Source organism: Fundulus heteroclitus, chromosome 11, assembly GCF_011125445.2.
Source record: "Fundulus heteroclitus isolate FHET01 chromosome 11, MU-UCD_Fhet_4.1, whole genome shotgun sequence".
NCBI lineage: Eukaryota > Metazoa > Chordata > Actinopteri > Cyprinodontiformes > Fundulidae > Fundulus > Fundulus heteroclitus.
In genome coordinates this window covers 29969624-30030571 of record NC_046371.1, presented here as the reverse complement: position 1 = coordinate 30030571, position 60948 = coordinate 29969624, and the positions used below count along the sequence as shown (strand labels likewise).

Here is a 60948-nt window from a genome sequence, read left to right as displayed (position 1 = left end):
AAGGACTGATGTCTCAGCAGGATCTAGAAAAACTAATCAATGTGTTTATCTTTAGTCAAATTGATTATTGCAACTGTGTTTTCAAAGGTATGGCTAAAAAGTGGATCAGACGCTGCTGCCTGCGTCCTCACTATGACTAAGAAAGTAGAGCACCCCAGTTCTAAAGTCCTTACATTGGCTCCCTGTATCTCTGATAATATACTTTAAAATACTTCTGTTAGTCTCTAAATCCCTGAATGGCTTAGCACCTAAATACATCACAGACTTGTTATCAGTGTATCAACCATCTAGACCACTAAGGTCTTCTGGCTCCAGCCTACTCTGCATACCTAGAACCAGAACCAAACACGGAGAAGCAGCATTTAGTTCCTATGCTCCACTTATCTGGAAAAAACTTCTAGAAAACTTCAAAAGTGCTGAAAACCTGAGTTTCTTTAAATCAAGATTAAAAACACAACTGTTTAGGATTGCCTTTGACTGTTCTAGTCAAACTGATTTACTGAAACATCATTAGTTTAAGTTTGTAGTCCAACTCTTTTTAAAATCATTAATATTTGCTTTTAGTCTCAATTTTCCCACGTTTTATTTTGTTTAAATTTTTCTACATTTTATTCCAACTTGCTTTTATTCTGTTTTTATTTTCATATATTTTAATCTTGTAAAGCACTTTGCATTATCCTTGTACTGAAATGTGCTATACAAACATACATTATTGACTGGCTTTTGCCTATCAATGAAGGAAAGAGTTGTGGTTGAGAAGAAGGAACTGATGAATTGATAGACAAATTGGGGAATGAATGGTTTATAAATTAATGGCACTTTTTTAATTAAAGCACAGATGAGGCACCAATTGATAGATGAGGCTATCAATTGTAAAAGTCCTGTATTACCGATATTGATCATGTATGAACTTTCCCTCTCTTTAAACATGCTTGCTATATCTTCCCTGTATCTTTTACTTAAAAAATATAAACATAAAAACAGACATATTATACAGAGTTTTTTCTTGGATCATGTTTTTGTTGTTCCTGCATGCGATTCAAAAGACAGTTTTCAATGTCTTACAAAACCACCTTGCTCTATAAGTAAAAGTTATTGCCCCTCAAATAAATAACTAATTCATCCATCCTTGGTGCCAGTCATTGCCATCAATCACTTGCAGTAACTGGCAGCAAGTCCTGTGGAGCAATTTTAGTCCAGTCTTCTTGACAGAATTGTTCATCTACATTGGAGACCTTTCAGGCTTAAATTTTTTTAAGCTTGCTCATGTGCTTGAAGATGATTGTCCTGCTACCCAAGCAGCACCTTTTGTCTTGGATCTCTCCCATGGAAGTCATCTTTGCCCGTTCTTGTCATTATTACTGAATCCTGAACACTGAAGTTAGACATGCTGTGCTTTAGATGCTGTTCTGGGCTCCTTTGTGATTACCTGACGCCGCCAGATAGATTTGCTCCGCATATCCATCTGGAAACCTTCCGTTGAAGTAATTTTGGGAAGGGGCGAAAATACTGGTTAGCTGATTGGCCTATGTTGGTGATAGACGGGCCAAATAAACCAATCAGATTCGTCGTCGCTCTGTTACGAGCGACGACGAAAACACAACCACAAGCCAAGCTACTCTTGCTGCTGCAGGTAAAGGCTCGTTAGCTCAGCAAAGAAATACTCTGTAATTCTGATAAAACTTGCTCGATAGCCACGCTAACGCTAGTTTCATCGGCTGAAGCCGCCATGTTCTTTAGACTGAACTGTCGCTCCTCGTTGCGTCACACCTCAACCCGCCTCAAAGCCAACGCTGATTGGACGTTCGTTTGGTGAACTGCTCCAAATTTTCTTTAACGGAGAGTAGCCAGACTGATCTGCGAGTGAAACCTTGAAAGCTCGCGAGATCAGGATGGTCTCACGAGGCTACCTTTGTGACTTCACGGATGAATTGTTAATGTGTTTTTGGTTAAATGTTGGTCAGCCAGCTACTGTAACAGTGGTTCATCAATGCTTTCTTTATCTGTGGATAATGGCTCTCACTGGGATTCACTGTCATCCCAAACTCTTAGAAATAGCTTTATAACCGTTTTCAGACAGATAGGATGTCAAGAACCTTGTAGCTCTTCTTGAAATTCTTTAGATCGGGCATGATTTGTTAGTATTTGAGATATTGGGCGACGTGGCACAGAGGTTAGGGAGTTTGTCTTGCAATTGGCAGGGTGCCGGTTCAATCCCCCGCACTGACTGTCTCCGTTGTTGTGTCCTTGGGCAAGACACTTCACCTGCATTGCCTGCTGCCGGTGGTCAGAGGGCCTGGTGGCGCCATTGTATGGCAGTCTGCCCCAGGGCAGCTGTAGCTACTAACATAGCTCACCACTGTCAGGGTGTGAATGAGTGAATGACTGAACTGTAGTGTAAAGCGCTTTGGAGGTCGTCAAGACTAGTTAAAGCGCTATACAAGTACAAGCCATTTACCATATTTTAGTCCAGGGGTATCCAAACTTTTCGGTACATGGGCCTAAATAGTTAAGTTAAAGGAATTTGAGGGCCAAAAAATGAAGGCAATTTTTTAAAACCGAAAAAATTATGTAAATGTTTTATCTGCTCTACAAAATATGGTAATTTAAAAAAATAAATTTGTCAGATTTGTTTTGTAGGAAATTAATGTGTAAATCATTGTAGATCCAAAATTAAAAGAGGGCTTTGCTTATTTGTTGTATTAAAAGGTGGTCATCCAGTTTGCAAATTATTTTGAATAATTTATTTTGAATGTTTAACAATAATAAACTTGACTCTTATTGGTCTAGCAATATAAGAACAGTATTTTGTTCAGTTGTTCTTTGACATCACTTGCTGTAATTAGCCAATCTTAATAATTGAATTCAAAGCAGATTTTAATGCACCAAGGTGTGCATTTGAGTAATTAAATATCGTTGGATAGATATAGATAATGTCAGAAATGTGTTTATTAAAAGATGAATACTTTGTGTTGTACTTAACATTTTCAATTGTAGGATTTTAACTTTTCTGGAATAATTTTGCCCTAATTAAAAACTAAAATCTTCCATCTTTATCCACCACCTGTGCTGGTAGGCCAGATCTTTCTTCAAATACAGTTGAGGGGCCACGCAAAATCAGTACAGGGGCCGCAAATTGCCCCCGGGCCGCACTATGGACATGCCTGTTTTAGTCTATGTCATGGAGTCCAACAGGTTCTGTTTATGTGATTTGATAATAATACTAAGCTTGCAACAACCAGACCTGGTTGTGGCTAGAGATATTGAATTCAGTTCCTCGAAGGATGCTGTTATTCACAGTAAATTCATGATTCAACAAGGTGGGCTATTATATCTCCATATTAATGTCTTCATGTTATTATAATTAAATCATCCTTCGAAAACTGCCTTTTGTATTTACTCTGATCATCTTTGCCTAATATTAAAATTTGTTTGATTCAAAACATGTAAGCAAAAACAAAACCTCTTTGAGGTGGCAAATACCTCTGCACAGTAATGTAGCTTGAACCTGAAATTGAAGCCAATGTTCTACCAAAGTGAGGATTTTGGGAGCGGACATGTGACTAAATCAGGATTTTAATGAGATGAAAATGAACATTTTCCACTGAAAGTGCTTGCAGTCTTATAAAAGCCAGTTTCAGTCATAATCAGAGTCATTTTCTTTTCTGCGATGTTGCCATTAACAACAAGCAACTTGTGAAACAGAGAACAAATAATTTAACTGATTTAAATAAGAGGGGGAGGTCAAGCAGGTTTAACTTCCTATGAAATTACTTATACATATGTGACTTGGCACATGAAGCCATTTTTTGTATTAAAAAATACTTTGGAGAACACAAAATTAACAGACAGAAACTATGTTGAGGGTTGTGAATTTAGCTCAATATTTTGTCGGTGACCCATGAACATGAACCAGTGACATTTCAACCTGTACAATAACTTTAGAAGTATTTCTTATGAAGGTTAATTTTGTATTAACAAAAATATAAAAATGACCTATTTTTTGTAGCAAGTCTTACGCTTGCTACAAAACTTTCACGTTGCACAAAATATGTTCAATGACACACAGCTCGTGGTAGTTCAGCTGGAAGATGAACATTGTCTCAATGGTCCATGTGCAGAGGGCAGATCTCATGTGTCCTATTAGAGTGGGGTGGAAGAGGTTGTACAGTAAACCAGGGCAAGGTCACCAAGCAACGGACCACTTAGCAGAGGCCACAGAGAGGTTAAAAGGAGCCAAAGACTTCAAAAGCCTCATCTTTTTAGTCAGTTTGGAGGACATCAGCACAGGAAAATCTGACCAGCCTGGAGGTAAACTGTCACTGAGTGGGAGTGTGTTGTTTTCTGTATAGTTCACATGGTCATGTGATAGAAAATGGAAAATGTATGTGCTGGAAATCCAGTTCTCTGGAGGAAATATAGATTGCTTGGGTTACTGTTGTTTTTGGTTTAGAGGGGTCGGCAAGGAGCGAGTTATTCCATAAGCTTACAGTGCCCTGCAGAATTATTCATGCTTTTGCCGTCACATTCACAATCTTCAAAGTATCTAATGGGGAGAGAAAATTATACAAGATTTGATTCTTTTTTTTGCATAAACATCTGAAAAGGGTAGTATGAATTTGTATTTAGCCCCATTTAGTTTGAACTCCAAAACAAAATCCAATGAAACCATTTGCCTTCAAAAGTCACTTAATTAGTATATAGGGTCGATCTTCGTGTCATTACTTTTTCAGTATAAATCCAGCTGTTCTAGGCAAGCCTTAGGAGTTTTTTAGAGAACATCAGTTAACAAGCAGTATCATAAAGATCGAGAAACACAATCAGAACGGTCGGGGTCAAGGTTCTGGAGAAGTTTAAAGCAGAGCTGCATTATGAAATAACAGACCAAGCTTTGAATGTTTCATAGAGTCTAAGGCTAAGCCATCATCAATAAATAAATAAATAAATAAAAAAGGAAAAAGTATGGCTCAACTGCCAAACTAGACAAGAAGAGCATTAATCAGAGAAGCAGTCCAGAGGCCCACAATGACTAATGAGGAGCTGCAAAAATCCACTGCTCAGATGGAAGAATATATTTACGGGACCACTGTTAGTCAGACGCTCCTCAGATCTGACATTTATGGAAAAGCGGCAATAAGAACACCATTGTTGAAAAACTAAAAATTCCTATTTGCAGGTTGCCATAAGTCTTAAAGAGGACACACTAAAAATTCTGATCTTATCTTCCCTAATCAGACCAAAATTCGAAAACTACACACTTTACTGCACCTCATCCTACACGTTCTGGGGGAGCGTTTTTCTTCAGCAGAAAGTAAAGCTGGTCAGAGTTGGTGTAATATGGATGGAACTAATAAAGGACGATACTGGAACAAAACATTGTAGAGGCTTAAAATGACTAGAGACCGGGGTGGAGGTACACGTTCCAGCAGTAGAGCAATCCTACATATACAGCCAGAGCTACAGCAGTATGCTTAAAATCAAAGTTCAGGTGTTAGGTTGGTCAAGTCAGAGTCCAAACACCTTAATCCAATGAAGAATCTGATTCGAATATTGATGTGTAGGGATACTCGCCATCCAATCAGAACAAGCTTGATCTATTTTTCAAACAAGAATGGGAAACAAATTCCTTCTCTAGATGTAAAAAGCTGGTAGAGACATAGCCAGAAAGTCTTCCAGATGTTACCCCAGTGAAAAGGGGTTCTACAAAGTATCAAACCAGGGAAATATTAAATGCCACACTTTTAAGAATTTTTTCTTTATTAAAAGCCATGCTAAATCTTTCTAACAAATTACAATTTTGTATGACTTTACATTGGTCCATGACATAAAATATACTCAAATGTATGCTCAAATATACAGGTGGTAGAGGTTGTGACCTAGCATGGACCACACATCTAAAAAAAAAAAAATGGGAGAGAGGTTTTCAGGAATGTGTTGCTATTGAGGTGTAATTGTCCTGTCATGTCAGTTAGTATTGGTGATGTTACGTGCTGTCCGAAGACAGAGAAAGAAATGCAATTCTGTGCACATACTTTGAATATCAGGGAAGATGACAACAGAAGAAACAGCTGATCGGCCATGTGAGTCAAAGGTACTGTTACGGTTTGTTTAAATTGGGTAATATTTAGCTAAAAGTTAAAGCTAGTCTAATTAGATATAGGCTGTGTGGAGTTCTTACTCTCCCTTTGGTTTAGATGAGTGCTTACACTTAGCAAGCTCAAGACACCCACAGAGTAACACATGCCATAAAAAAAGATAACGTGTCCATGACAACACATTCTTTCTGCTGATATTACGTGAGGAGATCCCCTTTAGGGGTATGTCTAAGTTTATAGAAATTACATATGGCCAAGAACCAGGGCTTTTCTCCTTCGGTGCTTGGCTCGGGTCTTTAGTTGTAGGAGCCTCAGTGCTGAAATTTGTTATCATTTCTCTGCTGTGTTTAGATTAAAATGTTACATTCTAATGCTGAAGTTGAGTTATCCTTAGATAGTGTTTTATTGTGGTAAACTGCTTTGAGGGAATAAACGGACCTGTGGGGAGCGACTACATTTGAGGGCCATTGGTTGTACTGAATGATCAGTTCACTACGTCAGAACATATTCGGCAAATGTGTTTCCATCTCCCATTTTGCACATTAATTCTTTTTTCAGGAAGGCCAAAAACCACCTTAAGCTGACATATAAACTTTTTTTTGCAAAATAAAGGAAGCCATTTTGAAATTGTGCCAGTTCCGTCAACCCTTTCTAATGCGATATTTCATTGTGGGCATCAAAAAAAAAAAAAAAAAAAAAACATTGATAGAAACACGGCTAATGATTCATGCATTTGTTGCATGTAAACTGGATTAATGCAACTCCCTCTGTCTTTAGGTTGGTCGCTGCATTTCAATTGACCAACAAATTGTGCAAATTTTAATTCCAAAAAATAAATTTTCATAATGGAAACATAGCAAACAACAAATTAACTTAAAAAAAAGAGATTTTTGCGCTAAGATGAAGTGGGTTTTCGGCCAAATATAAATTGGTGTAGTTTGCAAAAATGCAATGAAACTGTTTTTTCCCACATCAAACGAGTTAACTCAAAGATTGACAACCAGATGTTACTACTGTTGGAAACAAAGACAGGAACTGTTGAATACATACAGTAGCTCTTCAGTAAAATAGTCAACTACAACTCCACAAAATCGTTGCATATGTAGCCTCTCCCAAGCATGAGGGGGTTGTTGCTCCAATGCCTCAGTAAGACTCTGACATGTCCTCTGATGGCTGGTGATGGGCACTAGTGCAGTGGCTGAAATATGAATATCTCATGTAAGTGTTTACGTCCGTCGCTGTCATGTTTTTGAATGACTCACCATGTGCAAAAACGTCGTCACATGTGATTTTAATTTAATTTCTTATTTAATGGAAACACGCAGGCACGCACGCACGCACGCAGAATCAATAAATTTTCTGGAAGTTTCTCCACATCTCTTTTTGATTAACTGCGCATGCACAAGACCGTCTTACGTGCTCTTCCACTCCTCAGGGGGATCATATGAATCTCCCAAATCCACTTTGGGCTTATTTCTTTCTTCTCATAAAGTATACAGTGAGAGAAGCGGAGCTACAATGAACGGCTAACACCGAAGCTAACCGCTAAGCTAATACATAAACACTAGAAGTGCACATGTACCGCCAGCAAGCGGAAACTAACAAGGAACGAGCACACACACTGGTTTTATGTGAGCGCGTCACTATGTTTAGCATGTGGAATAACCAATAGATAAGGTGATAGCCCCCAGAACTTGAGGGACAGAGAAGGGTGAGAGCAGGACCAAAACGCTGACAAATCCCGGTTAGAGTTTTTACAGGCTTGCTGCTCCTGCAGAGATCGATTTTTAATACATAATGTATTGACTATTTTCAGGATGGAAGGATCATTTTACCAAGTATAACAAAGTGTTTCTGAACAGGATTACCTAGTATAGCTTTAATGTACCTAAATCCAAGCAGAAACTAAGCGGAAGCCGTTCCTTCACTGTAGCCGCTCCAGAGTGGTGGATTGATCTGCCCTTGCATGGCAGGCCTTTTGCACATCCTGAGAGGTTGAATCTATTCTAATTATTTTATTTATCTATTTTAGCTTGTCTGTGTCTAAGGTGTCTTTTATTTCAATTACATTTTTTGTCAGTTGTACTTGTATAGCACTTTGTTGACCTAGGCTATTTTAAATTGCTTTATAAATAAAGGTGCTGTGGTATCGTATGGTATAGAGATACTCAGCTGAAGCAGTATTCGTCTCAATTTTCAGTTGACCACTTACTGTTCCAAGGGAAGGTTGCTGCTGTAACAGATAGTCTTTATGAGCATCAAGGAAACACAGAGGAGGCCATTGCCAATTCAGAGTTGAGTGGAACGTGCCGACGTTTAACTGTTGGAGAATAGCTCACTCTGGTGGATTGAAACTGATGTTGCATTTCTGTGGATCCAGAAAACTGGAATTGTGATGTTCGTGGAAAATTTTATTTTCTTGCCAGATCAGTTGAACTTATGAGGCAGGGAAAAAAGCAGCAAAACTATTATGTTCTATTTGTCTACAAGTGTCAAATGAAGAAAGAGGAAACTGACAATGTTATCATGATCTAAATAACAATTAAAACAAAGCTAAAACAGCTGTTTGGATAAAGTATATCATTGATTTTCGTATATGACACCTGATAATGGTAAAAGGAACATCAGAAAATCTCACCTGCCAGTATAACACAGGCTGAGGTAGAGCTACTTTTTCTTTATATGAAACACAGTGTTGTTGCCTTGACAACACCACTTGCAAAGCTTCTTGAGTTTGGCTCTGCTGCAATAAGCGTTGCATAGTGAAGCAGTGCTTCTCTCATTTAGCAAGGAAACCTTGGTATGGGATAAACTAAACAGCAAGGACTCCGATTAATCGTTTAATCATGAATTTGCTAGATTTTTATGTTTGTTTTTTGATTAGAACTATTAAAAATCAGCACCTTCACATATAACCATCCTACATCTTACTTGATCAAAATGATCAGTTCTAGATAACAGTTCAGAATTTATCATTTTCTCACCTTAGATGCAATATCACATGGATTCTTCACTTTTCTTTTTTTTTTTTCTTTTTCTTTTTTTCCCAGTGTCCTGTCTAGCAATGTGGCAATAGGAATTGATGTCTCAATGCCAGATAGAGCTCGACAGATTTTGCTTTTACAAGTGGAGCGAACAGCTTTCGCCATAGTGCCTTTACTTGATTTATGCTTGTAAATAGCTTTATTGTGATTCCTGCAAGGAGAATTTCAAATTAAATGGACATTACAATGGGAGAGTAATGGAAGAACAAGAAGTGAAAGAGAAAGAAAAGAAAAAAAAAGAGTAGAGGTGAAAGAAAGAAGAGATAAAAGGGAGAGAATGATAAAACCTTCTCCGTCTGCTCCGTCACCTGGAAAGAGAGATGCAAAAAGAACAGCACAACCAACAGACATAAAGCAACAGATACAATCGAATAACACCTAGATGCCATTGCTAAATCATATATATTATTATGTAAGCTGACATGTGTAATGTGATACTTGAAGAAAGAAAGTGAAAGAACATAGAACAACAGCGGAGGAGGGCAGGATGTGGGGGGAAGGGCTCCGCACGTAGCGGAGACTACAGATGTTCTTGGGAGAGGGAGCGGACCACACCCATACCTGAAAAAAAAAAAAAAAAAAAAAAAAGGAAAACTCATTTACACCATCCCTCCCTTGTGCCCCACTCACCATACACAGATTAAAAAAAAAAAAAAGACGCAGTACAAACATTCCCACATAACACTCACATCCAACACTGACCAGAGGGGGGGGGTCACCCCAAATCGACTATACGACTGCTTGTGCCCGACCGCCGGCCCCGCCCCCGGACCAGACACCCCCCGGACCGGGCCCCCCAAAGAGGGCGGGCCAACACGACCCGTACGAGCCACCCAGCCAGAGCCGCCCCTCACCCCCTAAATACCTAATAAAGGTAGTTATAAAGTCATTTTTTTTGTCTCAAAATACCAGTGGAAACATGCAATAGTTGGTCATCCATTATCAGTAGTTTTATATATGTCTGTCTCATTTCCTACTAAAAATAGACCTATTGATTGTATGAAAAGATTTAATTTAAATCTACCAGGGGTATGAATATTGTGAGCTGAACTGTAAATGGCAGCAACACCTAGATCGTAAACAAATTACTTATTCATGTCCACACACTTGTGGGACTGTTGTATTAGGAAAAAATCTGTGAATTTTGAAGAACTATTGGATGCAGTTTTTTTTTCCTTCATTATAACTATGGCTAAAGTAAATGGAGTTCGCTTCTGAACTAACTACCAAGTGACTGAAAAAAATGCTATTACGGGTACATCTAAAAAAGGTGAATATTGTAAAAAGGTCTGTATTTTTTGTCACTCACTTCAGAAAGTAATGCTCATATATAGATTCACTGGAATATATCAATATCTTTACTTTAATAATTCCGATGTAATTCCGATGATTATGGCTTACAGATAATGAAAACCCCAAATTCAGTGTCTCAGAAAATTAGAACATTAAAACAAAAAGACATTTTAAACAGAACTGTCATGTTTCTGAAATGTATGTTCATTACTCTGCACTCAGCACTTGGTTTGGGCTCCTTTTGCGTGAATACCTGCATCAAAGCGACGTGGTCATCATCCTCTCTTGACAATGCCTCATACATTCTTTATGGAGTCCAGGTCAGGCCAGTTTACAGGCCATTCAATGACAGTACCACCATTGTCACTGGACCAGCTTTCGGTACCTTTGGCAGCAGGTACCAAGTCCTGCTGGAAAATTACATCAGCATCGACATAAAGCTTGTCAGCAGAAGGAAACATAAAGTCATCTAGAATTCCCTGGTAGATGGCTGCTTTGACTGTGGTCTTACGCTCAGCTAGTGGACCAACACCAGTAGATGGCATGGCACCCAAAACCATCACTAACTGTGGAAATTTCAAACTGGACTTTAAACAATGTGGATTCTGGGACTCTGGGACTCTTGGACCTTGATTTCCTCATGTAATGAAAACTTTACTTTCATCTGTAAAGGGGACTTTTGACACTGAGCAGTAGCACTGAGCATTTGTAGGATTTGTATTGTGTGTAGGGACTTTTGATGCACTGCCGCCAGCTTCAGTCCACTCCTTGAGAAGCGTTTCCAAATTCTTGAATATTTTGCTTTAAAATACTGTCAAGGCTGCAATTATCCCTGTTGCTGGTGCACATTTTCCTACCACACTTCAAAGAGTATTCTTAGATACAGCATTTTGCAAACATCCAGCTTATTTTGCAATGAGTTCTTGTGGCTTAGCCCCCCCTTGTGAAGGATGATGATGGCTGCCTTCTGAACATCTGTCCAGTCAGCAGTCTTCCCCAAGGTTGTGTCACCTACTGACCCAGACTAAGAGAGCAGTTAGAGACTAGGGAAACCTTTGGAGGTGTATTAGGTTCATTAGCTGATTAGGATGTGACACCACAACTTTCCAATGTTTAATTTTCTTATGGTATTCAAATTTTCTGAGACACTGAATGTGGGGTTTTCATTATCTGTAAACCATATTCATCAAAACAAAAACATGCTTAATAAAATTATACAATGTATCTTATATAGTATACTGGAAATGTTCCAAAACTTTGCAGAGAAAAACATTGATTCTTTTTAGTTACATAGGTTTAGGAATGTATGAGGACATTTGCAGTGCATACAGATTTACTACTTTCTTATAAATATAAGTATTGGTGAAAAACCACAAAATACTATGTGAAAGTGGAAAATAAACAGATTTGCACATAAATAAAGTGTTAGATTTAATACACTCTGCCATCTGGTCTTAACAGTGTTGAACTAACAAAGTTTAAAGAACATATCATTTTACTGAATCTCCCTGAGGTTAAACTGTTACTGTGTTAAAGGGGTAAAGAGGTCCAGTGGGAATAAGATGAACAAAATACGGGACCTAACCACAACAAAACCATCCATTGGGCAGGAAATAATCATTTTTTTTTACCATGATATTATTGAAAGTGCTGGACAATCAAAAATGTGTCAGACTAAAATTGGCTGAAGGATCAAGGTAAGGATGATTAGGCCAAAATTCCTCATGTAAAGACTGAGAACAGCATATTTATGAGGTTATGTATAAAGATATGAATGATTTGTAGGAGCTTAGCCATGTGAACAGAGATAAAAACAAACCCATCCCAATACAGTCCACCTGTCTTTCACCTGCTAGAAATTACAATCTTGGATATATTTTCAGCCTCTCCATTGCTTTGCCTGATGGGGACGCATACAACGTTTTGCAGAGTGTTCACTTTTTAATGTTCCTCATATTTTAAACTGAAGAAAAAAACATCTTTGTTTTGCATTTTTAAGAGAGAATGAAATTACTGATTGTCAAAACTCTCAGCTGAGCTGTGCTCTTGATAGCAACAAACAAAATAATATTTGTAATAGTCAACATATTATTTTAGCAGCAGCACTGTAATAATTCTCCCTTTAAGTTGAAGCAGCTTGATCAACTCAAATGCATTTTTTAAGTATTTGTGTTAATGGTATTTTTACACAAAGCTATCAGACATTAAAAAGCTCATTAGAGGCCAATGCCAGCTGCAGAGCGAAATTATAGAGTCAGGAGCAAAATTGTGCAAACTAAGCTAGATTGGACAAATACATTTTCAAGTCTTGATTCATACTGTAGAAGTCTAGATTTTGACTGGATACCAAAACAGTGCCGCAGTGACATGTGGGCTGATCTTTGGGACAAGGAGTAAAGGTGATGTCATTGACTTCAGCCTGATCCAGTTTTGAGTTTTATTTTGTCAGAGGCAACGTTTGATTTATTTTTTATCCTTTTATTTATTTTATGTTTGTCATTTTAGAGGGAACACTGTAGTTAAAATGTTTGTGACTGCTTTGCTGTAATTTCTTTTCAACCTATGGAGCGTTTTCTTTGGCAAAAAATGCTGGCAGAATTCGTTCTGTTTGCAGGCGTGAGGACTGGAGGATGGGCTTGAAGGGAAGGAGAAAGTTGTGCTGCTGAACTGGAACTATATCACCGCCGTCTCCTCCTTTAGTAAAGATGGGAACTCAGTTACTATTGTTTAGAATTCCATCTACAATTCCCATAACACTCATAAATATAATTACACTGAATTGCTTCCATTTTAGTTCTGGCTTCAGGTAGCCATCCTGCTGGAAGGTAAACCTTCCCCTTTGTCAGATTTCTTCTGTGGCCTCTAGTGGATTTTCCTCCATGATTGTCCCTTATCTGTCTCCATCCATCATCCCATAAACTTCAACAACTTCTCAGTCCCTATTTACAATGAAAAACAACTCCAGCAGCACAATGCTTCCACCACCATGTTTCACTGTGGAACTAGTCTGCTCAGGTTGGTAAGATGCTCAAAGCTTGGGGTAATTTTTGAAACATAACTCTGCTGTAAACGTGTTTAAAACGGTATCCCTTTGTCTTCATGATGTTTGCTCATTAATGTTCTGTAACAAATCTCTGAGACCTTCAGAGATGAATTTACAGGTGGGTATGGCACAGAGGACCAAAAAAAACCCCAAAAAAACCTGAGGAACATGTAGCAGGTAAAGTGGCAAGTATGACGGAGGAACCAGTAAATGAGAGGATGTGAGTAAGCAACTTAAATACAGAGGGCGTGAGAAGTGAGGGCAAAGAGAGCAGATGAAAATAGGTGATTATGAGCGACAGCTGAAAGTAGGGAGCTGAGGGAGAAACAGAACAATGACACAGGCAGACAGGGAGGAAACATAGGAAGAAATCTAACCAAATAAATAAGACAGAATCAAGAACCTATTAAATAACTAATATACTATCCGTCCGCAAAAGAAGAATTTAGACAAAACAACCAAAGAAAGCATGATCCAGGAAATAAAATCAAAACTCAAACACCCAAGGATCATGGACAGAAATGTGAAAACACTTAAGATATTTCTGCGTGGCACGGTATACAGAAAAAGGTCAGCAACACTTTGAGAGATTTTTTTTATATTACTGTACAAAATAGAACAAAAATGTATATATATATATAAAAAATAAACAGAGGCCTTAAAAAGGTTTGGCGTGTGCTCTAAACCCTAACTCTGGGAGTTTCTTCTCATGTCCATGTAATAGAAAAGGCAAAAAAAAACATAAAAGTTCATCCCACCCAGTCTCTTAAATATGATAACATTTAGATCCCTGAGAGCAAAGACGTGTGAGTGGAATGATAATATGCTTCCTTATATTTAACACCCAGTTATTTTTTTCTCCCTCTCCCATTATTTTTTTTTTCCTTTTTCTCGTACAACCCCCTCCTTCCTCAGACAGAACACTTTACACTCTCCCTATCCATAGCTATGTCTTTAACAGGATGAGGGAAAATCATGTTAAAGGATTTAAAACCTCTGCAGTGAGAAGCTGCAGCTCTGCCAAGATGACTCTTCGTGCGGTTTCTCATTCATTTCGTGATCATCCCCACAACAGTCTATCTCTCTCCTACTTAGCATTGGCCAACACTGTTCAAATCCACTGATCCATACTAAAACACTGCAGTGAAACTTGGGAGCAACAACAAACCGACCAACTGGTTAGAGCTATGTGTCTTTAACCCACGGCAAGTTTATCATTTCACAATGACAAGGATCTCTACCGAGCAAATTAATTGGCCTCAGACGGTATCGTAAACTCCGACGGAGCGGTCTTTGGAGGAATTCAAAATGCAACGGCTGCCTGCTTCTGAGAAGCCAATCCTGAGCAATCAGAAGTGTGAAACAGAGAGAGTACAATGTGTGCTGCTGTGTCCCAGTTTCATTGTGGTGTCCACATTTGTAAAAGAGTGTTTGAATCGTTTCAAATCCAGTCAGACTTCAATTAAAAGGGTCACGAGTACTGTTCTGCAGAACCAAAAACCTCCAGAGCATTGGGTTATATTTTAGTAGCTATAAAAGTGGGTCACTCATGCGTATTTTATAAACTATGTGATTTTTTTTTGATGGACGTACTGTTTATCTACTTGTGACTTTAAGCACCCTTCATGTCTTTCAACATTAAATTTCACAAAAAAACATTTACAGATCTAAGGCAATGAGGTTGCATGAAATACATATTTTTGTACTTAATTGTTAATTGTAGATAATAAAATATAAAAAGGTTTGACCTAATCTCACAGTTTCCTCGCATTGTTTTTATCTCCACTTTCACCACAGTGCCAGAGAGACAGCCACATGTGGTGAGTTGCAAAAACTGATGAACCAACAAGCTAATTATTGATTTGAGAAATGCCCTTGCTGTGCTCTTCAAGGATGCACCAGGCAGCACTGAGAGTCACTGGCACTTCCCGTGCAGCAGGAGGTGCTGGCTGACTGCACTTCGCAGTCTTCATCTCACTCTAATCCATGGCAGCTCTGTAAGCGGGAGATAGTCACGGTCTGTGGGTAAGACTATCAAGGAGGAGAGGGGAACTGGGATCGACGAGCAAGATGGGAGGATACACGAGCAACGGGCAAGGCAAATGGTGCTTTACCCAGGTGTTAAGATGAAGAAGGGGTGTAAAAGTGTTGCAAATATACACGGATGGGTGTGTGAGTGTTTTTACTTGTGCCCCTCTGTGTGTATGTGTTCTCAAGTTGGATGAAAGATCCTGAAGGACATGGTTTGCTTTAGTAGAGCCACTTTTCTTCTCAGTGGCAGCCTCTCTTCTTTCTGTTCTCTTTTCCTGTCTTCCCCTCACTGGCTACAGACCAAACCTTGCTCTACTGTTACATCCCTCTCCCATGTCTGTCCTCTCCCTCCTCCACCCATCTCTCTGTTCTCTGTTTTCTCCTCACTCACCCCGTGAAATACCTCCTTATCCCTTCCTCTCCCTTAGGGCGCTGTCTCTTGGAGGTGCAGGTGAAATTAGGGGGTATAATTTCCTGCAATCAGCAGAATCTGGTCTTCAACTCCCCGACCCCCTCCCGTCTCCCGCCCTTCTGCGATCCAACCACCAGTTCTCACACAAATCCTACAACCCCGATGGCCACGGCCAGAGGAGAGCCAGCGGCCTGAGTGAGAAATCTCCTCTCTATCTAGGGTCACTTTGAAGAGAAGTAGTTGCTGGAGTAGGACAAACCAGCAAATGCTTAGATGGTAGGTGATGAATGCAATGGCATGAAGAACAGAACTAGGATGGCTGCATAGAACAGTGACGAAAACAAGAAAGACGGAGAAATAAAAGAGGGGCAGTGACACAAAGGAGGAAAATCAAACCTTCCAAACATAAACCCTATATAGATGTACACACACATATATACACACAAATGTGCACATCGCGCATTGAACCAATCTGCCATGGATAAGAAGATTATGCCTCTGAGTTTCCTGGAACATTCTCTGCTGTACCCCCCACCCCCCATTGGCACCACCCATCCACCCCCACTTGCACAAAACACGGTCTGTCTCCCTGAGTGTCTCTTCTGCAGGCCTGAAATTAAGCAGGGAAGCTCTGATCTTCCATGACTTACATAACCATGGCCCCACCCTTCCATGTGTACCCAATGATGCCCACTTAAAACAACATTATGAGCTCTTCTTCATTCAAACACAGTTCCCGAGAGTCTAATATTATACATTCAATCCCAATGTTAGGATTTCAGGTCTTCCGTAGAGACAAGGGCAGCCTAAAAAGCGCGCATTTTGCAATGACATGGATTTGAAAATTTCTGTTTTTCTGTAAACGTATTCGGTGCAGTTGTTAGTGATATTTCCTGGTTTCAAGAAGGTCCTGGGATCCAATATAATGAACAGGCAACCTTCCCAGCATGTACCCTGCCTCGTGTCTATTGACTCTTGATCAGTGAGAGAGGCACCAATTCCCCCACAGGACCCAGGAGTGTAGAAAATGGATGAATGGACCATTGTCATTCTACCTGCCCTGCTGAGTTGCATCTTGTTGCACTTATTCTACCAAATCCAATAGAGTTTGTCTTACATCACTCCTTTACCAATTAAAATTTTGTTACCATTGCTCAGTTCATGCCGGTAAATTGTGCATGACAAAGTGCACAAACAGCTGTGTGCCTTTCCGCATCCCTACTATGGATGTTTATTTATGTCTGAGGATTTAAAATATGTTTCATTTGTTTTTGGTTTTGCCTAGTTATCTACATAATCAATGGAAATCAAGTAAAAAGAGAAATAAACTGATACATTATGGTTTGAGTACACAGGTATGACATGTTAAGGTCAATTTATGTTTAATTGTAAAATATATAAATAAATAAATAAATAAATAAATATACTTAGGCAGACAGATGGTGATTTCTTTCCATGTTGTGTGTTCATTTCCTTTTCTGTTTGTCGTGTCCAAACTCAACAAACAGAGGTAAGGTACATTCTCAGCAAGAGATGAATTCAATATCAATTGACAAAGGGGTGAACTGTTCCCTTTTTCTTTTTGATTCAACCTCCCCAGGATTTACCCTGGATGGAATTGATGGTAGTGTTTAGCATCACTGACTTACACTACTGGGAAAACGTTTTAACCACAATGTCTTTATACACGGTTAAATCTTGATCTCGATCATTCATCATTCGATCTCCATTCCCTCGAAAAATCTTTGAAAGTTTTTGTGTACATTTTGGCTGCTTTTTCAATTCTATTTCAGTCTAGTCCAGGGGTGGCCAACTCCGGTCCTCGAGAGCCGGTGTCCTGCATCCTTTAGATGTGTCCCTGGTCTGACACGCCTGAGTCAAATAAACAGTTAATTAGCAGGACTCTGAACAACCTGACTGCATACTGAGGAGCTAATTCTGCTATTTGATTCAGGTGTGTGGGGCCAGGGAAACCTCTAAAAGTTTCAGGACACCGGCTCTCGAGGACCGGAGTTGGCCACCCCTGGTCTAGTCCATGTACATGGCCAAGAGAGTATGTTTTGTTGTAAAAACTCAAAAATTGGGAATGTGGAAATGTAGAAAAGGAAGCAAGAACAGTTTGGCCTTGCAAGCTATTAACAGGAAATGAGCAAAATCTGTTTTACCTACTTATCGCCTATTACCCCTCCTGGAGCAAAGGCTCCTCACAAGGGATCTCCAGGCATCTCTGTCCTGTGCTTTCCTCTCCAGTTGGTTCAATGTTATTCCCATAGTCTTGATGTGGGCCTCAAGGTCTTGGAGCCAGGTGTTTCTTGGACGGCCTCTTTTCCGTTTTCCTTGTGGGTTCCATCTTGAAGCCTGTCTGGTGGTGTTGTCAGCTGATTTGCGTAAGGTGTGCCCTATCCATGGCCCGTGCCATTTCTTGATTTGTTCCTCTGCAGGCAGCTGGTGTGTTCTTTGCCATAGCATGGTTTCTGGCTAGTGAATGCAAAGTATTTTATGCAGGCAACTATTTATGAATACCTGTACTATCTTGGTTGTTGCAACTGTGGTCCTCCATGTTTCTGCTCCGTTTAGAAGAACTGCCTTAATGTTGTTGTTGAAGATTCTGATTTTGCTCTTCTCTGTCATTTCCATTGCACTCTAGATGTTTGGGAGTTGTATGAATGCTGCCTGGGGCTTTCCAATCCATGTCTTGACATCTACAGCTGTGCCATTCTGCTTGTCGACGACACTGCCAAAGTAAGTAAAAGCCTCTACCTGCTCAAGTGCTTTGCCATATAATGTGATTGGGTTGTTGCTGGTTGCAATAGTCTTGAGGATCTTACTCTTGCCCTTGTGGATGTTGAGGCCTATCGGTATGGAAGTATCTGCCATATTGCTTGTTTTCTCCTGCATCTGCTGCTGGGTGTGCGACAGGAGAGCCAGGTCATCAGCATAGTCCAAATCGTCCAGATGCTTCCAAGGTGTCCACTGGATTGCATACTTGTGAGGAGGAAGAGAAATGGTTGAAAGCAAACAGCCCTGTCTTGCGCCAGTTCTTATTTGGAAAGCCTCTGTTACCTCTCCTCCTGGGATGACTTTGCAGCTCAGTCTGTCGTACATGTTTCTGGTGATGCTGACAATCTTAGCGGGCACTCCATTATGCTGGAGGAGCTTTCAGAGGGTTTCATGGTCAACTCTTCTGAATGCTTTTTCATAATCAACTTAGTTGATGTATAGTGATGAGCTCCATTCTATCGACTGCTCAGTGATACACAATGTTGCTATCTGGTCTATGCAAGATCAATCCTTACGGAAGCCAGCCTGCTGGTCGCAAAGTTGTGTGTCAACCGGGTCTTTCATTCTGGTCAACAATACTCTGCTGAAAACTTTGCTTGGAACTAACAGTAGTGTGATTCCCCTGTAATTTGCACATTTGTTAAGTTCACCCTTTTTTGGAATCTTGATGAGGTTCCCCTTTTTTCAGTTTGCTGGTACTTGCTCCTCTTCCCAATTCTTCTTAAAGAGCGGGAAGAGCATGGTGTCATGTCTACGTCTAACTTCAACTCCTTCGCTGGAATGTTGTCTGGGCCTGCCACTTTTCCATTCTTGAGTGGCTTGATGGTCTTTCTAATTTCTTCTCTGGTTTGGGTGTTACAGTCTATGGGCGGGTCTATCACTGCTGGTTTAATTTTAGGGGGATTCTGTGGGACTGGCCTATTCAAAGGTTCTTCAAAGTGCTCAACCCATCTGCTTCTCTGCCATTCGTCCTTCATGATTAGCCTTCTTTCTTTGTCCTAAACTGGTCTTTCAGGGTTACTGTACATTCCTGCCAGCTTCTTAGTAGTGTTGTATAACTCCTTCATGTTGTTTCCTCTTCCTACTTCTTCTGCTGCTGTTGCCAGGTCGTCGAAGTACTTTCTCTTGTCAGATCTGATCTGATCTGATCTGATAAGAGTCCGATCTGTCTTAGGAAAACAGAAAAATAATACAGTAATGACACAGGAACTGAAGAGACCTGTTATTCTTCACACATTAATATAATCTGCTGTATTTAAACTTTTCTGTTCCTAGCTCCGTGAATCACAACCCATCCATTCATTCATCCATTTATTGCCTATGCAGGGTCGTAGGGGAGCTGGTGCCTATCTCCAGTGGTCATTGGGTGAGAGTCAAGGTGCACACTGATGGATTGCCAATGCATCACAGGGCAACACAGAGACAGACGGGCAATTAACCATGCACACACACCATCATGCTCAAAGGCAAATTAGAGTGATCTATTAACCTAACAGTCATGTTTTTGAGTAATGGGAGGACTGTAGGAGGAGGACCCAGAGAACCATGGCACTCACAGTGAGAAGATGCAAACTTCAAGCAGAAAGACCCCGGGCTGGAGTTCAAAACCTCAACCTTATTGCAGCAAGGCAGCTGTGACACCTACAGCCTCCCCATGAAGCCAGTAACACAACATAGTAGGGATTTGGTTCACATTTACTATCATAAATAACTTCCGTGATAAAAATGTTAACAGTCAATATTTTTAATGGTAGTTTAATTTAAAAATTAAACTACCATTAAAACCACATGCTCAAACCCAACATTAAAAACTACTAATTGTAAATGTGGTGTGTCATAAATGTCTGTTAAGCAGGGATACTTCTACTGCTAAAGTGTAAAAGCTAAAGATGTTTTAGTCTTCACTTGATGCAGAAAGAATGAACACCAGTAATCCTCTGCTCACAGCTGCCATTAGCTGCTTTGCAGCCAGTTGAAAGTAAGGGAATATTTAGCTGGATGTGGATGATTTTTAATGCATTTTATGAAGACCATGATAATATTGATAAATATGATGAATTTGCACACAGTAACCATCACAGTAATCTTTCATTATACTGCATGCCTACATTATAGCAAATGCAAAAAAAAAAATAATTTTTAATCCACAATTAAATATGAAAATAGTAAGGCTAAATTTGCTAGCTCAAAGGCTAATTTTAAATGATCAAGTAGTGTTTAAATTGATATAATGAGGATTTCGATTTTGATTTTAACCTGACAAGTGTTTAGGGATTACAGGATTAATGTTAACATAAATTACTTAAATCATTCTCTAGCAGAAGATCAAACATCTAAACACCTCAAGATCATTGAAAGCTGGCAGGTTTGATCTAAGTCACTCTGACATTATTAATATTACTAATTAATATTGGTGTTAGCAGATCATCATTTCATTAGCATGGTAGGATGACTGTGAAGAACTTATCTAAAACCTTGTTTTAGGTTCTCTAGTTGGGTATACAGAAAAGGGTAAACTGTGAAATTTGCACATATAATTAAACAGATTATTTCTTTGATTCTAATGATGAAGGGTGATAACACTTAGAGCTGTGATAGGGGAGGTAGGATGTAATGGCTTAAATATACCAATTAGGAGGCATAAGAAAGTATAAATGGATGATGAAAACAATAACCTTTACAAAAAAAATAGGGCAGAATATAAAAAAATAAACTTGTAAATAAAAGGACAGTAGTGTGGTATTTGCCCCTGTAGAACAAAACCAAAGTACAAATGCTTAACAGAGTAATACTGTGATGTGTGCAGCTCTCTGACAGCCTGTACCTCCTACTCTTGTTTTGAAGGCCAGTGTTGAATATCTTCAGGTTTACTAACAAGCTGAAATAAATAGTGTTCTGGCTCTTGCTCTGACTCGATTAATTAGTATTCTCTTTGACAGTGTTTTTTTTTTTTCAGTTCAGAAAAGAAGTTTTGGATGCGACATAATTGGCCAAGGCTCAAAACCTTTGAAGTAAAATTGCCTGGGTGAAGTCAACCATTGTAAACTGGATTAAGAGTCAAGGGGGTAATAAGTAATCAGTTTCTTTTTTATAACAACTGTTTCTCTCAGACTTTTTCAAATTCCCTCTTACTCTTTTGCTATATATATATATATATATATATATATATATATATATATATATATATATATATATATATATATATATATATATATATAGTCTTCTTATTCAATAGCCATATTATGTCTGGAGGGAGTCACAGTCTCATTATTTTGTTGTGTCCCTGCCATGGGGATTATAAACAAGAAAAACAGAAGCAGATCATTTCCATGGGTGCTGCTGCTACTTTTACCAATTTAGCACTCTCCACACTTATTGGCAGTCTTGGATAAGATGTTAAAAGAAACCCTTAAAATAAATTCATCTTATATGTCAGTAGTCTAATCTTACACTGAACATTTGACAAAAATCTAACTTTTAATTTGAGGACATTTATTCAGAGGGAAAATTAAATGTTGAGTAATAACAGTAATAATTATTTTATGTTTGTTAAAAAAAAAATCAGTCGTGCCACTCTTGTTGGACATCCTGCTGGTAATAATATGTGCAATGTAGTTTTGCCAGTAGGACAGTCTTATATTTACAAAGGAGGAACATACACATAAAGGAATTAGGTCTGGAGATTTAGTCTCTAGTGAACAATTTATGCGTTGATTTGACCATATTTTCAGGGTTTTTATACATCTGAAAGGCTGAGTGATGACCTATTTTCTGTTTCTTGCAGAGATCACCACACTTGGCATAACATTTCCAGGTATTTCAAAGAGTTCATGATGCCATGCAGTCTAACAAAGTTCCAGGGCATTTGAAAAAGAAAAAGAGGCCCACATCCCCATAGATGTTCTATCTTACGTAACAGTGGGTATGAGGTGCTATTCATATTGATCCTATGTTTCAGTTTAGCAAACTCACATTTTCATTGACAAGTTGATACCATCTGTAGAGACTTAGTGACTCCAAGTTTACAGACACACTCATTAACCATGTTTCCATGAACATTTTATTTTTTATGTGTAAGTATATCGCATTTGAAACTATTAATGAAACAGCAAAATTCACGACAAAAGTGTTTTTTGGCATTTCCAGAATAGATTTAACGCGCTAAACGGGAGATGGAAACATTTTTACCAAATCAATTCTTTTTTTTTTAATACTGTCCTGTCTGGCAATGTGGCAATAAGAATGTTGTCCTAATGTCAAAAAGAGCCCAACAGATTTTACTTTGAAACGTGGAGCCTTACCGCTTTCACCGTAGTGCTCCGCTTGATTTATAAATGCAAGAAGCTTTATTATAATTTATGCAGGGAATATTTCATGTTACATGGACACTAAACAAGAAGGTAGAAGAGACAAAAAGGAGAAAAGGTGAAAGAGGACAAAAAGTGAGAGAACGATACAACATCCTCAGTCTGCTTCTTCACCTGCAAAGCGAGATGTAAAAAGAACAGCACAACCAGCCGATAAAGTATTTAAGTATTTAGTGATGGTATCAACCAAAGCCTTGATACCATCACTGGAGAATATACAGTATTAATTCAATCTGAAAAACTCACAAAGAGAGAAAAATGCAATTAGAAGAATTTATTGGTACAATGATGTAACTTTGGCGCTCAGGCCCAGCAGGAAACATAAACGCTGATTTATACTTTAATGTAGATAGCAAATGTATCAGAATAGGGATATTTCCCCCCGGGCCTGAAACTGGTGGTGGAGTTTAGATGGATGAAGTTGGTTAATCCATAGAGGCTGGTTTGTGAGCTGATTTACTTGGGTTAAATGTCCAGCTTGGATAACAAAGTTTGCATTAACTGTCCATGATGAGCAAGCATGAAGCGACTGTGGAGAGAAAAAACTCCCCTTTGGGAAGAAACCTCTGGCAGAACCAGGCTCAACATGGCGGTCTTCTGCCAGACCGTTTTGAGAGTGACAGTGAACTTCATGAGAGTCCGGAGGAACTATACTCTGGAAGGCAAGGTTGACGGAGCATTGAGGAAAAAGTCAGAAAAGCTTGCTACGATGGTGGAGAAGGGGATGGAGGTGGGTTGACTGAATCGAAATCCGACATAGTAGCGCTGGTTCTTGCGTTTGCTGAAAAGCAGGCCGAGAGATGATTTGGAATTGCTTTTAAAGGTGAACGCTGGATGATGATTGGGTTTCGAGGAGATGTAGCTTGAATCGGATTGGCTGCATCAGAGGCGGATCAGCCTCCGATTGGATGGGGTAATCAAGAGTTTCTTCAGTTGAATTTCCGCCTTTAGCTTTATTCCATATGATATGTATAAAATGACAGGAGAAGATAATAATAGGGATTTTCTGTATGAAAGTGAGTCTGTAAGTACCTGAATCCAAGCACCTGTAGGTGTTTGTGAGAGTGAGAGAGGGGAGCAGGATGGGGGGTGGGTTTGGGGGGTCCACACTTAGTGGAGACCTGAGATGTCATGGGAGAGGGGGCAGTACAAACCCAACCTGACAAAAAAATAAACAGAATGCTACATACACAGTGACATTCACTCGTTCCCACCCTAAAAAAAAAAAAAAAAAAATAGGACACATTACACACACTCGCACCTAGCACCCACACCCTTTATTCCCAATACAGGCGCTGGCACCCCAAAGGGGTACCCAGCTCTTAGACCCGGTATGTGAGCCCTAAAATCAAGATGGGGGAGGGGGCACTACAACAACCCGACCTTCCAGGTCCCTGCTCTGGTCCTGACCCCCCATCCCCGCCCCAGACCAGACGACCCACGGGCCCACCCACCCGGAGATGGGGTCAGCATGAGCCGAACGGGCCAATCAACCAGAGCTACCCCCTCCACGAACCCCTAAATTGCATGGAAACAAAGCTACTCTGCATGATGACAGCCCTGTTGATAGCCTGTCTGAAAAAGTTTCCATGTGCCACCAGGTAAAATCAGGCAAATAACCTTTTTATGGTAATTTCCCAGCAAATAAATATTCACACAAATCTAACCTGCTTGAATGGCATGTTTTATTGTCTTATTTTGAAGAGTGATGGGAATTTTTCACTTTTTTATCCCAGGAGATACACAAGCTCACAGAAGATTAATTGTGTCCTTCTAAAAAAAAATGCTTATTTTCATATTTTCATTTTCTTATAAACTGTTATTTTCATTTTATAGGAACCGCCTGTGAGTGTGGCGGGAGTGAATTGGTTAAAATCAATTATATCTTAACATTGCATTATTTTTCCCACTGAATAAAATGTTAAATCACTCTTACTTTATGAGATTATTCTACTGCAAAAAGGTTGCCGTTATTGCAATCCCTTTTTTCCATCTTTGCCAGGTTTGTCAATGATTGCAGAAGGTACTGGATATAAATCACAGTCACATAGACTATATTAAATTATATTAGCTGATGATGGGATATAAAAAATAACAGATGGGAAAGAAAAAGTACCAACTCAAATTACTGTTTAAGCAATGATGCATTATGTGGAACTATGCCTGAGAGCAATGAGGTAATTACAGGATAAAGTGCAGTATTTTCATACAGATTTTAAAAAAAGCAGCACAGTACATTATGGCAGGCGGTTTTAAAAAGGATTTATACTTGGGCAAGAAATGCATTACTTTTTTTACTTTAAACTAGCATGCCCAGCTTCTTTACTCTACATTTTATCTACCATCACCCTAAAAAAACCTGTCAAAAGTGGCTCAAATAACAAATGGATGGGTGAATGCCTGGATGGATAGTTATTGTGGATTAAGGGATTTATTTCATTTTTATGATTAGGGCAGCAGTTTTTCATGTACTGAAAAGAGAGTAATTGTCATGGTTTTTGCCAACATTTAACCCACATGTAGAACACACACAGGAGATCAACACACTTTTTAAAGGTTTGTTGAAATAAATTATGCACGTTATCAGGAATCTGGAAAATGGAAGACGATACAAATACAGAGCATAGACATGAATGCACAGACTCCAGTTGTGAATAAATTTAAATCAAACAAAAAGTAAGAAACTTCCAATAACTTCAGATAAGATCTATTTCTTATGTTGGCTTAACTTTATAAATCATTCACTTTGTGTTCTCATGTGACACAAATGATGACGCAAGTCATATATTAACTTTTTAATGTCCTGTTTTACAAAAAAACCAAACTAAAATGCAGTTAAACAACAATTGAAGATGATAGGGAAACAATACGTTTGTCTGCTATTGTCATCAATTATCCCACTTTACTGTCCTGCTTCAAACCAAGTGTAAAAATAAGAGTTCTGTAAAATCCTGGAACCTTTACAATGTGGAAAAATGTTGGAATACTGCATGCACCCTAATCTGTTTTGTCTACATTTTATTGACAAAACAGCATGGAAATCATTAGAAAAGTGTTTATTGGCAGTACAGTATCAAACCTTTAATACAATTTCTAACCACCTTTCTGTATATCTAGTATTTTGATGAGTTATCTTTGTTAATAAACTCCAAATCCTTGAGATTGGAAAGCCTCTTTGCCATCACCCTAATCTTTCACCACCACCACCACCCACCACACACACACACACACACACACACACACTCCACATATTCTATATCTGATTCCAGTCTATGGTCTGGCTGAGCCGGTCAAAAATATTAATACTTTTAGTGAGAAGAAACATGTTTGTAGTATTTGAAGATTACTTTAAAAAACAAAACTGCCAGCAATTCTCATACACTTCTGAGTATGAAGGTTGAAGAATATTGCAAATAATTTACTGCAGGCATGAATGCATCATCAAAGAAGCTTTGAGTGACTAATTCATGCAACGCAGGAAATCATATTTAAAAAATGACTGACTTTCGGAACTCTTACAAGTCCCAGCAGACCCTAAAGACTGTTTTGCATGCTTGGGCGTCTCAGTAAATGTGGTCAACTGACTGACTTAATCCCTATTCAAATAAAAAAAAAAAGTCTATATCTGTTGTGTCCATCTGTACATATTGCTTGTGTGACTCCTAAACCGGTGTCTGCCTGAAAAGAATTTCACCACGGTAACACGCGGTGACAATAAAACGTTCTTGATTCTACATATGCAGTAACAATGGTGCGCATAGTATGATATTATACAGCATGTTCCAATCCTTTGTTTTTGTCATTTTGAATGTCATGGCAGTAAGACAACCAAAACCTAAAAATCTGTTACTCGTGAAACTAGAAAGCACGGACTCCGAACACAGTCCACATCTTTAGATCTCCCCAAAGTTCTTGAATGAGTTTTTCTTCACAATGCTCCCGAGATTTCCGTCATCTCTGTTGTTTGTGGACTATTTAGCTTCCCCACTATTTGCTTCCACTCAACCTCCCACTATGTCTGGACACAACATTGTGAAATGCCAGCTTCTTTAGTCCTTTTGTGGGTTACCCTCTTTGATGGTGTCAATGACGTTCTGCTGGAAAATTATACAATGAGGAGAGGAATAAATTATATAAATCAACTTTTTGATGATATTCGAAGTTATTGAGTTTTACTAGTATAATGTTTAAAAGTTCAGTTTTATAGTATAGTGTTTATAATTTTGTCAGCACAATAATATATGTAAAAAGTTCATCCTCTTAAAAATAAAATCAGCCTGATCTTGCTGTCTAACAAGGATCTACTTGGTCTTCACCTATCCAGTACCTGTGGATATTCAGCAACATCTGCACTTTGAACGCTGTCATCAAACACCCACTCGTAAAAATGTCAGAGAGACCCATCTGTGGGGATGTGTCTAATGGTGGGAGTAAAAGGTATCATATTAATGTTTTAATCACCCACGGTTCTGCCGCTTGTGTGTGAGACGGGCTTAATGCGGTGACAGATGAGGGTTAGGGGTAAACACGGATTTGGCTGTCCTCCATGGGAATTGAGAGGACACAGTTGGTGGATTTTAACACAGTTTTGGCTGAAGGGTACCTTGCCTGCAAATATGAAGGCTGATTGCACCCTATTTTATGAAATCCCCCTTTTCAGGGCAACAACTAAACTTATGTTGGGTCATGAATTCAGGATGAGTGAAGGAAAATCCTATCTGCCGCTTTTAGGTATTTTTGCCATCTTCAGGCAACAGTGTATAGGTGCTAATTGAGCTCTAGTGGCAGACCCTAGTGGGTCACTGATTCGCTCTGTTGCCTCACAGCATGAAGATGCTGTTTCCTCACAGTTGAGACTATAACTGTAATAGTGTTAATCGGTTTCAGCCTTGTAATTGACTGCTAGCCTGCCAAGTGCATGCTGGGATAAGCTCCTGCCCTCTGTGAGGTAAGTATAAAGCAGGTCATTGTCTTGTTTTTGTCACACAATACATTAAGAAGGACATGCATAAAAAAAAATCTGTTACATAATCTTTATCACTTTTTGATCTTGGCTGACCCCACATAGAATCATCCAGTTCCTGAATTGGAATGGAATTACACATGAGGGCTTGTCGTAAGCTTTATATCGAATACGTATGCATTATATAAACATACAAGTTCAGTTTGTGCCCTGGCGTGCACCATGTTGCTCCCAAAGCCGGATTTAAAGATGGCCCACATGAGATACACAGAAAGGATTTGACAGCTAAATTAAAGATGGCACACCTCCACACCTCACTTTAGTTCACTGTGGCTTCCGAGACAGCAGGTAGAGCTGTGCATGATTTTAAGAGCTGACAATTGCTTTCACACTGAAAAAAAACAGCAACATTACAATTGGCCCCACAGATGGAACAGTGCTTGTTCACTTGGTGTATTCACATCTCAGCAGGAGACTAATTGTCATATGGCAGCAGAATTGTGCTTTTTCATTCAGACACAGTCCCGTGTTTTTATTTCTCCAAGCACAGAAGCAAGACGGTTGGAGTCATCCTGAAAGACAGTCTAGATAAGATGGGGGTGTGTCTAAAATGCAAATACAGCATCTTGCAAAAGTATTTCTACACCTCAATAACTGCTTTAGTATAGTGTTGCATTACAACCAAAAAAATTCTATTTTATAGGGATTTTATGTGATAGCCACACTAGAAAAAAATGTTAAATCTTCCAGGGTATGTTTCTACCACCTTTGCAGATCTACACACTTAAATCTTTGCCCATAGTTCTTTGCTAAGTAGCTCCACCTCAGTCAAACTGGATGAGGTCCATCTGTGAACAACTGTTCTCAAGTAATTCCATAGCTTCAGATTCAGTTTAAGATGTTATAACACATGAACATGCTTTGATCCATACAATTTATCGGAGCTCTGGCTTTATGTTAGGAGTCGTTGTCCTTTACATTTCTAAGATTGATCTAAATTCAGCGCTTCCTGTTATCTGTCACCGGCTTCCCAGTCTCTGCCAAAGAAATTAGTATGAGGACGCTGCCGTCACCATGTTCGGCCGTGAGGATGATATGTTCAAAGCGTGTGAATTTTCCAACCAATTAAGCGTTTTGGACATAAGCCAAATATTCAAGTATGATGTCAGTCGACCACATCTCAATCTTCTAGATGTTTGGTTTGTCTTCCATCACTCTCATCACAATAAATTCCAATAACCTATACAAAGGATTGTGGGATTGTGGTTATATATAAGAAATTTGAAAGACACTGTAAGTGTAATAATTAGAAACACATTTTTAGCCACTGAAACAGAAATATCGGCATCTCTGTCTTATTTTTCCTGGCCCGGCCATATGCGAGGCGTCACTTATGGTAAGCTGATAAGAAAGATCTGCATGGTTGGCTCAGAAAAGCCCCCAGCAAAAGACTTGACTGCAATATCCATTAATCCACTGCAGTTTCCCACAGATTCAAAAGCTGTCTTGCAGCAGAGCTCTACAACATCAAAGTGAACTCTCTTTTAAAGGGTAGCAATGAAATGTAGACCTCTTAGCAACACTATCTACCAGGCTGGAGAGGAGTCTCTGGACTTCACCAACAGGCAGCTGGTTTGATTAAAGTGACTTAAGCACAGATGAAATACAAAAGGTTAAAACAGTTATTTGCCACTTACCCTCCAGCGCTCTAATAGTATCATTAAAGGACTGCAAACGCAACAGTATTTTTTCATCCTCCAATTATGTTGAGGGTTAACAGCATAATCATTTATATCAGTTTGTGCCATCCAAAGTTGGAAAAAAGACTGAATATCCTGTTTTTTGCTTTGTGCTTATATGCCAATGAATGGGAATTTGAAAACGAAATGCAACACCATGAGGTCATTTATCTTGTTTTAAAGATTTTGGGGCACTTAGTGACCTTTATTCAGACAGGAAAAAAGGTGCAGAGAGAAGGATATGACATGCATAAAAGAGCTTGCCCCATATTTGCAGTAAACATCAAAAAAACCTAATGACATAGAAACAATGCTGCCATCATATTTCAGAGTGGGGATGGGGTATTCATGGTGAGTGCAGTGCTTGTTTCTCTCTGTTTATGTAGGTTGCCTTTTCTCTGTTTATGCATGTGATGAGGCAGCCTCTAGTTCTTCCTGTTTCATTCACTAAGGCCCGCCTCACCCTGTTCGGAGATTTGGCAGCAAAGGAAGAAAACAATTATCAGAGACAAAACCCTTGGAATATATATATATATATATATATATATATATATATATATATATATATATATATATATATATATATATATATATATTACGATTGCAATTCCAAGTGGAGACACACACTTAAAACGTTATTGTTGGGTTCTGGAGTCTGATCTTGTGGGGAGTTGCCCTTTTTCTCCACCAGGAGAAAAAGGGCAACTGGCTGTCAGAAGATGATCCAAGCGCACCTGTGTGTAATCGGCGTCATCACTGCTGGCATAAGAGGAGCGGGCGGTCAGTTCTCTAGCGCTTGAGTGTTAGCCACTAACAATACTCTGAGCCCCTTTGAGCTAGACCTCTAGTTTTTTTGCATCTGAGAATCTAGCAACCTAAACTTATCTATACCTAATTGCAGGATTACCCCTCGTGGAGAAGAACCTCTTGTGCGACCCGAGAACAAGATCCACTCTGAGGACCTACACTGGAAGAACTGTTGAACTCCACCTGTCGTTGCAAAGCTCCACTTCTGGACCTATTGACTGTCGGATCCGCTGCCCACCCTCCAACGACTCTCCCAGCTGCAACCTCAGAATCCTCCGGCCATCGGACCCCGGACCGGACTCCTTCCCCTCACATCAGCCTTCCTTTGGGAAATTAACTTTGTTTTTCTGATTCAATCTCCTAGTTGTGTTTCTGCATGTGGGTCAAGCGAATTGCTTCAAACATGACAGTTATCCTAAAGCTCATGTAGTAAAAACATGAAGTCCGCCCTTCCGTGTCGGCTGCAGGCGTGTCTGCCCGAAGGGTGAGGTCCACGCACACACTCAGTCTCAATAGTGCTTATCTTCTCACAAGCAAAACAGATCCGTATTCCAGTGTCAAACAAGGCTCCACGTTCTTGAAATATTTCTGCCAGATGTTTTAGGAGTTTACTAAGATAAACATCAAGAACAATAAAAATGCTTTTACCATCAACCTTCTTGATGGGTACCCCATAAAACCTCATGTCACTCACACTTTGCCTAGTATCCCACAAGACGGCTGGGTGAATTTATAGCTTTGAGTGACCCTGGGAACCCCATCCCACGTAGAGTCCGAGCCCTAATTAGAACTTAGAACTCTTACTGCTTTAAGAAAAATATGTGATTAATATACAACTGATTGTATATTTCCATAACAATTGGTAAACAAATACTCAAAATACACTTAAAACATTGGTGGACATTTATTCAGTCTGGAATAGAGCTGGGTATCAATTCAAATTTCAAGAATCGATTTGATTCAGATTCTCAAGATTTAAAATCAATTATTTTTTTATTCAATTCAATTCAATTCAATCCAACCTCAAATTGGATTGCTGGTATTAAAAAATGTTAGCTGTTAACTGAAATTAATGACTGTGTAGTTATGCAACATAATGATACTGGTATTAACATTCAACAGCAAATTAATAAAGTAATGGTAGCTGTAAATAAAGTAATGGTGGTGGCTGTAAGGACCGAAGCCTCTCCCTGAATGTTGAGACAATTACTTTCACAAACATGCTGTGGGGCAGAATACCCAAATAGATCCAGGGTAGAAAACAGAGGACACCTACAACTGCTATTTCCATTCAATTAAATTCAAAAATACTTTGTTAAACCAAAAGGGATATTACATTTGGACACTAACCTGGTGCATTATTAAAAATATGACATTAAAAATTCGCCTCCCAGACTGGAGTGTGGAGGCTCCTGCAATCTATGTTGAGTCCATGCTTCCGACCACTCGGTAGAACTTGCGCTTTGTTTTGTTTTTGTCCTGCTGAGGCCTCAGAGCAGAAGAACTAATAAACAGACCACGGTTGTTCTCGGTGTGCTTTACTGATAAAAACATAATATTACAGCTCCCACATAGATGGGCGTGCTGTGCGCATACTGTGAGCTGAGCGGACTCTCCACGGACCTTTTACCTTTATAGACGAGCGTACCTGTTTTCTGCATTTCCTGTGACAAATTCCTATGATTCCAACACTTTTTCCCAGCGGGACGAAGTGGGCAAAGGGATGGTAAAATGTTTAATTAGCTTAGCTAGTTGAGCATGCAGGGCCGTTTCTTTTCCAGCTGGCTCCCACTGTACATCTGTCGGTACGCACAGAGAGAGGTACTGTGAAGCAGGGCATCCTTGCGACTGCCTCTTTGTAGCAGCTCAGTGTCACAAATGAAACACTTCGATGTGAAGACTTCTTGCCACCAAGCACTTAGTGTGACACCGCGTTCCCATACTATGTGGTTGTAAAAACCACATAGTATGGGTGGAGTCTGTGCAAGTATTGCCGGCTCACACATTTAAGTTCACTGTGGAAAATTATTTTTAAAATCCATTTTTGGTTATATGAATAGATCTTTAGGAATTAATATGAGAATTGATTCATAATTGGAAAATCTTTTTTTTTAAAACACGTTCCTAGTCTAAAATGTTAATTGGCATGTAAATGTAACATTAAAGTATTAAATTCTGACTGATGGAAACCAAAAAAAGCAATGTTCTAAAGCATCCATTTGTTGTGGTTTTGTTTTCTATGGTGACCCAAAAGCAGCAAACAAAATGGAGACAGGAAGAGGGTTTAAGGATGTTTATTGTAATGGTAATGGCCAGAGGGGATATGAATGTGAAGAAACAACTGGTTGGCTGGCAAGGTTCTGGTCACAAACTGTCAACGTATAAAGTGATAGCAGTGGAGCTACAATGAATGGCTAACACAGAAGCTAACCTGATACAATAAACACTAGAACAGAGGATACTGGGGGCAAAAGGACACTAGCAAGGAACCTGCACGCACATTGCGATCAGAATCAGAATGATTAGCATGTGGGACAACCAATAGATATAGCAATACCCCTTATATTTGAGGGACAGATGTTGGTGAGGGCAAAACCAAAACTCTTACAAAGCCCTGCTCTTCGGTGCGAATAGCATTGATTGGTCAGAGTTTTTACAGGCTTTCAGCTCCCAGAGAGATCGATTTTTTTGAACCTCCTTTTTCTGAATGCATAATGTATTGACTACTTTCAGGATGGAAGGATGATTTTACCTAGTATAACAAAAAGTGTTTCTGAACAGGATGAACAACTATAGCTTTAAGGGGCAGATTATGCATAAGGAAGGGGGCGGGGGGGAGTTATTCTGGCAGTGGTGATCAGTGACAGACCGAGGTGCGGTTCCAGATCTAGCGGGATGCTCCAAGACGGAAAGTAAACAGGCCAGATGTACAGTACAGCAGAACACCAGCAGGTGTAGGAGCTTCAGGTACACTGGAGTGGCAGGAGGGCACCAGGGATTCAGAACTTTCAAAGGACCAAGATGATGAAGACCAAAGAGAGACTTGACTTAGCCAATTACAAGCAGGAGTGGATCTAGGATGGTAAAACAAAGAATTTGTATAGAGGCAGAAACCTGAAACAAGGAATAAACAAGGAGCAAGGTTCTGGTCAGGTACCGCCCAGGCGAACTAATGTTCTGACAACTTCCATCTGTCTCCAGCCGACTTAAATGCTCCTCTAGATTGGCAAAGATGGGAAATATCTGCTGCTGGCGTCCACCTGTCGCACCCTGCAGGAAAAAGGTATGAACTACAATCACACACCTCTGCTGTCCTGAACCGCATACCTGTCACTATTTGTATGTGATTTGTAGAAAAGCCAGCACCTTTTACACTTTGGTTATAACCGTTTCCATTGTAAAAAGTTGAAACCTTAATTTTCTGAGCCATAGTCAAGTAAACTTTAGCAGTCAGAAGAAAACATTCAAGAAAACACATTCATTCATGAGGGGAGGTGTCCTCAAGAACCACCAGAACGAAGGACTCCTAACACTTGACATTCACCAAAGTATCTTCGTTTATCCTAAAAAGGCAAGTTTAATCTTACAGGTTTAACTGATAAGACCTGTTACTCTCGAACAAATGATGAAAAACTAAGGCAAGATTGCATAGGAGTAGAAAGAAAATGTAGGGGTGCTGCACTTTCCTGTGTTTATTCTTCACTGAAAACATACTTTAAGTAAAACCTATAACATAAGACATATGTTAGATAGCCAATCCAAAATAAAATGAAAAAGTACTTGCCTCAAGATCTTCTGGTATTGTTGTTTGTCATAATTGAAACTTGGCAAGTTTTACCCCAATTTACACCTCCACATATGTGACCACAACATTCCTCCTGTGAGCCAGGCAAACTATGAGCCTAACGAGTCTCCAGTTCCAGGTGAATTTTCATTTGACTCTAAGCTCCAATGAGGCCTCGCCTGCAGTTCTATAAAGCTTGGAACTCCACGCTACTCCAGACATTTTGAATTGAGAAAGTATCCTGGATGGGAAGCGAAATGTCTTCAGCTTCAGAATAGAAGTCCACTCGTTTTATTTTTTTTAACCTTTTTTGAATTGATCATGATCTGGATGACTGAGAATATTCACCAACATATCAGAACTTGTTTAAATAACCACAGTCCTACCTTCTCTGTTTGCTTTCACGTTAAAGTCATTTTAAATGAAAAACAAAACACTCAATTCTTTAAATCCTTCAGAACTTTAGGATCACTGGCTTTCATTTAACAACTATGCATACTGTTGGGAAACGGGTGCACAGTGAATTTAAGCTCATTTCTGGATCCTTTAATATGGACATGAGCGTAGGATTCGCTCAAATCCCTCGGCAGGTCTCAGAACATCTATGCAAGTTAATTTCAATGTGGGGTTGATGTGCAGCAGAGGAAATTAAGCTGTTGGAGAAATATTGCAAATGTTGATCAACGGCACAACATTTCAGGTGCTTGGTTTAATTGGGGGAGGGGAGATTTTGATGGATATTTCTTTCAATTTAATTGGAAATATCACACACTAACTGCAACATATTGCAGAATCCTAAATATTAACAGACACTTGAAATGACTTAATCAGAAAATTCATATCTGCTTGCCAACTCGTTTGACAAAACAGAGGATACTGGGGGCAAGAAATAACTTTTGGATTTTCTATTTAAAACATGTTGCTGCATCAATCTGGAATGTGTGTGTGATTAATTTCAAACTGTTTTAGGAGAACATTAAACACCATAGGGTTGTGACCGCCATGTAAGGAGATATAAACAGGAAGCAGCTGTGGCTGTCTAGCACATGAATGAGCAGAAGAGGCTATTAGAGTTTCATAGATAGAATAAAAAAATTTTCTTTTTTGTACTAAGTGATCAGTGGTTATTATGCCAATTTGGTCTTCCAAGGCCTGCCATTATTCAACATTCTTGACTCACCTTTTGAGAGAAAAAAAAACAGTACAAGTGCACTCCGTGCGTTTTTTCGCACATACCTGAATGAAAAACGGTTTAGATAACCAGCCCCTGTGGAGTGGTCCTTTGGAGTAACTGAAAGGGGGGAAATGGGTCTGGCTCTGCCGTATTTTAAAAACTGTGCAACACAAGAAATTATGTGACATAATTTGAGCTTGTGGAGTATTGCACAATATTGCAGGGTTTATTTGATGCTCAGAAGGACTGACATTGGCCTTAAAGGTGCCATGACATCACTGTATAAACCATTTCATGTCGTTGATATTGCAGCATATGTAAATAAAAAAAAAATAATAATAATGTCAACTTGTTCTGGCAGGTCAAATGTCCCTTCTCAGTAAAAGGGTATGTTAATGATATGCAGCTCTACATAGTTGACTTCTCTTAGGATTGGCAACGACCATATTTGGAAAACCGGTCAAACGCAACCCACCCACACCACTTTCCCCCTCCATCCACACCTCCCTTTGTGGAACAACACAGCGTTACACATTTATTATGGTATTATGGCCGGTGGAATTGTTTGTGTTGCAGGATGTCAGACAGGCAAGGCCAAGCTGACCAAAGGCTTTAACCTTTGGTCAGCGCGATTCAACACAATGGGACCGAAATAAATAGCCACATGGACCGCAGCCACGACAGGGAGCTCACTGCAGCAGCACTTATGCAGCTGGGAGCAAGCTCCACTGTGGTACCGCAGCAGAGAAGTCTTTAGTAAAGTCCCCACAAATTAACTTCAGCCACTCTTCTGTGATTCTCTCATCCTTCAGGCGTGAGTGGAAACTTCCTGCATTTTAGAACCACCCTTGGACATATCAGCTCCCCAACCGCTGTGAAGTTAGTTTGAGGTTCAATATGGGACAATCGCGTTCAGTGGCTTCTGCCACGGGGAGGCTGATCTGGGGCTGCCGACTGCTCGATCCTCTGCTTTCCTCCTCGCAAGCACGACTCACGACTGGTGCATCAGCTGGGGTGAAGAGTGAAGGGGGGAAGAGGAGGGGAGGGGGAAGGCTGTTTGCCTTATGGTGTGCTCAGATTGGAGAATATGAGATGAAAGACAACATATGTAGAAAGATAACATGTTTTCTGATCTGACTGTTTTTGAGCTAAGCAACAAAGATAACCGCCCCTGCGCAGGTCCTTTGCTATTCACTTTTGACATTCACACAGTCTCATCAGTGCACAACAAATCTTATTATACCCCCAAAACATCAGAAATTTTTAATTTGTTGTCACGGCCCCTTTAAGGTTGCAAGATCATAATTAAAACAACAGTGCATTACACAATATTTGCACAGACTGCCTTTTGTTCAACCATGTTTGAAAGTCAGTGAGTGACCCCACCAAGCCCCATACCTAGCCTCATACCACCATGGGGTGAGACTATCCCATGCTTAAATAGGGTGTGGTATGTAAATGACAATAGTTCACGGCTGCAACTAACTAACCAGCAGTTGCCTGTTGATAGGTTACTATAAACAAGGTTTCGAGAATCATGCGTTAAACTTGTTCAGGACCCACAGCTCCCACATTTCCACTTTTTTAAAATAAATGAGACTTTAATTTTGTCCATGTCGCACACTAATCATGTCATCGAACAACAGTTAAAAGCTATCATTCCAATGTCTTGGAGTACTATTAATATTTGCTTCTGCTCTTTCTCTGTGTCATCTTCAAATGAGATTGCTTTGTAAAATAACAAACTACATTAATTTGGGTTTCAAGAGCCCAACCAGATTTTCAAAATAAGCTTTCCAGCTGGCCTTTGATGTCATAAAAAACAAGGTCAGTAATACATTAATACACACGAATTACAAAAACAGAGACCAGTGACAACAGATAAAGGGCTCACATTATAATAACATCTACAACACAAGGAAAACAGCTAAAGACCAAAAGAAAACCATTTATCCTTTTTTTGCCACCATTTTCTATTGCCACACAGTGCAACAAAGAGCCTTACTCAGTCGAGTATTATACAATGACAAGAGAAGGAATCTTTATCCAGCATTGAGTAATGAATCGAACCCAATTATCAGAATGTGATCTGAACAGGGATTAATAAAAAAATAAAACCCAGTAATGTCTTCCGCTAAAAGGCAATAAGTAACATGAGCAAGGGTCACAGGAAATTTTATTTCAAGAAGCCAGTTTTTCTTGCACACAGATTTTGTATGGCCGCATAATAGAGGGAGGATTAACAAAGAATACCTCCTGTCATCTCTGGACAGCACGATGAGCTGAGAGGGGATTGAACGAGAGAGAGAGAGAATTGAGGAACAGACAGAACTAGGCCAATTGTTTTAAATGCACGGTCATCGATTTTGGGCTTTACAGGCATTTTCAACTTTCTACTGTATGTAAACACAATCAAGATCTCTTCCTTTTTAGTTGATACTTTACATACAGGAAAATTAGATCTGTGACACAGACGAGCTGCCAATCCTTATTTTTCAGAGGTAATGTCAAGCCTTGTGGCAAACAGAATGGTGCTCTGGTTGCCATAGTGATGCCAAACTTATTTGTTTTTATCAAGGGAGGCTTTATAACTATAATTCCTCATGTATTTGTTATGATCCTGGCTCTGTCTGCACTCTCCTCTGGCTCTGCTGTAATTAGGGGGATTCCATGCAGCTGCGATCCCTGTTGCTGAGCGCAGTTAGCCTAATTGCCTGCACCTGCTGTTGTTCCGTTAGATACAGGAACTTCCCAGACACCTATCGCCTTAAGAGCAATTATCTGTTCAGGTTCAAGCTCATCTGTGATCAGTATTTTAAGAAAATAGATTAGATATTGTGACTGAAACACAACAAGTATTGTACCAAATTCATATGATGGGTATTATTATTACATTTCTTAGACTTAGATTTGGACAGACTGGATTAAATGACACACTATTCAAAATAGGAAAACAAATTTAAAGTAAAGTGTAAATATTGTGAACAAGAACAATCAGTAGAATGTGTATGTGTTGCAAGCAGTATGAAGAAGAAAAAAAGGAACTTGGCTAACATTACTAAGGAGAAAGTTAAATTTGACCTGGTGGACATCTTGCAGAAGAATAAAAACAATTTCAAGTTTTGTTGTTTATTTGTTTATTTTTACATAATTGGGGCTTCCAGCTCATAAAACCCACAAAACAGGAAACCACAAAATTAGAATCACCATTTACTTCTCAGTTTTTGCAGAAAAAGGAACAAAATAAATCAAAATAGGGTACTTTCAAAATGATCTGCAAATCTTCAATACTTGGTTGGGAATCCTCTTGCCTCAATGCAATGTGGCCATTGGCATTGCCTGGGAGTTATGAAAGCCCTTGCTGTCAACTTATGTAGCACTTTCCAGTCATGCTAACCACTCAAAGCACTGTACACTAGAGCCACATTCACCCAATCACACACACATTCATAAACATTAATTACACAGCTCGGTAGGCAACTTTGGGTTAAGTGCCTTGCCCAGGGGCACATACACATGGAATAGCTGGAATCGAACCCGAACCACTTTCAATTGCAAGACAACTACTCAACCCATCAAGTCACAGTCACCCACTGTCAGCGCTCCATTGTTGCTAGGGTTTAGGTCAGGCCTGTTGGTTGGCCAATCAAGCACTGTGATGGCATGGGCATCAAACCAGGTTTTGGTGCTTCTGGTGGTATAGGCAGGGGCTATGTCCTGCTGGAAGATGAAATCTGAATCTTCATAGAGATCCTCAGCAGAAGGAATCACAAAGTCCTCTAAAAATATTCCGGTAGACTGTTGTGGTGGCGTTAGATTTAAGACAGCAGGCAAGAGCCTAATCTTCACTCAACGTCAGTGTCACGGGTTGGTTTCGATGTGAGTGGTTGAAGTAGCATGTCAGTAAAGATGACAGATAAGTGGTTTATCAAATCATATGCAAGGATTTTTGATAAGGATCCGCCTTCTGAAATACGTCCCCAATGGAGCAATCCCAGATGGATGTGTGGAGCTCTGCAGAAAGAAATCCATCTAGGCGAAAGTCATTAGGTTTTCTTTAACTCCATTTAAAAAAGGGATGCTACAGTTATAGATAATTTCAGCTTGCTCTGTTTATATATATATATATATATATATATATATATATATATATATATATGTTGTGCAATCAAGCCATGAGGAATACAATCATACTATGTAATGATTCTGGCAATGGAGCTGATCCATGTCCCCTTTTTACTCACCTGCTCAGTCTCCACCTCTCTGCAATTAACCGTTACTGGCCCCACCTGTCTCCAGCTAGATAAAAGCCCCGGCCATTTCAGTCTCCAGTGACAGAACGTCTCTAGCCTTTTGCTGAGCACCTTACAGCCTGTAAGTTTATCCCTGCCTGTCTGTTGCCGACCTGACCTGTCTTCTGTTTTGCAGAGCCTGCCGAAGCTCTCTCTGGTCCTGTCTGTCCGATTCCTGTCTGTCTGGAAACCCTTCGCCCTGGACTGTCTCCCCGTGTGCCGAACCTGGACCAAACCTGAACCCGAACTTGGATATCCCTGCTGTTGGATCTTTGGCCCCAACGTTAACGAACCCGGACTGTCATTGGATTTATGCCCCTGGATTACCCCATACGGACTCTGCCTGTCGGTCTCAACTGCCTGCGGACGGCTCTCAGCTCCAGAACCACCTTCCCCGAACAATCCAGCCTGCAATCAGGTTAGTAATCCAGCTTTGCTGATTTCTCACATCTACCCCGCTGGTCACTAACCTGTTCCCTTGTCTCCAGGAGATTGCCGGCCGGTTAGACGCAAGCAGCGCGTCCCGAGAGCCACACTTCCCCTCTCCTTTAAATAAACAAACCTTTAAACGCCACTGACCTGTTTTCGGGTAGTCTTTGGGTCCGACTCCTGTTCATCACATACTAAGGTTTAAAGCTATTGAAATGTTGAGACTTTTACAAGCCCTCAGTGGACAGCCTCTCACAGCAAGGGGGGATTGTATAAAAACCTCTTTGCCATGCTACAATCGCTCTCTTTGGCACGCTGTCCCTCAACAGCAGCATTGGGGAGAACACTCTCATCTTCTTCTGCAGAGCGGAGGATCCGACTGGAGTTTGGAGAACAGGCAGGCTGGATCGAAGTCTGCAGCCTATCTTTTGCGTAACCAGAACCCAGAGTGAAGAATCAGTCTATACCAAAACCAGGATTGCGAAGGAGTGCCATTGTGCCTGACGGGGTATGTGCAGTTGGACACGCGGTTGGAAGAGAATCGTGTGTCTGTCCATTTTGTCAGTCGAGGATGTTCAAAATTTTATTTATGATAACAAGACTTCTGCTTTTTGGAGCTGGCAGTTACCTGGAGTGTTGAGAAATTGTGAAAATGTCTGCAGCTGTTTCGGCCCATGTCAAGGCTGCCAGCACTCAGACTGAAATGCTGTGTAAGCAGAACTGCAGGCCAGCTGCTGTTTTTGAACTTGCTGACAGAATGGGAACAATGTTGGAGAAAGCTTGACTCAGGATTCTTGCAGAATGACCACAATTTTGGATGTTTGGATTCACCATTGAGATGTACCAGTGACATTTTAAGGCACACAGAAAAACAAAAGTTTGCCTGCCCAAACCAAATGCTGCTATCCAAACTGGGTCCCCTGCAATTTTAATTTCTCCTGGATGTTATGCAAACAAGACACCCTGTGACATCTGTGACCTTGAACAGAGTGCACTGACCTGTCTGATAACATTCCATCACTATCAAAGACTACGGCTTTGATAGTGATGCTATTTGAGACAGTTCACACACACACACACATGATTACACAAAAACACACAGACGCGCACACACACACAGGCACACACACCACCTCTACTGTGCTTTCTTCCCTTACTATGCTGCTTTCTGCTTTAGTTGTAGTGTCACAAAGGTCAGATCAGAGACCTCAAGCTATAGCTTTCTTAGAATTTTCAGTGATGAAGCTTGTTTGTTAATGTATGAAAGAATTCTAGTCAATGATTTATTTAGCTTATTCCTTTGTTTTTCCTATGTATGTCTGTAATGTTTTTCTGTTCATGTACAGCACTTTCACGGCATAAATGATCAGGGACTGGTTGTTGTTGTTGTGACACACGGTGAAGGAGCGCAGTGGAGACAAAGTTTTTTTTTCAATCAAAATAGAAGATTACGAAAATAATAAATTACGAAATAAAGAATCCTCTTTAGAGGTGTGTGGGTAGCTTTGAAAAAAAACAGTTTTAATTTAGCCCTTAAACGGACTGTTAATTTTTTGCTGTCAGAGCCCTATAGCAGGGACGCTGGCGCCCTTGTTCAGTTTTCCCCATTAAATGCAGCACTGTGACTTGCTTGGTAAAATCCCGGTCCACCATGTTGAGTTGAACAGACAAGCGGATAGAAGCTCCTCCCATTTGATGACGCGGTGACTCGCGACACAGCCTGTGTTCACCATTGTACATGTGAAATGTACATAGGTGAACACCATGCAGTGCAGGCAGAAATTTTGTATTCACTGCGGTCGGTCAGAACGCACCAAACTCAGAAATAGACTTTAACAATCCACAAAGGGAGAGACACGATTACAAGATTTCAGCACAGGGCCCCTTGGTGCCTACCACACGAGTTCCAGCAGCAAAAGGGACAGAACAAAGAATTTCACAAGTATTTCTCTCCTCTTCCCATCTATCCATCCATCCATTTTCCAACACGTTTATTCCTATTGAGGTCGCGAGGGATGCTGGTGTCTATCTCCAGCTGTCAATGGGCGAGAGGCAGGGTACAGCCTGGACAGGTCGCCAGTCTATCGCAGTCTCTTCATCCCACTCCTCCTTTTTCTCCTCCTGTTACTGGCTGAAAGTAAGCTGTCAAACAAATGACCAAAATGATTATTAATAGTTAAGAAATAAAATGCTGTAATGGTAACCTGTTATGAAAATTTTCCTTTTAGCATGTTTTTGTATTTCCATTTGGGTTATTCAAACAGTCCAAACACTAAAAAAAAAATTGCTTTTGGCCATAACCAAATGTTTTGTTAATGTCTAAACATGACCCATTCCAGAAACCTCCTGATTATTGCGTTACAATCGGTGGGCACTGTTGCCTCACCTAGCAACCCCAGCCAACCAACTGCAGTTCCTCCCTCTTCATTTTTAGAAGAGGAACGGTATTAAACAATGCCATCTCTGTTAGATGGGTTACCGGTTCCTTGCCTCACATAACAGTAGTGGTGTTTCCATCCAATTCTCATGCAAATTTTGAGCGAACTTTTAAAATGTCGGCAAAAAGAAAACACGAATCAAACATGTTTCCATCTACTGATTTGTAGCAATTTAGCTAGGCGATACACAGTGTAATGTCATCATATATTGACATCGAACAACAAGTTGACAAAATGAATGCAATAAAATCACATTCTCTTCAATAAACCAGAAAACAGCTGTGCCCTTCGCTTGGAAGGGCTGTATTCTACAATAGATTCATTCCCAACTTTCCAGTGAGAGGAGCTCCTCTACCGCAGAGGACTGGCTCCAGAGGTTCCAACAAAATTTGTTGGACAGCAGAACCCATTGAAGCTTTGCAAGATATTCACCAGAGTAAGAATCCAGTTTTATATTTTTAAGATTTTACAAGAGACTTTGTTGTGCAAACTGATGCTTCTGGTCTTGGGAGAGTGCTTCTGCAGGGATCACCAGAGGACCAGCATCCTATCGTCCACATCATCCATAAGTTATAATGTAAAGGGAGAGGCATTACGCGACTGTGGAGAAGGAAGCCTTGGCTATTAAATGGGCATTGGAGTCATTCAAGTATTATTTACTTGGAAGAGAGTTCACCCCTCAAACTGACCACAAATCCTGCAGTGGCTTGGAAAGAATGAAGGACACTGATACGAGGATCACCAGATCCATCCATCTAAAATGTATTTACAAAAAAAGAAAGTCCATTTAATTTTCAGTTACATTTAATCAAGTTCATTCTGGAACAATCCGATTACAAATCAATCTCATACAATGGAATTCAAATTAAAAACAGACATATACAGTCGGATTCAATCCGATTATAATATAATGCAATGCAATTACATTCCTGCATCATTCCTTCTATCCATCTATATTCTACAGCAATTTAATCCTCGCAGTGTTAGAAGGAGCTGGCACTTACCTTTGTTTGTCAATGCGCGATACGTTGGATACACAATGGACATGTCACCAATCCAGCTCACAGAGACAAAGAGATACACAAGATATACAATAATACACAAATACACTTAAAACTAAGAGCAGTTAGAGAGTCCAGCTATTTTAACATGGATGTATTTGGACTGTAGGAGGAAGCTGAAAAAACAAAGTCTAAGGCTGAAAAAGTGAATGAACACACAATATGAAATCCTCGCTTTTATTCAGTCCCCAATCCTGAACAAGTAGAGGGTGGCAAACAACAAAGACTCCCTTTTAGCAGAGAGAAACAAATAACGTAAACAATAGGTTTATTCGGGAAAAAAAGTTTAAAAAAAGAAATGACTCTTCTTTATAAGCTTCCACTAAACCCTTGGACTTTGATGCACCAGTCAGAGATTCGTGAGAGAGAGAGAGAGTTTTTAATTCAAAAGAAAAAAAAATATTTTGGAGCTGACAGTTTGAACTCTTTAGCATCAGTTAGCCTGATAACCAGTTGGCAATATTAACTCTAAACATATATCCATTCTTCAAGTTCAGCAGGGTCTATAACAGACATACTTTAAAAGCTCAAAATGATAGACATGTTTACATGAGAATCCATCTTGTCCCGCTCAATCTCAATCGTTCGGGCCTGAACCAAAAACGGTTTGGGTCAATCACATTATGCAGTATTATGTTATGGCAGGACATACAGCTATAACAAAAGCAAGAGCTGCCGAGCCCACGGCCAAACCAATATAATCATGGCAGTGCAGGAGGACGCACGCGTAGCTTCTGCTATCACATCTGTTTTGTCAGAATTTACGACTTCTTTGAAAGAAGAACAGCAAGAAGTGCCTTGACTAGCTTACCTTATTGTGGTTTCTCATGGCGTCTGCTTACACTTTCATTTGATGCCGTGATTTTCTAAAACCAATCTTTGGTAGGCGGGCACTAGGTGTCACTTTGCCCGATCAGCTCGGAAAGCTCTGCAGAATGTCCCTGCCTTTCCCCGAATGGATTTTATTGGAGCAGTCCCAGATTGATAATGCAAAGAATGGAGAATGCTTCACATTATCAATCTGGCTTGCCAGGTTATGCTGTGGAGACATAATGAGCTCTTTCAGTACTTTAGAAAAAAAAAAAAAAAGGGGGTTCAATCCCTGCACGTTTTGCCAAAGATTTAACGAGTTCCTCAAGTTGTCTTTCAATCAGTCCTCTGAAGAAATACTTGTGTCCGAGTGCCATAAATTTCAAATGGCTGGCAGTTTACCCCCAAACAGTCCGCCCTTGCTAGTTCATCTCTGGAGCAGGCCACTTCATGAATCAATGTGCCGAGGGGGAGTGCAGTTTCCTCACTTGATCTGCTACTGGGTATGTGACTGTTGCTGACAAAGTTCAAATTATTATTTATTTTTTGTAAAGACTTGATGATGTCATGGCTTTTATATGTTTTGCCCACATGCAGACACAATACGGAAGACAGAGCGCAGTTTAAGATGTTTATTTAAGTTCAGGCTGCAGGGAACGACACAGTTGACTGGATCTATCAAGGTCTGAACGTCAATGCTGGAGAAACTGCGGAAAGAAAGAGGAGATGGATTATGAGAGATCGAACCAGAGGGAAATCTCCAGAAGCCGAGCCGCTTACCATTTAGTTGGGCTGATCTGACCGGGGAAGTAGTGCCGAAGGAACTCTGGGGTCGAACGTTCACGATGGTTAACAGGTGGCTAGCAACAGGAGGGCGGGCTGATGGTAAGTCGGCGAGGGATCCGGAGCGAGCCACGGCAGACAGAGGTGACAGATGGATTAACCAGAGAACTGAGGGAACCAGCAGAATCCAGGGAAGGGGGGACCTCGAGCCCGACTTGGTAACACCAAGGGAGTAAGAGGAGGAATGCCAGAGCAACATCTGAGCATAGTGCATTCACGGGAGGCTGGTTTGTCGAACGAGAAGTCAAGGCGGGTGAGTATCAAAAAAGCCAAACTAAGACAAAACAGGAGATCCAAAATTAGTCAGATGTCAGAGAACAAAGATCTGGATTTCCAGGATCAGGTCAGAGGCCATGTTGTACCACGAATGGGTAGAGCTCATTGGAGCAGCAATTCACTGGCGTCTTAAGGAGGGCACAGACAGATGGAAGACACCAGTGAATCACAGCTCCAACGAGCCGCAGGTGTGGGCCACGCCCCCCGGCTGACTAGAACCACCTGTGGAGCAGAGTTAGAGCACCAACACACAGAGAACCCTGACAGATGAGAGAATAACCCTTAAAGCTAAAAACCTAACCACTGTTTCAGTAGACAGTACAAAATCTTTAAGTGAACTTACATAAAGCCAGGGGAGTATAATGAGCTGAGGTAAGTGATGCTGGAATGCTTTACTGTCAGTCAACGCAGACATCATCAGACATAGAAAATGCCTTGCAGAACTACTGGACAGCATTACCAGTACTTTGGACTTTGGTAGTGGTTGTACTTTGGATATGCACAATGCCTTGTAGTCGTCTTCAGGTGCGGGTCTCAGATGAAAGGAACCCTGGATTACATTTTTTTTATCTGCTGCCTGTGCACCGACTTTTCTAATTGCACCCTGGACAACTGCTCATATGGCAGATTCAGAAACAACCTCTGATCATCATGTTTAATAGCCCAAAAATGAGTTTGTGAGGCTACTCACACACATTGTTTCAAGAGAGTCAAGTCCATGGCGTTGTAAAAAGTATGTACCAGGAACTGGGTATTTACACTATACATAGTTCCCACAAATCTGAAAAGAAAGTGATCAATGCCCTTAATCTGCCATGTTGGTAGGCAAGCGCAGGGTTATGCAATGCTAGTCAACACTAGGCTGTTCTAGGCAATCACAATCATCATGGCTTTCAGACAAAAAATAAATAAATAAAATTGATACTCTTGACCAATGTTTAAGAAAACAATACAGCTGCAACCACCCTGCTCTCAGGATCGGCCTGCAATCTTTGTAAAACATAAAAATTAAGATAAATACTCCTTATTACTCAGCTATTTATAAAGTGATTCTGCCTACCAACATAGCGGTTAACCACAGAGTGCCCATATATGTGACGTCACATGAGAAGGATGTATACTGTCATACTACATAAAAATTTTGAGTTTTGCTTTCTCATCTTGTATGAGTTATTTTTTCTAATTCTGTTGACATTATTTTGTATTAAGTCATTTACTTCTCTATGTCTCTTTAGTGGCATTTAATCATAGTTTAGTTCATCCCTATGTTTATTTTACTTCACTCGGTTGCCTCAGTTCCCTGCTCCTCTCAAAGCTGTTTCACATTCAATATCACTCCCCTGTTTCACATCCAGTATCCTGGTTTTGTTTTAGTCATCATTGGATACACCTATTTCCCTCTATGAATCTCACAGATTTAGATCCCTGTTGTTTTCCATCCCCGTGTTGTGCCCAGTTTTGTATGAGTTTGTATTTTCCTGTAGGTTTGAAAAAGCACATCAGAATGATCTTGCCTGAGTCCTTACTGCATTTGGGTCACACCTCACAAAACATGATGGATAAAACCACCTGAGTTGTGCACACACAAAGTGACACACTTATCAAACTATCAGACTAACTCTTGAACACTAGCAACAGCCAGTAACACATTGCTCAACTTGTGAAGCTACAACTTAAAGTGTAACTCACCTCAAAATAAACATTTGCAGATATAATAATTATATATTTCTTAATTTCAATGATTTCATGTCTATTTGATATCTATTACATTTTTTCCACTTTTAAGAGGCTCCTATTGTACAATGATCCTGCAAAGCTTTTTTGGGGGGGGGGGATGCAGAGTATATCCTGCATTGATTAGATGTGCATTAAGGCAGATATTCATGTCCAAATTCTGTCAATTGAAATAACTAATACTGAGCAGAGTCCCAACATGGTGAGTTTTTAGTTGTTAGGTGTGCTGTGCACATAAAGGTCTTTGCTCATTTAGAGAAGTACAAGATGGTTTAATTCCTAATGTGCTCACTTGCTTTATGTCAAAGGATTTTATTAGAATGATGGAAACATTTCTTAACCTTGAGAGAGTATAATTCTCCAAGAGTCCCTACTTAGCTTTCTTTTGGTGTAACTTGGCTTGTACTTGTGAGTAGAAAAAATCAAGACGGCGAACAACTTTTGGCAATGTGCGTAATGCAATGTCCATTAGGAGATTGATTCTCAACCGAAAGAAAGAAGACAAGTGAGTGACTCAGAGACAGTTGGTGAATGGTTGCGGGGAGGAAGAGCGGGTGGAGACGTCATTTAGAAAGGGAGAAAAAAATTACTTGTTTCACATCAATACAAATTAAATTCTCTCATCCTTGGCTCCCTCTCCTCTAACCCCACCATGCCCTCGCCCTTCCAAACAGAATGAACATCTGCTGTCACTTGCCAATCAAGTGTTGACAGCCAGTGACCTTGCTTGGCATTGTTAGAAAACAATTCCTATTGACCTTGTATTTTTAAGTCACGCCAGCTGCCACTTTCCCTGGAATTTGTCTTGTAAAAGAGATCCCAAACCACCTAAAATTTTATTGATTGGAGCTTCATTAAACTGATTTATTGGGTTGCAGTTTAAGGGTTTAAACACGATTTTTAATGTTCGGCTGTACATCAGATTATGCTGTTATATGTTTTTATATTTTATTGGTCAGCTATTGTTTGGTGCATGAAAATCCCAATTAGGATTTTTTGTTTCAGCCATCAGACAATAAGGTGTCACAGACATTTACTGCGCAAAGTAACCAGTGGTAGAGCAGGTAAACCATATCGAAAGGCTACAGCCTTTGACACAGCTAGCTGTCTTGGTTCAATTACCAACTCCAGGCCATTTATTGCATGTCTTTGCCTTCTGCCTATTCAAGCTGCTACTAAAACAGACCACTTTAGCACCACAAAATCTAAAATAAAAAGGGATAAACTCAACAAGAGTGCAACTGAATAACACTGCATTTCATTAGTATTGCAACACACTCACCAATGACGTTTTAGACACTTTACTCTGTGTCATTTTACCTATTTGATTATGGATGTTATTAATAATTATAATTAGATATCATAATTCATAATATGCAACAAGGAAACATATTTCAAATGATTGTGATTAAGGGCAACCAGCCTTTAATGATTACAAGTTGCAATGGGACTTATTAATTAATAACTAAATTATTAACCTTATTCATCATAAAAAGATGGGTCTAACCAGTTGTGAAACTAAATTAGACTAGACACCTGTTAAGGTTAATAAGCTTAATTTATAATTGCAATTGGAATTATTAATCATTTACCACGAGAAAACGAAAATGTCTTTATGTATATCTGTGTTATTAACTCCAAGGGATGACTCGGTAACTCCTAGAGAAAATTAAATCACTGATATTAGAACAACCACTGATGGCTGCACTTTAGCTAGTCAAAATGTATTAAATCAATAATTCCCTGTTACAGCAATTATTGTTTAATGATACTACTTGAACACACTAACTACTGAATCAAACACACAACTTAAAAGAAGAAATAAAATAAAGATCAGCTAAATTTATGAATCTTGGAGGGAGCAGTCTTTAGAAATTTTCACCATTAACTAAGCCTTACTTAATTAAACATTGAATAATCACCATTAAACAGCAGCACATGTAATGTAAACAGCATTGAAAAAGGGTTTGACTAAAGCCTAGAGGTAGTATAGTGGCTTTTCAAACACTAGGGCCGCTGGCTAATGGCGGTTAGCAGGTGAACTATCTCCAAATAAAAATCTACATACATGTAAATACATTAAAGATACAATTTTGGCAAAATACGATTAAAAATAGGCAAAACATCTATAAACAGCAACCTTATTAATACATTGCTTTAAAACAGTGTTAAATACATTAACAGAGAACAAATCCTTCAGCTTCAAGTCCTTCTGCAATTGATTCCAGTCTGAGGGAGCAGCAAACTAATTAAGTACATGGGTACACTTTGTTTCCAGATATCAAAAGGTAGTAGAAATAAGTATTTTGATTTAATCAGGAGTCCCGATCGGTCCTTATATTTCAGTCAACTGGCTCAAAAAGGAATTGACAATAAGGTGAGAAGTGTTTTTTTAAGTCAACAGACAGTCAACTCAAAGTATACTTATGTTTTAATCAAAATACTTGGGAAAAATAAACAGATTCTGATTAGGTTAAGTACATAGGTATGGACTGGTTTGTGTACACGCACACAAAAAAGAAACGGATGAAATGGGAACATATAGGCACAAAATGGTGGAATGAATTGACAAGCAGATTCTTTCAGATGTTGCACAATTTTTTATATAAACTATACATGAAGAAAAACATCATCCAAATTTAATGTCCAGAATCATTTGACCTTGAAATCATGAGAATTTGCATGAGCACCATTCATGACATTCTGGGGAAACGTTTGATTTGGAGTTAAATTGCTACTGGCCAGTTACTGAGAGAGAGAAGGGGGGGGTGGGGGGGGTTAAGTTTGCAAGTGGGTATCTCTTAGCTGTCAGCCTGGATCTGTCTACTTTGTGCTGCTGCCAGGGTTGGGGTGAGCCCCTTGTCAATAACCCAGGGTCAATACCAAGGAGCAAAATCACTTGATCTAGCCTAAAAAGTCTAAAATCTACTTTAAAATTGGACGCGTGAAGCAGGGAAGGTTACTACTGTTGGAACAGGGGTCAGAGAATTTAGGATAGACACTAAATGGAGAAGGAAATTACACAGGAGGAAAACCTGTAAAATGATACAGCCCTGCGATTTAGGGATGTGGTGGAAAGGTTTCTCAGGGTGAAAGCGGTTCCTCTTGAGGAGACAAAAAATTGTCACAATCTGCTCCTCCATCCTCTCCTCCCCCTTGTATATGCCCTCCCCCCACTGTTTCAGTCTGGCAGTCAAAACGATTTAAGCCTATTTTATATAAGGGGACATTTCTGTAAAGTAACGCAATTGTGGTCTTTGCGCCGTTTCCCGTCTTACGCCCTCATTTTCATCCCTTTCCTAAGCAAGGTCTTTCACACACATAACAGCCTCCCTCATCTTTGCCTCCTCCATGCCCCCCACCCCCACCCCCCCCCCCCCCCCCCCCCACAACACCCTACCCTCCATCTCTCTCTCTTTCTCATGAATGTCACCTCTACTGCTGGTGGCTGCCGAAATTCACACACACACATGCTCTCGCAAGCGGTCGCCGACTTTGAATGGGAGGGGGGAGCGAGGAAAAGAAGGAGATGAGGGTGGGGAGGGGGGACTCAGTGAGGACTGTGGGAAAGGAGCGTGCCATCCGGAGGCAGAAGAGGAGTCTCTTGTCCGTCTGTGTCCATGTCTCCGCTCTGTTCTGACAAAGACCCCCAGCGTCCCGCTCGCTATCGTTCTTCCACCTCTGGATTTAAGTCAGCTGGAATACCGCCGGGACTCTCCGCTCATCATTCCGCGCTGCCACGTTTGGATGGGAGGCAAAGTTGGACCTCTGAGGACGGTACGATGGGCGACAAACACTTTGGCTTCTCTTGCGCTTTTAAGAGTTTCCTAGCATCAGGGATGACCTCACTTTTCTTCAGTAAAAGAGTTTTTATATGTGACAGAAATTGAGCTCCTTCTTTTTTTCTTTTTTTTTTTTGGTCCGTTAAAAGTAGGTTACCTATTTGGGAATGCACAATTTCAAACTTGACTGATGAGGTACCTCTGGACGTGAAAGATGAGTGGAGAAGAGGGATAGAAATATGTTTCCGTGCTCACCTTTCAGAAATGAGTTCTAGCCTCGGTCTGAAAATGTGACTGTAGCACATATTAGTGCTCTTCAGTACCTTTATATTTTTATTTTTGTCCTTTACTGGACTCTTTACAGTGGACTACATCTGATCTTACACATCTTCCCTCTCCAAGGGAACCATCAAGCTAAACTCCTCGCTGTTAACCCACTTAGTTGACCAATCTCCCCTTTGGGGGCTTCCATAAAACATCTGTCCTACTCTAGTTTTCTTGAGGAAAGCAAAAAGACAAGCCAGCAAAGGGAGCACAGGGAAGGAAGGCACCCCCCCCTCCCGAAGGCGTGAGGGGGGCAGAAGATGGCAGCTCTCGCCAGCTCTCTCATCAGACAGAAACGGGCAGTAAAGGACGACCAAGCCAACCGACCGGTTGCCAACAAGCGCAAGCCCTGTCCCAAGAGCAACAAGTCCTTGTGCCAGAAGCAGATCCTGGTGTTGATATCCAAGGTCCGACTATGCGGGGGTCGGAAAGTTCGCAACGAAAAAAGACCAGGTGAGTTGCTCGTGTTGTTTTTGTCTCTCTTGCTAATTGTTTTTTTTTTTTCAAATTTGAAGAGACAATATCAATCATTTATGTATTTATGTTTTAAAATGTTCTTTTTTTAACAGTTGTTTTTTTTATGTTGCTTTAGAAATCTTGGCTCCTACGTCTGCCTGTGGTGGTGACTGTGACATTACTAGTTTAAAAAGAGCTCTTTGCTCTGTCTTACACATGCTGTAATAATTCTCAGCTGATCTAGTGCCATTTTTTTACCATTAAAATCCCCACACCACACTTGTGTTGCTACAATACTACTAAAGACTCACCCATGTGATATAAAGTGATACAATTATATTATGTTGCAGTTGGTTTTCTTAGATGTGTATAAGCACACTGCCTCCATTTTAGCCAAACCCAAAAATCCATGGCTTTCAGAAAACTGTCTGTTTACATAATCATACCAGATGTTGGCTGGCATTGCAGTGCCAATAGAGGCGGGGTAGGGTGGGGTAATGGAGGGGTGGAGGTGGGGGGGGGGGGGTGGACATGAATCAAATGCCTCTAAGCTCACACAGAGTTACTGCATTATAATTATGCTTCCATAAAAACGTAAACATTTCCTGGGATGTCCCGTTCCCTGTGTTGGCTGCTGGGATTATGTGACATGCATGAGTTTTTTCGAGGTTATAGATATACTGAGGAATACTTGGAGTGCATTTGGATTCCTAATTGTTTATAAGATAAAGGATGAGAAAGGACTTAGTACGATAGATGGTGGCCATTGCTCTTGACTCAACTATCTATTTGAATTGTTTTCTACATTTTCTTCTGTTGTCTGTGGGAATATTTAGGAGGGGGAGGCAGAAGAGAATGCTCCATATTATAAGGTTGCACACAGAATTCAATCGAATTTCCATCATGATGGATTTTCACAGATATAATTTGTCATGTACTATTGAAAATTAACACTTACTGAATTATTGATTCATTACAGCATTACTTTACCTATTTTGCAACTTATCTTTTAAAAAGTAATTTTTTTTTATAAACAATTTTACCAGACAAGGCTTCAGGGATTTATTTTTATTTCTGGAAGATTTAACTTGACATTTTAGGTTTTTTCATACATACAATAGCGAGATATGGCATTATCCATACTTAGTAGTAGGTTGTCATTTCTTGTTTTTTTAAAGAATGCAGTTTAGTAAGTAGACATATCTTTTCACAGTAGAGAATATAATAGTTACTGTAGTAGTTATCGTGCAAATAATAAATAACGCAATGTTATTTTAACCAATCAAATCTGCTCACAATGTGGTTCACTAAGCTAGAGAAATATCCTTCACGTGTATTTAAAAGTAAGTAAAATATATAAAATAAAATGTGCCTAGTAGCAACTACTTCCAGCCATATCATGTGTTTTTGAACCATGCCTGTGTCTTTACATCTAAAGTTCTTCCACTGACTGGTGTAGATGTCTGGTGCTGGTCACTTTTCCCCTTCACTATGTCGTGCCTCTGTGGTTTTGGACGTTGTGTTCCAGACGTTTTGAAGTACGCGATGGTGCAACCTACTGTGGAATGTTTCGCACCGACCTAGCATGAAGTCATACTCGGCAGTCTCTAGTCCTCGCCTCAGTTTTCCATTTTTAATTGAGCTGACATGAAAACCTAACCACTCTTAGCAATTGGGTTCTACCTTGGAAAGGGTAAAGTGAGCATCAGCCAATATATATTATAAAATAAGCCAAAATTGGAGCTCAATTTTTTTTTCAACCCCAGGGATCTTTGATGATATCTCTTCACATAATCTTCTCAGCTCATTCTTTGTCTTTCTTCTGTCCTGTCCTCTCTTCTCTTCAGCTCATCTACAGGTTTATCTGCCGGATTTGGGTCTGGGAACTTCGACCTTTCCTTTTTTTTTCTGATAAACAGTTCCTGTGATGTTTTGGTCGTATTTTCTTGACCAATATCCACAGTTTCAGTTTTCTGGCATGGTCCACCCGATTCTCATTTAAATGGAGGAAGGAATAGCCACAGTTTCACAGATCGGACACCATGTTTAATATTGGGCATGAGGGGCTTTTGGGTGTAGCATTATGAAACCGCAAAAAAAAAAATGTTAATTGTACTCATACTAAATTATTTTTGTAGCCCCCCCCCCCCACTCCCACCTCCCGCAAATGAACAAGTTGGTATGGAACATTAAATCATGAAATAAAGCTTTGAACTATACACTGTACATTGGGTAAAATGAAAACATGCTAGACAATATTTTTATTGATAATATAAGTATTTTATTTATTTTTTTACAGTTTGCCTTTTGTAAAACCAATGCATTCACACAAGCAAGAACGTTAATACTTTCCCTTACACAGCAAACAGCTTGCAGGGTTCTACGTTTTAAGTAGCGGAGTTTCACCTGTCATATTAGTGTCCCATCAGAAATGGGCTCTCCTGATATGTAGGGAAAACAATCCATAAAGCAACAGGCTTCTATAACAGTAAGGACAACCATAAAATCTGCTGCCGGTGCTTGTGTCTGGCACAAATCAGCGAAGGAATGAGATCATTGTAAAAGCACAACAGCAACCTTATTTCAGATGCTTCTGTCCTCCTCACCAACTTCCACTGGGAGTCCTGTACAATCTCAGTACTTTACAAGACACCCTTTGGCCCTTTCACTTTCAGTGACCTGCAGTGTTGCCTTTTTTTTTTTTTAGATCAATTTAGCTCATTAATGTAAAGCGATTAATCAATAACCCACCTCTTAGTTGCTCAAGGTGGAATCTGGCTGGTAAAGGAAAGGGGGGGGGGGGCATATTGAACTACCTGCACGTCTGTATCACCTTCACTATCTCCCTCTCAGTGAAAGTTTATTTACACAGAAACGCGGCAACTGTTAAAACGCCACACGGTGTCAAAACGTTAAAACCACAAGACTGTTAGCCGAGTCAGTGGAAATCAAAGCATGCGAGCGTTGTGCAAACACGCACATCTTTCAGCATTGGATGAGCTGTTTGGCATAGAGAGGCACGGTAGTATGTCGCGGGAGTAAGCTTCCGAGGGGCCAGTCGACTGTTGGAACACAAACGTAGAGCCCGGCTCGCGGGCGGCGGACCGGGTTACAAGGAGACATCCAGCAGAGGATAGGATTAAGCTGACCCCAAGAGATCAGGCTTGCAGAACTCGCTTACTCAACAACACCTGATCAGACGATGCAGTGTTATGTAGCTTCCCATCAGAACTTCACTGACTGTGGCAGGGGTCAGAGATATAGAATGGGGGACAGCGGGGAGGGACACAGAAAGAGACACAAATCTGTGAGGGGTAAATTTGAGCCTAAAGAGAAAAGCAATTGTTTACTGACTTTAGAGGAATCCTCATCCAAAGGTGCAGGGGGGTTTCAAGGCATCGGAGGAGGCAACCAAAGGACACATCAAACCAAGTAAGAAAAGTAGAGAGGGACAGATCTGCAGTGCCGTTCAAAAATAAAAACAGTCTTTCACCTTTTTCATAGTCCTCTATGTTTTACGGTGGTGTTTTATAATAAACACAAAATAGTACATAATATTGAAGTAAAAGGACAATGAAACAGGGTTGTTGTATCTGTTTATCAAATAAATTAACAAATGTACTTGAAAAGTGTGGTGTGTGTGTTCACCCCACCCCACCCCCACAAACCCTTTATAGAACTTTTTTTTTTACCGCTATAGACCTTCAAGTACTTAGGGGAAATTCATTACCGTCTGTGCACATCTAGAAACTAAAGTGTTGTATTTTGTTTACAAAATAGCTCATGTTCAGTCAGGTTAGATTAAGAGCATCAATGATTATTAATTAGACTTTGATCTGGACTTTGACTGGACTTCTAATAGATTTTCTTCCAAGATTGTTCACATTTTTATTGTTAAAAAAAAATTAAAAACCATGTATCAAGACCGTGATTAAGAAACATTTAATTTAGGGGAAGGGTGCCACTAACTATAGCATCAGTGTTTTTGTAAAAAAACAAAACTGGAATTTCATAACAGGATAGCATTCTAACTGAATGGGTTTTAAACTGTTGGCTAAAAGGAAAAAATAAACACTTGCTGTTTAAGATTATACTCCTACCATAAAAGACAAGTTTTTGAAGACAGCTTTTTGTGTTAAAAACATTATATTACTTTATATTTTTTGTTCCCTTTTATAATTATTCACATCTTAGTGTTGGTGTTGTACATAAAATCCCAAAGAAAAACATTGCTATACACTTTGCAAAGCCCCATTGGTGTATTACAGCTTTAATTTTTTTTTGTGGTTTGAATGCGTACCATTGTTAGACTGTCGTGCAGACTAATCTGATGCATATTAATAAGTGCAAAGAGCTCTAATATCTCTCATAGATCCTTGTTTAGAAATAATTACATTTCTTTCTCGTCAATAAAGCTAATTAACCCCTGCGTAACTGGTGCTCATCAAATTTGAAGAAGTACTTAAACATCTAGGCAAACAAAAGATTAGCACTTGATTGCCGTTGAACTCATGCCACCAGCTTCTTAGGATTTTCCAGCTTTAAACAACCCTTCACGCACCACGGGGATCCAAACCGCCAGGAAACAGATGGTGTCGATGCCGCTGTTGACGGCAAAAAGCAGATGATGTAGCTCATCTCCTAAATTTTAGCCTGAGATAAACCCATGCGATTAAATTCACATTGAAATCTAAAGTTAATTTAATCCTCCGGTGCTCTCTTACATAAGTAAAACCCATGAGAAATGAAAAAGATTTCTCCATGCCGTTTAAAGGTCTCCGCAGCTGTATACCTTTGGTTTTCTCATGCTGGGCGCACTGGAAACAGGAGTTGATTTGTGAATTTTCATGTGAGCAATCCCTGTTGCCAAAAACAGGCCCTGGTCAAAGCATAAAACAAACACCATGTCGTTTGGTCATCCTCCCAAAAGCCAAAACCTTAACCTCCCACACATTGCCGCTAAGTGAGATCCATGATTTCTTTCATTAATGCTGACAAAGGTAGATCAAATTTACATCCAACAAGAGGCAGACAAGAAAGATAGAGAACATCTGTTGGAGTAATGATGACAGGATAAAGAAGAAAAAGCCCAGAGAGTATTTAGGGGTTGAGATAAAAATTTGGTTTTAAAGTCCTTAGTACATCAGTAGTTGCATTTGATTGAACAGCGTGAAATATTTTTTCTGTTGTAATTAAGAAGTTAAAACGAAACATCAACTTCAAGTCTGTTACACTTTCTTGACTGAGCATATATTTTGCTGCTGCCCAGTCAGGGAAGACTGATTGGAAAGTTTCTGACTAGATCGTGAGACAGAAGATATAGCAATGCTAGAACAGCAGTTGGTTTTGGGAAGTATTATCCAGGTGGTTATAGTATGGGACTTCATCTGGTGAATGAGGTGTGTGCTATTATTATGAGACCCTGTAGGAAAGTGTCTGCTTTAGGCTTGATAGCCTGGTGTTTCTATGTTTGAGACCTTTATTTCAAAGTGATCAAGAAAGAAGACCCCTCTATGTGTCTGTCCGCTGGATTGACAGAGTTGGACAATAAAGACCTCCCCATAGGCTGGCTGACAATGCAAAAGCATTAATGAAGTCCGGCACCAATTTTAATGGTTTGTATGGTAGCATTTTGGGTGTTCGGTAGAAAAACTAAACTATGACATACTGACGTTTTGAAAACACTGTTAGAGCACAGCGAATGGCTCACCATTAGCCACAAATTATGGTAAAGTCCATGTGCTTAGAAAATTCTTATCAGCTATAAAATATACGGTTGTTTCACAGTTTTTATTGAATTTCAGAACAACGCTCAATCATCTCCAGTTCAACTTATAAGAAATACTCTGACCAAAACTGAACCGGGTCATTGTACACAGTCTCTCAAAGAGATTCCTGAAAAACAGGGCAAGTTGAATTTAAGCCTTGAAAATGCATTGAGAAACTGCAAAAACATATTGACAGGAAAGACTTACCATTTAAATCTTAAAGTTCATGGTGGAATTGTTACAAAGGGAAATACAAGTTTACTATTAGGTAGAAAATTAATATTTATGTCTCTTAAAAAAACCGATAGCTGCGGACTTAGATTAAAAATATTGGGTACCGAAAAAACCGGACAGAAACTTTCTGGCACAGTGCAGCGTGATGACTGCTGGATTAGTATGGTTTTGCAGCCACGGGGTCTGACCAACTCTCATTCTGTGGCCTGTGTTGCACCAGCTACGCTGCTCCTGACATTCTTTTTAATATTTTCAGCAGGTTTTAGAAAACGTTCTGTGTCTACATGGGCTGTAGGAGTTTATTTAAAAAATCTATGCCACACCAACAGTTGGTGATAGGTTCAACGTCATCATTCTGTGTTGCCATTTTAAATAAGCCGCTCAATATCAAGTTCTCGTGTGTGCAGCACAAAGAAACTTGATCTAAAGGTTGATGGCTTAGATTAAAGAGTTAAAAGTAAAAGGAAACAGAGCAGAAATGTTTTTGGACAATATCTAGCATAGCACAGCTTCAGGCATGCTCAGGATGCTCTTCTTTTGAGTTTTGACGTTTCTGTTAAAGTGATTGGCAACCGCTGGTGCAGAACATGTATTACAGAGTTTTGGATTAGAGTCCCACAGACTATGTAGACAGAGCACAGGTTTTTCTTTTTAATCCAAACATAATCAATCAATAAATATAAATTAAAAATGTGGGTCCCAGAGATGCAGTACATGATTTACGCCTAAAATCCTAACTGAACTGAAGCAAAGGTGAAAATACCACCATGACAATGCAAAAGGCTAATATTTACAAAAACAGTCTAAAACAAGTTCACTATAGCATTTTTTTTTATATACTTAATTATGTGTTTCGCCTGCAGTGACAAGGTGCCTCTACCAGTTGTCACTCGAGGTTTTCATACGCTTTGTGATTGAGTGATTCAGTCAATGCTAATACAATTTCTTTGTGGTCTGCTGGTGTGTTGAGTTCGCTGCTGTGATCATCACACTTTCTGACAGAGGTCCAGCGCCCTTAGCACTGCTGGGGATGCCTCTATTTGTTTGTTCTGCATACATTAAAGGCCCTATTTATGTCCTTGCTGGAGGCTCCATGCAAGAAAGGGAAATGTAATGGTAGAGGCTGGGCAGACAAGTTCTTGTGCCTCTGTGATATGTAGTTCATTTAAAGCAAAAACCTAAAGGCTGTGTGATAATTCGCAGAGATGCACCAATCACAACTTGGGTTTTTATTAAATAAGGATTTTTACCAGTTCCAATTCCCCCCCCAAAGAGCTATTATAAGGTAAAAAATAAATTTTTCCAGTGGCTTATGAAAACATAATTACTTCTTTTAGGATCAGAAGCCGCATCACAATGTGTGTGAGAGAAAAGAATAAGTAAAATGTGGTTTCACACTAAAAACAAAATCCTATATTATCCAGTAACAAAATTATCGCAGTTATTGCTACATTGCATCACTGTTAAAATATCAGTCTACATGTGTGTATTATAATGCATGTCGATGGTTACCCTAACAGTGAGGTTTTCAAAAGACATCAACATTTCCAAATCCACCATGAGCAATGAGAGAGAGGCTCAGAGTTCAAAAGGATTCTCCAAAAACAAACTGTTCTTTAACATTAAATCTTCCTGTTGTTCGCTAAAAGAACCCTGCTCTCTCCAACTCCCTTGATGAAACACAAACATGCTTCTTGCCTCTGTAACAGTTTCAACACCGAGGAACATTTGACCACTCAGTGTGACGCTGTTCCGAAAAACAGTCACTAAGTGGCCGGACATCCAGTCATTGCAGATCAAGTTGAAAATGTGTTGATTTCTTTCACCAGCAAATCTTTTCATTGCCCGTCTGATAATCTCATCAAAATAGTTTTGAAAATCTGCTGCAGCGCCGGTCTGAGCATGTTGCTAATTGTCAGTGATATGGTGCCGTAATAACGCTAATGAAACACATATGTGATTATTGAATCTGTGTCAGGGAAGGAGCGTGAGTCCTATTTGCTCCTGTCTGTGTTTGACATGCTCTTGTCAGCGCCATTAATAAGCCGCAATAACTCCGGCCCAAGTTGGAGAACCGCTGCCACTGTCACATTAAATGATTCAAGAGGCCTTGAATTCATTTTAGGGGGTCATTGTTGAAGCTGCTATCTAATCCATTCGTATTCTTTCTTTAACCTCCCCGCATCCCATTATCGCTCTTCTTCTCCCTGCATCATTTTTCTGCCCTCCTTCAAAGCTTGTCACACTGTGTCTTTATATCACTCTGCCGCTCCATCATTGGCCTTTACCCTTCCTCCTTCTGTCCTTCCCTTTTTTTTTATCGCTGTAGCAAACACACAGCGTTCCTCGATGATGTTCGCTAGCTTCGTTCCTCTCGAGCTCTAGCTAAGGTTGATAATTACCAGCAGCACAGAAGAGCTTGTGGCCCAGTTTAGAAAAGCGAAAAGGAAAAAAAAAAAAAAAAAGAGAGGGAGAGAGAAACCAGATCCTCGTTTTATTTGACACAGAATCAAACATGACACAAGAGACACGGTCCTTTCATGCAGCGTGCAGTACAAATGAACACATGTGCATACATGCACCCGATCAAACTGGCTCTGCGCATGCGATGCGGCTGAAGGACAAGCAATGAGGAGAACATGAAGCGAGAGCCGGGGAGTCCTGATTACACAAATCGAGGAAAACCCCTGTTGTTGGGTCCGGTCAAAGTAAGAAAAGAAAAACTGCCCCGGGCCGCTCAGTCATGCAGCCCCCCTGGTAATTACCCCTAACCTTATCAGGAGGAGCTCCGTTGAAAAGAGATCACACAGACGAAAACTGGGCTCAAATCAGGCAAGATAAATGCCTCAGTCGAAACAATAACCAACACCGAGCCATATATTATGCTGATCAGTGGTACAAACTCAACTAGCCTACTGCTTTTTTTTTCTCCCCCCCCCCCCCCCCCCCCGCGCAATTACATTGCAGG

At 40.0% G+C, this 60948-nt stretch overlaps 1 protein-coding gene and 1 pseudogene across 1 annotated transcript in view; one reads left to right on the top strand and one right to left on the bottom strand.

The window, feature by feature from the left end:
- Positions 1–18087: 18087 nt before the first annotated feature.
- Positions 18088–20157, bottom strand: LOC110367118 (annotated as a pseudogene).
- Positions 20158–50961: 30804 nt separating this feature from the next.
- fgf11b (fibroblast growth factor 11b) overlaps positions 50962–60948 on the top strand; it is a 49094-nt gene continuing 39107 nt past the window's right edge. The window contains exon 1 of the mRNA XM_012854677.3: positions 50962–51975. Coding sequence (XP_012710131.1) covers positions 51783–51975 — 193 coding nt within the window. The 5' untranslated portion in view covers positions 50962–51782. The remainder of the gene's footprint in view (positions 51976–60948) is intronic.